This window comes from Dama dama, chromosome 20, assembly GCF_033118175.1.
Source record: "Dama dama isolate Ldn47 chromosome 20, ASM3311817v1, whole genome shotgun sequence".
Lineage (NCBI taxonomy): Eukaryota > Metazoa > Chordata > Mammalia > Artiodactyla > Cervidae > Dama > Dama dama.
In genome coordinates, this window is record NC_083700.1 from 14949283 (window position 1) to 15021371 (window position 72089).

The 72089-nt window shown below is 41.1% G+C and overlaps 2 protein-coding genes and 1 long non-coding RNA gene across 6 annotated transcripts; 1 reads left to right on the forward strand and 2 right to left on the reverse strand.

Annotated features, from left to right (window-relative positions):
• The first annotated feature begins 1383 nt into the window (after positions 1 to 1383).
• On the forward strand, positions 1384 to 31951 carry LOC133040594 (SLAM family member 5-like). Of its 4 annotated transcripts, none has more exons than XM_061120495.1 (7): positions 1384 to 1716; positions 2885 to 3010; positions 8220 to 8600; positions 26772 to 27068; positions 28652 to 28780; positions 28977 to 29062; positions 29332 to 31951. In XM_061120495.1, the coding sequence occupies exons 1-7, from the start codon at positions 1629 to 1631 to the stop codon at positions 29422 to 29424; spliced, it is 1200 nt and encodes a 399-aa protein (XP_060976478.1). In that variant the 5' UTR covers positions 1384 to 1628; the 3' UTR covers positions 29425 to 31951. The 4 variants fall into 4 exon arrangements, with proteins under 4 accessions (XP_060976478.1, XP_060976477.1, XP_060976479.1 ...); XM_061120494.1 differs by having other exon boundaries at positions 1386 to 1716; positions 8205 to 8600; XM_061120496.1 differs by lacking the exon at positions 28652 to 28780 and having other exon boundaries at positions 1387 to 1716; positions 8205 to 8600.
• LOC133040095 (U6 snRNA-associated Sm-like protein LSm3) lies at positions 21571 to 22134 on the reverse strand. Its single transcript, XM_061119841.1, has one exon. It carries the CDS (start codon positions 22100 to 22102, stop codon positions 21794 to 21796), a length of 309 nt encoding a protein of 102 aa, XP_060975824.1. The 5' UTR covers positions 22103 to 22134; the 3' UTR covers positions 21571 to 21793.
• Positions 31952 to 51408: 19457 nt separating the features above from the next.
• Positions 51409 to 53723, reverse strand: LOC133040096 (uncharacterized). The gene is made up of 2 exons (XR_009688904.1): positions 53682 to 53723; positions 51409 to 53442 (listed from the first exon to the last, which is right to left on the reverse strand). It is a non-coding gene; the product is annotated as an uncharacterized LOC133040096 (long non-coding RNA).
• Positions 53724 to 72089: the final 18366 nt, after the last annotated feature.

Genomic DNA, 72089 nt, shown 5'->3' on the forward strand with positions numbered 1-72089 from the left:
ATCTTTTATCTAAGCACCTAGCCCTTCTTACTCCTGGGGCTGAAGTTTCCTTCTACACCAGGAAGCAAACATCCTTTCTAAACTGAGGTCCTTTCTCTCTCAATTAAAACTTGAGTTTCTCAAAATCTACACTCTTCTCTCCCTCCTGGTCATGTCCGTGGCTCAGCCGATGTCAACAGTGTGTAAACACCTTGCTGCTTACTTAAAATATAACCTTGGACAAGTTATGTAATAGCTTTGGACGTTCTGGATACTCTTCTATAAGATGCATGTAATGATTAGGTAATAGGGTTGTTTTGAGGATTTAATTCAGCAAATAATTTTGATTAGCCAAAATGACACATATAAATCTTCTGGTAAAGAGTAGATATTGGATCAACACTTTGGTCACCTGATGTCAAGAGCCGACCCATTGGAAAAGACCCTGATGCTGGGAAAAACTGAGGAGAAGGGGACAACAGAGGACAAGATGGTTGGATGGCATCACAGACTCAATGGACAGGAGCTTGAGCAAACTCGGGGAGATAGTGAAGGTCAGGGAAGCCTGCCATGCTGTTGTCCATGAGGTCACAAAGAGTTGGACATGACTTAGATACTGAACAACAAGTTCCTCATGTAATACAGTCCTTAGGTGGGGTGTCCTGTCCTGTGCAATTCAAATAAGATAGACATGACCACTCATGGTGTTTTCTAGAGGTCCAGAGCCTTCCTATAATTTCTGGCATTTCCTAGGAATTTTCACTCTTATGGTCGCTTCTCTGACTGGTTTTCCAGGGCTCCCAATCTCACTCAGCTCTACACTTCTTTATTATCCTGTACCCCATATATACACATGTATATACTTAGCTGCAGCAGAGCCAAGTGTGCCTTCCTTTAATTCCCCAAATCATTACCAGTACCAAGTAGTTTCATGTAATAAACTCTTACCAAAGTTTCTGTCAGGGAATGTGTGCATGTATATGTGCTATGCCTTAGCACTGGATGGTTGGGATGCTGAAAATGAGATCAGACCTCTGGATAATTTTAAAGTCGCTGACATTTTACCAACATGGATTATCTGTTGGCTGACACTCCTCCCAATGTCCCTGGTCTCCAGTGACATTTCAGGTTTCCCCTCTCAGGGTCCTCCTTCCCACTGCCCATCACCCACATAGTTTTCATAACTAAAATGTTCCCACACTAGGTTTCTCTCATGAGAATCGTGAAGACCAGTGGAGGAGGGGATTGTGACTTGCTCTCCATTGCCCTAAAGGCAACCAGTGAATGAGCAGCCCATATTTTCAATCAATATAAAAAGTTTCTGACCACAGGATGCATGAACCACATTTTAAGCTGATTTGTCTGCTATTAGGTGGAGTAGGGGAAAAATAAAGCTAGTTTTGAATATTCTCTTGTCTGGAATACAGCACAGCCAGTTTTAGAAAGGAGCACAGACTAGACTTCAGAAGATTTGCTTAGAATGGGAAAGGGGCTGTGATTGGGGGGATGTGTCTTCAGCTTGTTGTCAAGAGTCCAGGTCTTGCCGTTTGATTAGCTCTGTGACCTTTTACAGATAATAAGATCCCTCTTGGAGGAGGGGTTTACATCCATAAAGGATTTAATATGCAGTACCTGACTACCTTAAGTGTATGGTCATAGGGCCAGTCCTGTGGACCCCACTTTGGGGCTTTCTGCCTGAGCAGCTGAGGGAGAAGCCTCAACAGGAAGAAGAAGGAGGTAAGTTAAGAGGATGGTGCTGCTCCTCCAGAACATGGCAGGTGAGAGCCTCGGATAATGTAGGGTATCCAGCATGGGGAGAAGAAGCCAGGGCCTGACCTTCAGCCAGTTGTGTGGAGGCTGACGCAGCTGAGGCTGTGGCCAGGAGGAGGGTGTAGATGTCTATCTCTTCCCCTCTGTGAGAGCAGGAACAGAGCTGGCAGAGACTAAAGGGAAATGCTTGGCTGTGGCACAATTTCATGGGGGGTCTGGCTTTGCCTTGTTTATATAGGGATCCCTGGTGACAGCTGGGAAGGCCATACAGATGCGAGCAACAGGTAAATGCCAATATTTGTGTTGGGATTTGAGAAGTTGACACTTCCCCCGAAGAACTTTGTTCCTTGCCACAGCTTCTTACATAGGAAACTGAGAGTTGAAGTTTCTTAAAAATTAGAAAGAAAATTTGACTCATTAAATGGAAAAGAGACAGAGCAGCCACCAAGCCAAGATGGGGCTTTGTTGTTGTTTAGTCTCTAAATCATCTGTAACTCTTTTGCAACCCCATGGACTGTAAACTGCCAGCCTCCTCTGTCAACGGAATTCTCCAGGCAAGAATACTAGAGTAGCCTTCCATTTGCTTCTCCAGGGGATTTTCCCAACCCAAGAATCGAACCCATATCTCCTACATCTCCTGCACTGGTAGGCAGATTCTTTACCCGTGAGCACCTGGGAAGCTCAAGATGGGGCTTAGCCTAGCCTTTTTGCAGAGCATGGCTTCTGTGCCTGACCATAGCCTGGCACTGGTGAGCTGGGCTGCCTGGGGCAGAGCCATTACCCCAGGGAATCACGGAAGAGTATGTGAGAACTCCAAGCTGGCTGTGACTTCACTGAGTGGGGTCTGTCCAACAGTATGCCAGGCACATCACAGAGTGAGATTATTTATACATTCATTTTAAAATGTCTTATTGAGTGTGTACTGTATATGCTGGGGATAAGATTAAAGGAGTTTCTCTAGACTGACAGAGCTCGGGCTTCCCAGGTGGCGCTAGTGGTAAAGAACCCGCCTGCCAATGCATGAGACAGAGACTGACAGAGAACTAATGCTGGCCAGTGGTCCACTAGAAACAAATTTGTTAGCTCCACCCTGAGGGTGGGAAGCTGGGGCCCAAGATTTTCTCTTCTCTTGCAGCTACCTTCATCAATATTTCCTCTGCAGCTGAACTGGCTGGCAGGCAACCTGCAATGAGGCACAGCTCAGAAGACCCCCACCTCTGCTGGACCTCCTGGCTCCTGGGATTCATCAGTCTCCTTCTCAGTGAGTGGCCTGAATTCCTGGGGAGGGAGGGATATCGTATAAAGCCAGCAAAGCAGGACCCTACCACTTGGAGTGCTCTCTAGGTTTTGACGTCTTTGTTGAACAAAGAGGGAAAACAACTCTAAATTTTCAAAAGCAGTGCACTTTGTTTAGAACCCCAAAGTACAAGGAAAGAATAATATGGCCTTTTTGGTTGTGGCAAGTCTGGGATCCCTGAGTTCAGATAGGCCGTCTGCATTAAGAGGACCCTTTCCAAGGAGGTGAGGTTGCTACTGCTGCAGTAACAGGGAAGCCAAGAGAGCCTGCCGAGGGTCCTGGGGAGAGGGAGGGAGACAAAGAACATGGCTCCTTAGGGCAGAGGGCAAGGGACTGAGGTTCTCCTGGTCTAGACTCAGAGGGGCCCTGGAAGCTTATACAACACATCGTGGAGGAGGAGGCCAACTAGAGCCCCAGGTCTGGGCCAGAGGAAGCAACTCTAGTCAGGCTCCTTGGGCTTCTCTACTAGAAAGGATAGTGAACATGCACTCTCCACCAGGGTTTGGGGTGCAGATCCTAGCAGATCTTCACAAAGGAAAGGGTCCTTGCAGCCTCCAGTTTATCACAAAAGAGTTTATAAATTTTGCATTCTACCTCAGTGTTAGTTTTCATTTTCAAAAGTTGAAAAATTACCTCCCAGTAAAACAAGTTCTCTGGGAGGTTGCCCTCTATAATACGAAGCACTGTTTTAGGGCAAAATCCTAGAAACAATTGATCTTTACATCAATTTGGAAATGATTGAACAAGATGGGAAGTTTCTGTACAGTGGAGTATTATGAAGCTAGGGGTAAAAAACAGTTTACCAATTGTCTGGGAGGTGTTTCTAATTTTTGATAGCATCAGATGTATGGATTTCCATCAGTAAGATGCAGAAAACTGTATATATTAAAATCTTAATCTTGTAAATAAAACAGTAATCTGTGATATTTAAAATCTATACACCCACATATTTATGAGAGTAGGAGAAAATGCAGAAGAAAATGTAATAGATGACTAACAGGGGATTAAAATGGGGGTAAAGTTTGGAGGTGGGAGAAGAAAAAGTGGAGAGAATAAGGAGTTGAGCAAAAAAGAGGAACTGAAAGAAAAAGAGGATGTCCTAAAGAAGGATGCGTACCAAGCAATTACCCTTCAATTAAAAATAAACAAATCTAGAAAATTCACAGGAATGATGTGGATACATCTATAAATTTATGAAAGATTAGACATTTGTATATATAAAAATTAAATACAAATGAATGAAGAAAAGAAGAAAATATAGTGGATTCTGAATTCTGGATAAAATTAAACAAATTAGAGAGCATTTGTAAAAATGGGCCAACATATTAATGAAGGGCATTGAAATAAGGACTATATCCCATTTAACTAGATTGCTTCTGTCTACAGTAAAATGTAGACTTTCTTCATGTTTCCAGTGTTATTTAACTGCAAAAATATGTTCAAAATTATAGTCTTATCTAAAGTCTGGGACTAGAAATTCACAAATTAAAAACAAAGAGATGGAGACAAAGTGAGATAAAGGGAGAAAAAAGAGAGAGAAATGGTTTGAATTTCTCATGTTAGAGATGAGACAATTTGCACACAGAGAAGGAAAATGACTTTCTCAAGGTCACCCAGGATCGGGGAAGGAGTGGAATTTGTTGCCCCCTTAGCCCCAGCCTCCATAGTACTGAATAAGATGGATACTTCCCAGTGGAGGTTGGGCACCCTGGGTGAACTAGAAGAGGCATCATTGGAAGGAACATTAAATTGCTCTATACATTTGGAGGGGTAGGTGGTGAGGAGTGATGCTGTGGGTTAAGTATCTTTGTCTGTATCATTCTTAACACCTTTAACCCTTTTCTGGACATGAGTTCGGAAGTAGTGGGAAAGGAAGCTTGAAGGTGAGTTCAGTTCGCACTGGAATTTCCCAGAGACACAGAAGCTACTGGTAGGTCCTGGGAAGATGCACTCACCAGAGCAATAGTCTCCTTCATGCCCTCAGAGTGTCCCTGTATCTACTAGCAGAACACAAAGAAGAAAGGGCACCTACCATCACTGACATCTAGAGAGAGTCATGGAGACAGAGGAGACAGTGCAAAGGTACAGGTGGGTTTGATTATGAGTTGAGAAAAAATGGCTATTGATTTCCTGGTGTGATGACGAAGGAAGGGTCAGAAATGTGAACAAAATTTTATGTTGATTTTTCAATTTTATATCATTTAAATAAATTTCACTCTCTTGTTTATAACCACAGCCTTTCTGGCTTAATTTTCTTCCTCAGGATTAGACCTTTTGTAGTTCACAATGCTCTTACTGTCTGCCTACTTTTTCTATGTCTTCTTTCATCTTCCTCACAGCTGGTGCTCACCGCCAGCTTCTGAGTCCATCCTCCCTGCAGCCTGAGGGCTGAGCCTCCTCTCTCCCTGGTTCCCTCATTTCCAGCAAGTGTAGGGTCTGGTAGGTCTTCTGTTTAATTCTCCACTTGCCAGACGTCCCTGCTCTGCTGTGTGTGCATGCTAAGTGGCTTCAGTCAGGTCTGACTCTTCAACTCCAAGGACTGTAGCCCACCAGGCTCCCTTGTCCATGAGATTCTCAAGGCAAGAATACTAGAGCAGGTTACCATGCCCTCCTCCAGGGAATCTTCCTGATCCAGGGACCAAAGCTGCATCTCTTATGTCTCCTGCATTGAAAGGCAGGTTCTTTATGACTAGTGCCACCTGGAAAGCTACTCCCTGCTCTGCTAAACCCCTGTAATTACTTGCTTCCCTTTTCCCAGGAGAGAAAGTTGGAGGATTAGCCTCCAGGAGCTGCTCAGATCCTGGTGATAAGACAGCAGTGCTGGGAGAGAAGCCCCTGGGAAGGACAGGGACAGGGTGGGGAGCCGATGGGAGTGCCTACAGGGGAGAAGCACTGGGCTGGGAGTGGGGAGCCCTGGTGCCAGGAGTGGCTCTGCCCTGTGTGACCCAGGACAGGTTCACCCCATAGGGTGCCTCCTCCTCTGTGACAGGAGGGGCCTGGGCAGATGCCCCCCTAAGGGCCTTCCCAGCGTCTGTCCCCAGAGAGGACTCTCCTGTGTGTACGTCAAGTCTCTGCTCTGTCTCCTCATCCCATGTATCCTAGTCCTGTGTCATGACAGGGACTGACAGCAGTGAGCCTGCTCAGGGTACCTGCAAAGAGGAGACCCCCGACCATTACTGTGGTCACTCCTCGGCCCTGCATGGAATGAGGGATGCTCTTCTTTATGCATCCCCTGGGGAATCCCGTATGGCCCTCTGTTTTCTCTGCCTCTGCTCCTGAGAGGGGCGTTTAGACCACCTCCTGAAAGACATTGTCTTTCACAGTCTATGGAAACTTTGTTTGAACACCATGCTCTGAAAGTATAGTAAAGCAGTATTAAGTCTAATGTAAGGCTCCAGTCCTGTGAGGGGAGCTGAAGGGACTGGGATGGAGGCCTGACCCCAAGGAGATGCCTAATTCATTGAACAAGTGACTAAATAAACACAAAGAAATATCTGAAACACATATATATGAATACTGGCCTGAGCCATTCTCTGCCTCTAGTGAGAGCCAGGAATGGGTATAAGTACAATAGAGAAAGGCAGCCTTGATATGAGGAGAACTTATGTAGAGAGAGAACTTTTTTCCCTGACAGGTAGAGGCAACCCAGGCGGATCATGACCCCCTGGAAAAAGCAAATTATTGTTCCCTTCAGGATAAGGCTGTTCTGCATTACTTTTCCTGGTCCTGTTCTGTCCTACCCTGTTCCTAAAAAGGGCAGACGGTATCTGGCCCCTGGGGCCCATGTCTGACGAGGGAGGGTGGGCTCAGGATGGGGTGGCCCTGAGAGGAATGTGCCCACTGGTCTCAGCTCTGCAGGAAAGTGATTGAGGAAGGCCCACTGCAACCTCTCGGGGACTGGCTAGGGAAGTGCTGACTCGGTGGCAGGGGCAGCAGAGCTCACTAAATGATCACTTGCTCGCTCTCATATTCTAGTCCCTGGCAGTTAGCCAGGGCCTTGTGACCAGTACTGGCCAGAAAGCAAGAGCCGAGAGCACGCTACTTCTGGACAGAAGTGTGATTCTCCTGTTTCCCCTCCCTGCTGTGGGGCTGGGAGCCTGTGAGGACCCTGTGGGCTCCATGGAGGTGGTGGAGCCTCCACTCCATGTGACGGGATCCCTCCCTCGCTCCCTCATGAGGACTGTGGTGGGGGATATAAACTCCTTTTGTTCTAAGATCTTGAGGTATTTTAACTGCTTCTTACACAGCACAGCCTAGCGTATCCTGACTACCACATTGCTTAGAAGCAAAAAGGAGAACAGCATTCATATTTGTATTAGGTATTTACTGTTGTGTAACCTGTCACCCCAAAAGTGAATGCCTTAAACACCATCAGGTAGAGTGTAGGTCTAGGGCCCAGGGGTAGGTCAGCTGGGTCCTCTGGCTCAGGGTCTCTCAAACTGAAATCAAGGTCTTAACTGAGGCTAGGCTAGACCCTGATGCTCCAGGTCACCTGGGAAAGGTCTGCTAGCAGGAAGCTCCTGTTGGACTGAGGGCCTCAGCTCCTCCCTGGATGTTGACCAGAGTCTCCCTCAGTTCCTTGTTACATGGGTCTCCCCAGTAGGGCAACTGACAGCATGGCAGCTGGATTCCTCAGGGCAAGCAAGGGAGAGAGTGAAAGACAGAGTGTGTGAGAGTGTAAGCAAGAGGGAAGTCACAGTCCTGTGTACTCTAAAACCACTGAGTGACATCCACCGTGTCTGCTGTGGTCCGTCCATTCCGGAGAGCAAGACACTAGGTGCAGTCCACACTCCAGGGAAAGGGGTTAAACAAATGTGCGAACACAAGGAGGCAGGGATGTAAGGAGACATTTTAGAAGCGCCTTCTACAGTTATGCACCTAATTTGTGCCTGAAAATGTGCTGGGTGCTTTTCACTTATGATGTCATTTAACTTATACTGACCTTATGAGGTCAGTAAGGAAATGTCAGGTTAGCAAATTTATGTAACCTATTCAATGTTAAACTTCATTAGAAAAAGGACTTGATCCCAAAAGTTATTTCAATTAATTGTTCTTCACTGTCTTATTAGAATGAAGGAATTATCCTGGGTGGATTTCTTTAAAAAGAGGTTTGTGCAGGTTCTTTCCTTTATTATTGATGAAAAAAATATATTTCCAGTTTCCAATCCTTTAGGCATCTGCAGCACTGGGGCTAAGAGTCCTGGTGCACGTGGTTCTGAAATTCAGGATTCTGGAGCCCATGTTCCCCTGCAGGGGATCCGAGGAGGTTCTGTGTTGTTTCATGTGATCAAGAAGCAAGAAGCTGAACCAGAGGAGGTCTCATGGGGCTTTGGCCCTAAGTCAAACTACAGAGTCCTGCTGCAAGTCCATGGTGGGGCAGATACTCCAACCTGGGTCAACCTCCAGGACAAGTACCAGCAGAGGGTCCATGTGCCCAACAGCTTGTCCCTGAAGATTGAGAACCTGACCTGTGAGGACAGTGGACAGTACCGGGCTCGAGTCAGCTTCCCTGGAGGAATCGAACTTATCCAGGTTTTCCTCCTCACGGTCTATGGTAAGTGACACCTCCTCACCCCACTCCATTGCTTCCCTCCTCCTTTTGTCCTAGGAGGGTCACATAGACCCCCACTTTGTAAGATTTTATTTAGACCCCAACCTTCAGACTCTTGTTTTCTCACCCAATAATAAGGTGTGCATGTAAGCCACAAAAGGAGAGCAGACTTGAGATTCACAAAAGGGAGAAAATCACTTTAGTATTTTGAGGGAGGAAAATAGGAATTTTAATTGTTCTTTCTAAAACTGAGTTGCTTAACTTCTCTACTTGTTTTCTATTAGTACTGTAACAAACTACCAGAAAAACTTATGGCCTTAAAACCTCTCAAATTGATTACCTTACCATTTTGTAGGTCGTAAGTCAGACTTGGGTCTCATGGGTCAAAATCAAGGTGTCAGCAGGCCTGTACTCCTACCTGGTGACTCCGGGAGAATCCATTTCTTGCCTTTCCCACCTTCAAGTGGATCCTGATTTCCTTGACTGGTGTCCCCGCTTCATTCATCTTCAAATCATCAAATTCATCTCCCATTGCATCCATCTGATCTGTTCTTCTGCCTGTCTTTTTCACTTTATTTTTGATGAGCAGTATTTAATTTTTTTTACAGTATGCCTTTTACTGTGATCTGTGACAAATAAACTAGATACATCATTGCAGTTAACAATGACACAACAACAACAACTTGATAGCAACAAGCAAATTTTTTATAAAGAAATTAAGAAATCCTTGAACATTTGCAGTTGCCAAAATACACAGATGCTAAGCAAGAGGCCACTTGAGAGAAGAAAATTAAGATACCAAATGTTTAGGCCAATAAACAATGGTAACAGGGTCAAACAATTCAAACTATGTAAAAAGTTAATATTTTTTTAAGAAAACACTTTATTGAGGTTTGATTGACATACAAAGAGCTGTGCATATTTAATGTATCCAACCTTGTAATAGGCTTTCTCAGTGAATTATTTTGCACTTGAATATCTTATAGTTGCACATGAAATAGGTATTGAGATCTATTTGGCTAGAAAAAAGAAATAGCTGAGAAAAGAAATAATAGGTGGCCTTGGGTGAATCATTTAACATCATGTAACTTGATCTAAAAAGTGACAGTAATTCTTTATTTTTCTTAAGGCATTCACTGAACCAGGCGATTGCTTAAAATTCCTTCAAGTTCTAAGAGAGATTGAATCTGTGAATTATTTTAGGGGAATGTCTCAAGAAGATATTTCCTCAAAAATTTTAAGACATTATCAGATATATCAGATGAGCTCATAAATTATAATAAAGTTTATATTAACTATATATTATTATTTTTCAAAAGAACTATAGGTAATTTTCATACATACATGTGTGTCTCTGTGTGTGTGTGTGTGTGTGTGTGTGTGTGTGTGTGGACTTCTTCAGAGGCTCAGCAGTGAAAAATCCGCCTGCAGTGCAGGATCCACAGAAGACATAGGTTGGATCCCTGGGTTATGAAGATCCCCTGGAGGAGGGCATGGTAACCCACTTCAATATTCTTACCTGGAGAATTCTATGGACAGTGGAGCCTGGCAGACTATGGTCCATAGGGTTATGAAGAGTCAGACATGACTGAAGTGACTGAGCAAGCTCATATACTAGTGAAACTGCCACCATAACTTATGCCAAAAAATCAGATTCATCCCCTCCAAAGGTTTCCTCCTGCCTTCCTCATTTGATTGTTGTTGTTGTTACTTATGTAACAGCACAAAATTTAAGTGTAGTCTACAGTGTTATTAATTATAGGCATTATAATTACTTTACAAATATCATATAGTATTGCTAACTTTAGGCACTATGCCATACAGTAGATCTCTAGGATTTATTCATCTTGTGTAACTGAACCTTTGAACCTTTTGACTAATACCTACCCATTTCACCGTCCTCCCAGATCTGTGCAAGAACCCTTCAACTCTCTGCTTCTATAAGATTGAAAATATAAGACTCATCATATAAGTGGTTTCATGTAGTATTTGTTCTTCTCTCTCTAGCTTATTTTACTTAGTGTAATGTCCTACTGTTTCATCTATGTTTGTCACAAAAGACAAAGCTTCATTCTTTAAGTTTGAATAATATTCCTCTAGATGAAAGTGAAAAAAGAGAGTGAAAAAGCTGGCTTAAAACTCAATATTCAAAAAACTAAGATCATGGCATCTGGTTCCATCACTTCATCACAAATGGACAGGGAAAAAAGTGGAAACAGTGACAGGCTTTATTTGTTTGGTTTCCAAAATCACTGCACACAGTGACTGAATGAAATTAAAAGATGCTTGCTCCTAGAAAGAGAAGCTATGACAAACCTAGACAGCATATTAAAAAGCGGAGACATCACTTTGCCAACAAACGTCCATCTAGTCAAAGCTATGGTTTTTATAATAGTCATGTACAGATGTGAGAGTAGTTGGACCATAAAGAAGGCTGAACATCGAAGAACTGATGCTTTCAAATAGTGGTGGAGAAAAGTCTTGAAAGTCTTCTGGACAGTGGGGAGATCAAACCAGTCAATCCTAAAGGAAATCAACCCTGAATAGTCATTGGAAGGACTGATGCTGAAGCTGAAGCTCCAATACTTTGGCCACCTGATACAAACAGCCAGCTGTTTGGAAATGATCCTGATGCTGGGAAAGATTGAGGGCAGGAGGAGAAGGGGGATACACAGGATGAGATTGTTGGATGGCATCACCAAGTCAATGGATGTGAGTTTGAGCAAACTCCAGAAGACAGTGAAAGACAGGGAAGCCTGGCATGCTGCAATCCCGGGGGTTGCAAAGAGTTGGACATGACTTAGTGATTGACCAACAACAATATTCCTTTGTATGTATATACCACATGTTTATCAACTCATCTGGCAATGCATATTTAGGTTGGTTCCATGTCTTGTATATTGTAAAAATTTTGCAGTGAACATGGAATTGCAGATACATTTTTGAAATCCTGATTTCTGTTCTTTTAGATACATACCCAAAGTATAAATGCTGAATCATAGAGTAGCTATAAGTCATAGACAAAGCTACGGTTTTTCCAGTAGTCATCAGGTATGGATGTGAGAGTAGGACCATAAAGATGGCTAAGCGTCGAAAAATTGATGCTTTTGAACTGTGATGTTGGAGAAGACTCTTGAGAGTCCCCTGGACTGCAAGGAGATCCAACAGTCAATCCTAAAGGAAATCAGTCCTAAATATTCATTGGAAGGACTGATGCTGAAGCTGAAACTCCAGTACTTTGGCCACCTGATGCGAAGAACTGACTCAGTGGAAAAGACCCTGATGCTGGGAAAGATTGCAGGCAGGAGGAAAAGAGGGTGACAGGATGAGACGGTTGGATGGAATCACCGACTCGATGGACGTGAGTTTGAGCAAGCTCTGGGAGTTGACGGACAGGTAAGCCTAGCGTTCTTCAATCCATGGGATCACAAAGAGTTGGACCCGACTGAGTGACTGAACTGATCTGAGGACAAGATGGTTGGATGGCATCACCAACTCAATAGGCATGAGTTTGAGCTAGCTCCGGGAGTTGGTGAAGGACAGGGGAGCCTGGCATGCTGCAGTCCATGGGGTTGCAAAGAGTTGGACACACAACTGAGCAACAGAACAACAGTGAGTAGTTACATTTTTAATTTTTGAGAAACTCTATACTATTTTCCAAAATGACTGCACCAATTTACAATCCCATCAACAGTGTATGAATATCCCTTTTTCTCCAGCCCATCAGCAACACATCTTTTTTTTCTTTTGGTAGTAGCCATTACAACTGGTATAAGAGTATACTCACTGTGGTTTTGGACTTCCCCTGTGGCTCAGCAGTAAATAATCTGCCTGAAGTGCAGGAAACACAGGAGATGCAGATTTGATCCCTGGGTCAGGAATATCCCCTAGAGGAGGAAATGACAAACTGCTCCAGTATTCTTGCACACATTGTGGTTTTGATTTTCACTTTCCTGGTGATTAATAATGTTGAGTGATTTTTCATATACCTGTTGGCCATTTTTATATCTTCCATTGACAAATGTCTATTCAGTTCATTTCCCCATTTTTAACTGGATTATTTAGGTTTTTCCTATTGAGTTGTATGGATCCCTTATAAAATTTGGATACTAACAATTTATCAGATATATAGTTTGCAGCTATTTCCTCCCATTTCTGTAGGTTTCCTTTTCACTCTGTTGATGTTTCCTGTGCTGTGCAAAAACTTTTCAGTTTTTCATAATCCCAGTTGTCTATTTTTGCTTTATTGTCTATGCTTTTTTGTTATTCAAACAATTATTGTCAAGGCCAGGGTCAGGAAGATTTTTCCTTTTGATTTCTTCTTAGAGTTTTACAGTCTCTGGTATTACTTTTAAGTTATTAATCCACTTTTAGTTTCTTTTTTATATGGTGTAAGTGTCCAATTTCATTCTTTTGCATGTGGATATCTGATTTCCCCAACACCATTTTTTGAGAAGACTTTCCTTTCCCCATTGTGTATTCCTGGTTTCCTTGTCAAAGATCAGTTGACCATATATGCATGGGCTTATTTCTGGGATTTTTATTCTATTCCATTAGTTTATATGTCTGTTTTTATGTCTGTTTTAAGTAGCATTGTAATATACTTTGAAATAAGGAAATGTGATGCCTCCAGTTTAGTACTTCTTGCTATAAGCTGCTTCTGCTCTTTGGGATCTTTTATGGTTCCATATGAATTTCAAGATTTTTTTCTCCTTTTGTAAAAACTCCCTAATTATACTTACACAGTTTCGACAGAATCTATGGATTGCCTTGGCACTGTGACCATTTCAGCAATATTAATTCCTCAAATTAATGAATGTGCAATGTCTTTCTGTATATTTGTGTGTATATATCTATCATCAATATTTATAGTTTTTGGTGCACAGATCTTTCAATCCTTAGTTAAGATTATTCCTAGATATTTTATTCATTTTGATTGTAATGTAAGTGGGATTGTTTTCTTGATTTCCTTTTCAGATAGTTCACTGTTAGTGTATAGAAGTGCAAAAGATTTTCATATGTTGATTTTGTGTCCTGAAATTTTGTTGAAATCACTAATTAGTTCTAAAAGAATTTTTCTGTGGAATCTTTAGTTTTCTCTACATACAAGATCATGTCATTTGCAATAAAAATAATTTTACTTCTTCCTTTCCAGTTTGGGTACCTTTTATTTCTTTTGCTTGCCTGATTGCTGTTGCTAGAACTTCCAGTCCCAAGCTGAATAGAAACAGCAAACAGACACAGTTGCCTTGTTCCTAATGTTAGAGGAAAAGCTTTCAATCATTCACCACTGAGTTTGATGTCAGTTGTAGGCTTTCATATATGGCCTTTATTGTGTTAAAATAGCTTCCTTCTATTCTTAATTTGAGAGTTTTAAATCATGAAAGAGTGTTGTTTTTTGTCATATGCTTTTTCCCACATCTATTGAATTATTGTGTGATTTTTATCCTTCATTGTTTTAATGTGGTATATCATATTATTGATTTGCATATTCTGAAACATCCTTGCATCTTTAGATTAAATCCCAGTTGGTCATGGTTTGATCCTTTTAATATTTTGTTGAATTCCATTTGCTAGTACTTTGGTGGAGATTTTGCATTTATGTTCAACAGGGTCATTGGCCTATAATTTTTTGTGTGGTGTGTTAGTTTGACTTAGGATATGCCAACATCTTTAAATGTGTTCCCTATACTACTACTTTTTTTGGAAGAGTTTAAGAGGGATTAGATTAATTCTTTGGTATGTGATTTGATAAAATTCACCTGTGACTCCATTCAGTCTTGGAATTTTCTTTGTTGGGAAGTTTTTAATCGCTAATTAAAACTCCTTATTTATTATTATTGATCTGTTCGAGTTGTATATTTTCTATTGATTCAAAATGTATAGGCTATATGTTTCTAAGAATTTATTCTTTTTTTTTCAGGATTTTGTAGTTTGATGGTCTATAATTGTTCATAATGGTTTCTTATGATCTCTTTATTTCTGTGCACCAGTAATGTCATTTTCTGATATTAATTGATTCTTCCTTGTTTTTTCCTTGTCTTGCTAAGTCAATTTTGCTTATCTTTCTGACACAGTCTTAGGTCCACTGAGATTTTTACTGTCTTTCTAGCCTCTATTTCATTCATTTCTGCTGTAATGCTTATGACTTCCTTGCTTCTGCCAAATTCTGGCTTAGGTTTTTCTTTGTTTTCTCAGTTCCTTGAGATGTAAACTTAAGTAGTTTGAGAACTTTATTTTTTAATGTGTTTATCACTATAACATTCTTTCTTAGTACTGCTTTTTTTATTTATTTTTAAATTGGGGGATAATTGCTTAACAATATTGTGTTGGTTTCTACCTTATAGCAAAGTGAATCAACCGTAAGTATAAACATGTTCCCTCCTTAATCCTCCCTCCCACTCTACCTAGCCCACCCCTCTAGGTCATCACAGAATACCGGGCTGAGTTTGCTGTGTTGACTTCCCACTAGCTATCTATTTCACACATAATAACGTATATATTGCAGTTACTCTCTTAATTCATCCCACCCTCCTCTTTCTCGACTGTGTCCACAAGTTTTTTCTCTACTCCCAAATCTCTATTCCTGCCCTGGAATTAGGTTCATCAGTGCCATTTTTCTAGATTCCATATATATGTGTTAATACATGATATTTGTTTTTCTCCTTCTGACTTACTTCACTCTGCATAACACGTTCTAGGTTCATCCACCTCATTACAAATGACTCAAATTTGTTCCTTTTCACAGATGAGTAATATTCCATTGTATATGTAACAATTTATCCATTCATCTGCTTATAGACATCTAGGTTGCTTCCATGTCCTGGCTATTATAAATAGTGCTGTAGTGAACACTGGGGTATGTGTCTTTTTGAACTATGGTTTTCTCCAAGTATATGCCCAGTAGTGGAATTGCTGGGTCATGTGGTAGTTTTTGAGAAAGGAGTATGACAAGGCTGCCTGCTATCACCCTGTTTGTTTAGCCTATACACTGAGTACATCATGAGAAATGCCAGGCTGGATGAGACACAACTGGAATCAAAATAAGTTGGAGAAATATTAATAACCTCAGTTATGTGGATGATACCACTCAAATGGCAGAAAGTGAAGAGTAACTAAAGAGCCTCTTGATGAGGGTGAAGGAGGAGAGTGAAAGATCCAACTTAAAACTAAACATTAAAAAATTAAGATCATGACATCTGACCCCATTACTTCGTGGCAAATAGAAAGGGACAATGTGGAAGCAGTGACAGGTTTCCTCTTCCCGGGCTCTAAAATCACTGTGGATAGTTATTGCAGCCATGAAATCAGAAGACAATTGCTTCTTGGCAGGAAAGCTAGGGGAAGGCAATGGCACCCCACTCCAGTACTCTTGCCTGGAAAATCCCAAGGATGGAGGAACCTGGTAGGCTGCAGTCCTTGGAGTCGCTAGGAGTTGGACACGACTGAGTGACTTCACTTTCACTTTTCACTTTCATGCATTAGAGAAGGAAATGGCAACCCACTCCAGTGTTCTTGCCCAGAGAATCCCAGGGATGGGGGAGCCTGGTGGGCTGCCATCTATGGGGTCCCACAGAGTCAGACACGACTGAAGTGACTTAGCAGCAGGAAAGCTATGACAAACCTGGACAGTGTGTTGAAAAGCAGAGACATTACTTTGTCAACAAAGGTCCATATAGTAAAGGCTATGGTCTTCCCAGTGGTCATGTATGGTTGTGAAAGCTGGACCATAAAGAAGGCAGAATGCAAAATAATTGGTTCCTTCAAACTGTGGTGCTGGAGAAGACTCCTGAAAGTCACTTGGACAGCAAGGAGATCAAAGCAGTCCATCCTAAAGGATATCAACCCTGAATACTCATTGGAATGACTGACGCTGAAGCTGAAGCTCCAGTATTTTGGTCATCTGATGTGAACAGCCAACTAATTGGAAAAGTCCCTGATCCTGGGAAAGATTGAGGGCAGAAGGAGAAGAGGGCATCAGAGGATGAGATGGCTGGATGGCATCACTGATACAATGGACATGAATTTGGGCAAACTTTGGGAAAAGATGAGGAACAGGGAGGACTGGCATGCTGCTGTCCATGGGGTTGCAAAGAGTTGGACATGACTGAGAGACTGAACTGAACTGAACTGATTCTGATCTGTGTGAGGTGATACTTCATTGTAGCTTTGATTTGCGTTTCTCTAATAATGAGCAATGCTGAACATCTTTTCATGTGTTTGTTGGTTTAGTACTGCTTTTGCTTCCTTCTGTAGGTTTTATGGGCTTCCCTTGTGGCTCGGCTGGTAAAAAATCCACCTGCAATGTGGGAGACCTGAGTTAGATCCCTGGGTTGGATATTTTTTTTCCTTTTCTTCTACTCAAGATATTTTCTTATTTCCCTTAAGATTTCTTCTTTGACTCAATGGTTGTTCAAAAATGTGCTGGTAATTTCCATGTGTTTGCAAATTTTCCCATTTTTCTTCATTTATTGTTTTCTAATTTCATTCCATTATGATGGAAAAGATATTTGATATAATTTCTTAAATCTTAAGTATTGTTTCATGGCCTAATATGTGATGTATCCTGGAGAAAGTACTGTGTTCACTTGAGAAGAATATGAATTCTACTGCTTTGGGTATAATATTCTGTTTGTTAGATCCATTTGGTTCTAATAATATAGTTGGTAAAGAATCGCCTGCAATGTAGGAAACCCCGGTTCAATTCCTGAGTCAGGAAGATCTGCTGGAGAAGGGATAGACTACCCACTCCAGTATTCTTGGGCTTCCCTTGTGGCTCAGCTGGTAAAGAACCTGTCTGCAATGGGGGGCACCTGGGTTCAGTCCCTGGGTTGGGAAGATCCCATGGAGAAGGGAAAGGCTACCCACTCCAGAATTCTGGCCTGGAAAATTCCATGGAGTGTATAGTCTATGGGGTCGCAAAGCATCAGATGCAACTGAGCGACTTTCATACAAAATACATACCTACATACAATATATGTTTTTTAGGTCCATTTGGTCTATGGTATTGTTCAAGTCTTCAGTTTCCTTCTTGATTTCCTGTCTGAATTTTCTATCTATTCTTGAAAGCAGGGTATTCAAGTCCACAATCATTCGATTGCTATCTATTTCTTATGTCACTGTATGCTCTATATATTATAGGTGTTCTGATGGTGGATTCATAAATATTCATCATAATTATATCTTCCTATTGAATTGGCCCTCTATCATCATGTAAGGACCTCCTTTGTCTTCATGACAGCTTTTGATTTAATGTCTATTTTGTTTGCTATCAGTGTAGCCACCCACACTCTCTTTTGGTTCCTATTTGCATGGAATATCGTTTCCCATCCCTTACATTTAGCTTATGTGTGCCCTTAAAACTAAAGTGAGTCTCTTGTAGATATCATATATTGATATTGTATATCATATATATATAAAGTTAAGTCTTGTTTTATTCATTCAGTCACTCTATATCTTTTATTGGGGAGTTTAATCTATATTTAAAGTAAATGTTAATCATAAGAATTTACAATTTAATTTTTGGCTTGGGGGGATATTTTTTTACTGGAGTATAATTGCTTTACAATATTGGGTTGGTATCTGCCATTAAAAAATGTGAATCAGCTATAAGTATACATATATTCCCTCCGTCTTGATCCTTCCTCCCACCCCACCCCCTATCCCAGTGCAGCAGGTCATCACTGACCTACAGCTGAGTTCCCTGTGTTCTACAGCTGCTTCTCACTAGCTATCTGTCTTACGCATTGCAGTGTATGTATGTCAATGCTACTCTCTCAATTCACCCTCTCCTTCACTGACTGTTTCCATAAGTTCATTCTTTACATTCTTTATCTCTATTCCCGCCCTGCAAATGAGTTAATCAGTACCATTTTTCTAGATCCCATATATATGTGTTAATATAAAATATTTGTTTTTCTCTTTCTGGCTTACTTCACTCTGTATAACAGGCTCTAGATTCATCCGCCTCACTATAACTAACTCAGGTTCATTTCCTTTTATGGCTGAGTAGTATTCTGTTGTATATATGTACCAGAGCTTCTTTATCCATTCATCTGTTAATGGACAGCTAGATTGCTTCCATGTCCTGGCTATTGTAAATAGTGCTACTATGAACATTGGGGTGCAAGTGTCTTTTTTAAAGTTTAATTATTTATTAATGTTTCAGTTCAGTTCAGTCTCTCAGTCATGTCCGACTCTTTGCAACCCAATGAATTGCAGGACGCCAGGCCTCCCTGCCCATCACCAACTCCCAGAGTTTACTCAAACTCATGCCCATCGAGTCAGTGATGCCATCCAGTCATCTCATCCTCTGTCGTCCCCTTCTCCTCCCACCCCCAATCCCTCCCAGCATCAGGGTCTTTTCCAGAAAGTCAACTCTTCGCATGAGGTGGCAAAAGTATTGGAGTTTCAGCTTCAGCCTTCAGACTGAAACATCAGTCCTTCCAATGAACACCCAGGATTGATCTCCTTTAGAATGGACTGGTTGGATCTCCTTGCAGTCCAAGGGACTCTCAAGAGTCTTCTCCAACACCATAGTTCAAAAGCATCAATTTTTCGGCCCTCAGCTTTCTTCACAGTCCAACTCTCACATTCATACATGACCACTGGAAAAACCATAGCCTTGACCAGATGGACCTTTGTTGGCAAAGTAATGTCTCTGCTTTTTAATATGCTATCTATGTTGGTCATAACTTTCCTTCCAAGGAGTAAGCGTCTTTTAATTTCATGGCTGCAGTCACCATCTGCAGTGATTTTGGATCCCAAAAAAAATAAAGTCTGACACTGTTTCTACTGTCTCCCCATCTATTTCCCATGAGGTGATGGGACCAGATGCCATGATCTTAGTTTTCTGAATGTTAAGCTTTAAGCCAACTTTTTCACTCTCCTCTTTCACTTTCATCAAGAGGCTTTTCAGTTCCTCTTCACTCTCTGACATAAGGGTGGTGTCATCTGCATATCTGAGGTTATTGACATTTCTCCCGGAAATCTTGATTCCAGCTTGTGCTTCATCCAGCCCAGCGTTTCTCCTGATGTACTCTGCATATAAGTTAAATAAGCAGGGTGACAATATACAGCCTTGACGTACTGCTTTTCCTATTTGGAACCAGTCTGTTGTTCCATGTCCAGTTCTAACTGTTGCTTCCTGACCTGCATACAGGTTTCTCAAGAGGCAAATCAGATGGTCTGGTATTCCCATCTCCTTCAGAATTTTCCACAGTTTATTGTGATCCACACAGTTGAAGGATTTGGCGTAGTCAATAAAGCAGAAATAGATGTTTTCTGGAACTCTCTTGCTTTTTCAATGATCCAGCAGATATTGGCAATTTGATCTCTGATTCCTCAGCCTTTTCTAAAACCAGCTTGAACATCTGGAAGTTCTCAGTTCACATATTGCTGAAGCTTGGCTTGGAGAATTTTGAGCATTACTTTACTAGCGTGTGAGATGAGTGCAATTGTGTGGTAGTTTGAGCATTCTTTGAGGTTGCCTTTCTTTGGGACTGGAATGAAAACTGATCTTTTCCAGTCCTGTGGCCACTGCTGAGTGTTCCAAATTTGCTGGCATATTGAGTGCAGCACTTTCACAGCATCATCTTTCAGGATTTGAAATAGCTCAACTGGAATTCCATCACATCCACTAGCTTTGTTCGTAGTGATGCTTTCTAAGGCCCAGTTGACTTCACATTCCAGGATGTCTGGCTCTATGTGAGTGCTCACACCATTGTGATTATCTGGGTTTAGGGTAGCTTTACTCATAATCACTCCAAACTAGCAACAACCAAGATGTTTTGCTAAAAGACAACTATCAAAAACAAATGAAATTTTTAAAAGCTATGTTATATCTATACAATGGAATTCTAGTTGGCAATTAAAGTAACATACTTGATGCATGCAACAGGTGGATGAATCATAAATGTGTTTTTTTTTCATAAATGTACTTTTACAAGTGAAAAAAGCCACATCCAAAAGACATGGGTCTTTCTGAATTATGGTTTTCTTGAGTGTGTGCCCAGTAGTGGAATTGCTGGGTCATATGATAGTTGTATTTATAGTTTTTAGGGAATCTCCATACTGTTCTCCATAGTGGTTGCATCAATTTACATTCCCACCAACCGTGCAAGTTCTCCACACCCTCTCCAGAATTTATTTTCTGTAGATTTTTTATGATGGTCCTTCTGACCTGTGTGAGGTGATACCTCATGACAGTTTTGAGTTGCATTTCTCTAGTAATGAGCAAAGTTCAGCATCTTTTCATGTGTTTCTTGGTCATGCATATGTCTTCTTTGCAGAAACATGTATTTAGGTCTTCTGCCGTTTTTTGATTGATTTTTTTTTCAGCTGCACGAGCTGCTTGTGTATTTTGAAGATTAGTCTTTTCTTGCTTCATTTGCAAATATTTTCTCCCATTCTGAGGGCTTTTTTCATCTTGATTATGGTTTCCTTTGCTGTGCAAAAGCTTTTAAGTTTAATTAGGTCCCATTTGTTTATTTATAATTGTCATTTTGTTTAATTGTTTTCTATTTTGTAGTTATTTTGTCCCATTCTTCCTTCCTTACTGTCTTCCCTTGCAATTTGATGATTTTTCTATATTAATGTGCTTTGATTTCTTTCTCTTATTCTTGCATGTATCTTTTTTAGGTATACTTTTTGTGGTTACCATGCAGCTTAGATAAAACATATTTATAGTAGCCTATTTTGAACAACTAATTTAATTTCAATCACATACAAAAACTCTGCACTTTTACTTCTACCCACACACAGACATATTTTATGTTATTATGTCACAATTTAAATTTTTTTATATCTTGTACTCATTAACATATGTTTCTATTATAGTTATTCTGAATACTTTTGTCTTTTTTTTTTTTTTTAAAAAACCAAAAAAGGAAACAACACATTTAATTTAAAGGCAGAAACCTAGAAATTGTCCAAAAAAGCAGTGGAGCAAATCAATTCCTGAAAAAGCTCTGTATCACGGCGATCACATTTATTGGAAGGGTTGGAGAAAAATAAAAATGCCGTTTAGCTGAAGAACTTGTGAGTTATCTACAAATCAACTTATGTCAGGAGTGGAAGAATTCTTGGTTATTTCTTAGTATCAAGATGTACATCGGTCTCTCTTTTGAATATCTTCCACATTCAAAGACGCAATCACACAGTATAGCCCATCTTCTACACAGGATAAATTCTCTGTTTCAGCCAACTCTCAGTGGCGGGGCAACTAGCACAACGCCATCTCCCCGTACAAAGAGCATCGGAATGTTCCGTTTTGTTGATTTATATATCTCTTCATATGTTTCTTCATCAATTTCTATAGTTGTCACAGTTTCTTCCACATCTCCCAATATCATATTTAAATGCTGATCATAAGCATGTAACCTGCCTCGAAGCTCTCTGTCATTTCTCATCTTCACGTAGATGCGCTCGTCCAGGCTGAGCCGGATGAGATCCAGGGGCTCTTCCACAGTGTTGGTCGTTTGTTGCTGGTCCACGTCGTCCGCCATCTTTCAAACCCTGCGCTCTTTCCCGCCTCTCGCAAGAGCACGAGAACCCCACCCCCCCCACCCCCGCCTCCGGCCTCTGGAAACGCGAGAACACAACGCCAATACTTTTGTCTTTAACTGTTATATCAAAGTTAAAAAGTGACTTGCACCATAATTACATATTATTGCAACATTGCATATTATATTTAACTATTTGTCAGTGAGACTTATACTTTTATATTATTTTATATGCTTTTAGCATTTTTTTATTTCAACATTAAGAGCTCCCTTTGGCATATAAGTGAGGTTTAATGATGAAAAACTGTCTCAATTTTTGCTTGTCTTGGAGAGTCTTTATCTCCTCTTCTTTTTTAAAGGACATTCTTACCAGGTGTAATAATCTTGGTTGCCAGTGGGGTTTTTTCAGTACTTTGAATACATCATTCCATTCTTCCTTGGTCTATAAGGTTTCTGCTGAGAAATCCAGTGATTTTTTTTTTTTTTTTTTTTTGATGAGCGAACAGTTTAGAGTGTCACTAACAGGAAACAGACAGTAGCACTATTAAAATCATAACTTGTAGCAATTTGCAATTCATTCACATTTCGCAGTAGATGCCCCCTCCTTTCAGCCTATGTTGACTATTACCAGTGAAATACACTATAGCAACCACTAATTGAGTATTCCCAGTGTGCCATGAGCTTTAAAAGCGTTCTATGACTGAACATTTAAACAGAACTTCCTATATGCCAGACACTGTTCTCAGCACTTTATATGTATTAACTTAGTCCTCACAAAAATCCCATGAGGTAAGTACTATTATTATCACATTTTTCAGATGAGAAAACTGAGATGCAGTGAGTTTAGACAATTTCTCCAGGATCATATATCTAATTAAGGGACAGGGCAAAAGTTCAAAATCCTTGCAAGTCTGTTCCACAGTTCATACTCTCAATTCTTACCTCATAATCGTATCTTCAAAATATCTCCAAGAAATATATGCTGTAATTCTCTCTTTCTATAAGTAAGGAAATTGAGGTTTAGAATACTTAAGTGATTTCTGTAATCACCCAGCCAGGAAGTGGCAGAGCCTGGACCCAGAGCACTAGCCTTTCTGATCCCCGAAGCCTAGAGGCCAGAGGTTTATGTGGTTTATTGGCTCTTAATAATCATTCTTCTTAAATGAATATTAGGTCATATATCTAAATGACTGCTGAGTTCTAGACACTGTGCAGGCAAAGACTAAATGGCCCCGCCCTTCCAAGAGCTTGCATTATAGCTACAGAAGTTCTGATGTTGAAGCTGTCATTCAGGTATATAGAGAGGCTAAACAAATGACATCTTCCCCATGCTTTTTTGTCACCTGCAAAGACTTCTGGTGGCTGGTGGCTGTAACTATGATTGTAGAAAAGAACACTGACCATATCCCTTACTCAGTCAAAAGTATCTCTCATAATAAAGGGATACTTTTGCCGACGCTAATTACCAAACTCTCCAAGCCATGTCATGTTGCTTTAAGCAATTGTCAACAAATTTTTATGGCAGTCTCACTTTCTTCTGCCCATTCTGAGTGAAAATCCTTCTGCATCTCCCCCACTCTGGCCTTAATGGTTATAGCCATTGCATTGAATTGAGTAAGGCACCACTTCTAGAGGTGACCATGCTCGAGAACTCAATAATAGTACTAAGAGACATTAACAAAGCATCTAAGGACATGAACACTGTCTTGTTGGTAACCTCAAGAATAACCTTCCTGACTCTGCTGCTATTGGCCATGGGATCTCTGTTTACTCGATTTGGGTGTGCCTAAGTGTCCTCTTTCACTAGAGTATCTTTCACTAGAGTTTTTGTAATAAGCTAATACATGTAAAGCACTTAAAACAACCCTGGAGGATTGATGACCATAGATGTTAGCTGGTGCTGCTATTTCTTCTCTTCGCCCTTCTCCCTCCTCCTCCTTCTTTTCCTCCTCTTCCTTTGATGATATTCTTATAGAGATTCCCTTGTATATGATGCTTTTCTCTTGCTATATTCAAAAGTCTGTCTTTCTCTTTGACTTTTGAATATTCAATTATTACATGTCTTGAATTACACTTCTTTGATTAAACCATCATGGAACCTTTGGGCTTCATGAATCTGAATGTACATTTACTTGCCCAAACTTAGGAATTTTTCAGCCATAATTTCTTTAAATAAGCTTTCTACTTTTTTTCTTTGTCTTCTCTTTGGAACTCCCATAATGTGTGTATTGATTTTCCTGTGGTATCCCATAAACTTTTTTCACTCTTTTTACTTTTCCTGCCCTGACCGTATAATTTCAAATGCTCTATCTTTGACTTTGCCGGTTGTTTCTTATGCTTGATCAAGTCTGCTGATGAGACCCTTTATTGAATTTTTAACACAGTCGTATCTTTAGTTCCAAAATTTCTGTTTGGTTCTTCTGAATGGTTCCCATCTCTGTGTTGGACTTCTCATTTTGGTCACAAATTATTTTCCAAATTTTACTTAGTGGTCTGTCTGTGTTATTTGGTAGCTTGCTGAGCTTATTTAACATTATTATATTGAATTCTTTGTTAGGCATTTTCTAGATCTCTATTTCTTTGAGGTTTGTTATTGGAGTTAGTTTTGCTCCTTTGGTATTGCCATGTTTCCCTGATCCTCCATTCTAGTAGCCTTGCACGGGTGTCTGTGTATTTGAATAAGCAGTCTCTTCTTCCAGTATTTTAGAGCTGGCTTTGGGGGGGGTGGGGCGGGGAGACATTCACTGTAAAGCTCAACAAAATGTGAGGCTTCAGCTGTAGAGGCATGTGGGATGTTGGCTGCAGGAGTAAGTGAGGTTCTGGGTATAGGGTTGCATTGACCACCATCTGGGGGTATATGTGAGAAATGGTTTTCAGGGCCATGTGTCCCAGCTGCTGCAATCCCCTTCCAGTTACATTTGCTTGGTAAAGAACCCACCTGCCAATGCCGGAGACATAAGAGATGTGGGTTCGATCCCTGGATTGGGAAGATCCCCTGGAGAAGGGCATGGCAGTCCAGTCCAGTATTCTTTCCTGGAGAATCCCATGGACAGAGGAGCCTGGTGGGCTACAGTCCATAGGTTTGCAAAGAGTCGGACACAACTGAAGTGACTTAGCACACATGCATGCACCTTTGAATAATGTTCTCACTGTTCTGGGTGCAGTGAGACAGAAGCCAGCTTCCCAGGCATTGTCTCACAAATTATGGGGAAGCTAGACTGTCGCTTCATTCCCTCTTTCTCCTGTGGGAAAAGTCACAGTCTAGAGGCATCTCTCTCAGCACTGAGTCATGCTGGCATGGGATCAAGGTGATGAGGTAAAGTGAAACTGTTCTTCTTACACTTGCCCTGTGGCTGAACTAGGATTTTTGGTTCATCAAAGTGCTGGAATCCCCCAACTGAACTCTGAAGATCTCATAGAGGTATTTCTGACCATGGATAGCTATTAAATCATATGCCTTGGCATCTTGCTGGCATCCGTGCCTTCTTTCTCTTTCAAGGAAACTTATGGTTGCATTTTGCCCATCCAGATATTTCAGAATAATCTCACTATTTTAAGGTCAGCTGATTAGCATCCTTAATTCTATCTGCTACCTTAATTCCCCTTTTTCATGTAATGTAACATAGCCACAGGTTCCAGGGATTAAGACACAGACATCTTTGAGGGGCTATTATTCTATCATGATTTGGAAATCCAAGTGTAGTTATTATCCCCTGTACACTGTCTTCTTGCTCAGAGCCAATCCATTAATGGCCTCACTCAGAAAATACACCACACTTTAGCTCCTAAATGCTACATAAAGCATAGAGAAAGTTTACACTGCAATGCTTCTTAAGGAACCCATTTAGTGAACACTGTCTTTTTCTAAAGATCCTCCCTGCATAGGGAAATATCCTTCTATGGAGAAGACAACTCATAAGTCCCTGTGGGATTTCTAAGGCAGCTTGTAAATCTATCACTTTTCTTCCTGTCTGTACCACAAGTTCAGTGGCATGTTCTAACCACATATGGAATTGTCAGTCCTAGTTGCTACCACTGCATCTCCCACAAATGTCTCTCTACTTTTGGAAGCCTAGTGCTTTTCTCTGGCCTTCTAGAACTAACGAGATGTCCTTCCCCATAAGAGCTGTGCTGCCCCATGCTTCATCTCAGCTGGAGACACAGGTCATGAACCAGAACAAGCCCTTCTGTCCCAAGCTCACAAGCTTCTTTCTCTTCTGGGAAAAATCCAATTTTTAAAAAATCATAGGCCCTAAGAAAATGGAATCCAAATTTTATTTTCTTGTGGATGATTCTTAAGTCTTGTGAAATCTAGTGAAATTACATAGGGCCTAACCCAATGGCCCCATTCCAAGCTCTTGGTGAATATTTAGCTTTAGGAAAATTATGTTTTAAGTATAAAATGCACCTACTTTCTTTATAGGAGAAGGAAATGGCAGCCCATTCCATTGTTCTTGCCTGGAAAATTCCATGGACAGAGGTGACTGGCAGGCTACAGTCCATGGGAACGCAGAGAGTCAGACATGACTGAGCGACTATCACTTGCTCACTCACTTTCTTTATAAGGCTTCCTTATACGCTTTGGCTACAATGAGGTAATAGATATTAAACTGTGGCATGTAATGTTTTCCACATCTGTGAAGTTTTATTCTTTTGTTGCCTCCTACCACAGAGCCTGTGCCCTTTCCCCAGATTCTGATGGGGTCAGCATCCATCACACCAGACCGGTGCAACGTCACCCTGGAGTGCAGAGTCTCTGGGGCCACAGAAGACCTGAATGTGACCTGGGAGAACAAGGGCCTCCCCGAAGAATGGGAGCAGAGAAGGACATTAGAACCAGCCTCCAACTCATGCACCCTGGCTGTGAGCTTGCCTAAAGACCAGTCCAATATCAGCCTTGTCTGTGTGGTCAGCAACCCAGTGGGAAATAAAACTGCCTCCTTCGACCTTGGGAGAGTCTGCGTCCATGGTGAGTGCAATCTGCCAGAGGGGAGGAGCGCTTTCAGAATCAGATAGCACTGAGGTCTGGGGGTTCAGAGCTTTTCTTCCCACCATTTTGTTAGCACTGCTTTCTATCTGGCCACTTCATACAGGAGTCTAGGAAAAACAGCCAGCTTAGTTTTGCTTTTCAGCGTGTCTCACACCCATGACCTACTCTAAGCTGCTTGTCCCTGCTAGTCCAGGTAGTAGTTTTGAGTACCTCTCTCCACCACTATCCAACATTCACTGTGCATTCAGCATGGTCTTTAGGAAAGTAATCACACTGGGTCATTTGTGGCTTTTCTTCAAGTCTGACTCCCATGACTTCCTGTGGAATGTCCTAGAGGGGCTCAAAGGCTCCTCTGTCCACATTTCTGATCTTATTTATACACTTACCACTGAATTTGTTTGTCGTTCCAGAATGTGCCTTGCTTTTGCAAGTTTTTGCACCTCTGGACATGTTGTTTCCTTGACCATCAGCCCTTCTTCACCCTGTGTCCTTGACCTCCTGTCTTATTCTTCATGGAGGATTCTCCTCAGCCACTGCAGATATGTGGGCATGTGAAAATGCATTCACACCCTACAATAGGCCCCAAGATTGGTCTAAAAATCTGCTAATTTGTCTAAAAACCTACTGATGTCTTGAAATTTTAATAATTTTTTAACAAGGAGTCTGCCTTTTCATTTTGCACAGAGCCCCGCAATAATGTAGCCATCCTGCCTTCAGGCATCGACTGCCTCAGGGTGTCTGTGGCCACCCCCATACTGAGTGGTGATTATCTGTTTTGGATTTGTCTCCTCCGTGGTCAGGAACACTATAAAGGCAGGAGCCACGTTTTGTTCTCCTTTGAATCCCTGTGCAAGCACAAACTTCTGGCCAAAGTTTATGTAATCAAAGTTGCATTGAATGAATGAATAACCTTATCCTGTGTGCGGTCTCACTGTCTGTAAACCATCCTTCATGATCTGGTGCAGGGGTCTGAAATTTCAGGATCACTTAAAACATCTGTTAATTGGACCTCTCTACCACAAGGCTAGAGTGTCAGGTAATTTTCAATACTCAACATTACCCACAAACCCTCACTAATCCCCCTCACCAACATCTTATTCCCTGCCCAGTCCTGCCTGCTGCAATAAGGTGCTGGCAACTCCCAGGGGCTGCCATTTCCCAAATGTGGTATCCTTCCTTCCTGGAATACTGTGCCCACCTTGAATATCTGGGAAACTGCTACTCATCACTCAAGGTCAGTTTATGCATCAGCTCCTCTGGGAGGCCTTCCCTGAGGACCTCTGTGCAATGGGTAAAGCTCTGTTCTACTGCAATCCCTCTGTCTAGCAGACTGATATTTTCTCAGTCCTCTCCACTCCATCTTACTCATCTCAGTGCCCCTGTCACCAAGCAGGAGCTTAGGACCTGGTTGAAGGAATGAAACTGCTATACTCCTCCCTCTTCAGCTTCTAAACCAGGACTCTTTAGACTTCTCCACCTGTTGTCTATCTTCCTTTGGCAGTGAATATCTCAAGTTCTCTCTTGACTTTAATTTATTTGCCCTCTGTGTTTGAGGAAAACAGATTCAGCCAAACAGGTCAATGCTGACCTCCTGCCAGGCATCCTTCGGGCAGTCGCAGCTGTGTTATTGATCCTCGGAGGCGGACTGTACCTTTGGAAGACACGTAGGAAGAAGATGGAGACTGGAAGAGGCAGGTTTCCCTTCTTCCATGCCCACATACCTCTCTTTCTCACTGCATTCTTGATATCGTTTCTCCTACAGTTTGTTGCCTGGGAATGTCCCTGCAGAGGGCTTAGTAGGTCTGGCCATGGTCTGTGTCCATAAAAGTGAGTGAGGGTACAAATTTCCAAGGCTCAGATTCAAGCTCCACTCTACCTGTCTCTCAGGTGCAAGATCACAAGATGATGATGATGATGATAGCATCCAGTATGCAGAGCTGAGCCAGCAGGAATCTCAACAGAGCTCGAACAAGGTGAGAGCTGGGCACTGTGCTCTCCCAGGTCTCTCACTGCCTAGCCTGGGTTTGTCAAATCTTGTCACTGATGTTTCTGTTCCTACTGCCTCTTTAACACTTTCCAATCAACAGTGTTAACTAAGAAAATTTGCACTTGGGATCAATATAATGCTGGGCACTTAGGGGAATTCATAAGCATTGCATGTCATCCACTGGTTCTATTCTGGTCCTTCTAGGGCTCCTCTATCCCTCAGCTATTTTAGGAACCCTTTGTCTTGCATTTCCAGGTTATCAGAGAACAGCATCTGAAAGAACGGATACCTCTCACTACTATCTACAGTGAGGTCTGTAAGCCAGGTCATGCTGTGAAGATAATTTAATTGGAGGAAACAGAAGAACTGACATTCCTAGGACACCTCCACCAGGAGCTTGACCCCTGCAGACACCTGCCTCTTCCACCTCTCTGGTCCAGTTCCAGCTGCCTTTGGTTTGCTGTACTCTGATCCTCCTGGCCACCGTTACCTGGACATATGTGGTCCTACCACTTCCTCTGATGCCCCTCCATGCTGCCTCCCACTCAGGATCCTCACAGCTGCAGAACAAGCACTCCTCTGCCATTGACTCAACTTCTGACCCCTCTCTTCCTGAAGTTTCCCAAAGAGGACCTTCCTGACTGTGTTAATCCCCACAGCCTCTGATGTGTGGTTGGTGTGTATCTTTCTGAGAACATGATTCCAGGCATGGGGTCTGTGTGGAGATGGTTCACACCACAGAGGAAGGAATTAGGACCTTGGTGTTGGATGCTGAGTTGGGGGTCCATGGAAGCAGCACATATAGGTGGGAGCCCACAGAGGACTGGCCTGAGGCTTTCTCTGTGCCTCACACGGGGCGAAGTCTGTGTGTCCCACAGTACACTTGTATGGGGAAGAGTGTGTAGTGTACATTATATACCTTATTCTTGGCTACTTGTGTTCACCTGGACTTTGGCCTCAACTCAGCCCAAGGGCCCCAAACCCACCTTCCTTTAAAGTTGAAAGAGGAATCTGTACCACTTCACCCCCTTCCAAGACTTATGTTTCTCAGAAAAGAATCCTAGAACCTCAAAGTCAGGAGTTGCATTCTTAGAAAAATAGCTCCAGCCTGTCCCTTTCTGGGATAGGAGTACTTGGTCATGAAGATGGATGTCAGTATCCTCTGACCATCCTTGATAAGGCCTCCAGGGGATAGGAAGAGTGAATTTGGTGGGAAGATCTGAACCAGACCTCTCCAGTTGCTTCTATTGAAGAGACTGCTGGCTTCAGTCTCTAGGTCAGCCTCTTTTTTACTCACTCACATCCCTCTGTCAGGAATGATGGTTCTCTTTCCCTGCTCCTTGCTCCCACCCCTGACTACTGGAACCCTACCATCCTGCCCAAAGCCCTCTTCCTAACCACATGTTCCGTGATGCCTGTCTGGTACACAGAGGTTTCGACATGGTCTCTCCCATACTGACCTTTTCAAACACATAACTGAGGCCCTGCCACAGTCGGCCGTGAGATTGGTCATGAGTCTTCCCTGCTAGACTCACCTAGGGCTTCCTCAGGAGGGTGTTGGGGCCACAGGAAACCAGTGCCAAGGAGACAAGGACACACCCCTCTGCCTGTGAAAGGTCTGAGCAACACTTCTTCCCAACTCCCAGGGGACACAGCAGACTGAGCCCCAAAGAAGATTGCTGAAGATTTTTCTGGTAGTGAATCTACAGGGAATCAAAGATGGACATGATGACCTCCAGCAACCCCACCTGTCCCAGACGTTGGAGGCAGGGACATCCCCACTCCACCAACAGCCTCACACTGCCCAAAGACCTGTTTCAGCTGCACTTTGGTGTGGGGGAGCTTCTACTTTCTCTGGAGGTCCTCAATTCTTAGAAGCCCCTGCTTCCTGCCTTGGGCCCCAGCTCTTGGGTCAGAAGTGGGCTCAATCTAGTACTGTGAGCTGCTGTGGCTTCTCATCTGGCCCAGATTCCTGGGTCACTTGGTTCTCCTCCTTGCTCAGTTCAGTTCAGCTGCCTCATATCTGCCTTCAGACTGTCTAAACGTGGTCCCTGCTGAGGGCTTGAGCATTGTGAGCAATACTAAGAGCCTGCTGGATGGTGAACAGGTGAGGGAGGAGGCGGGGGATCTGTAATAGGACACCATTTCTGATCTCCTGTCCCTCAGGTGGAGCAGAAAACTGAGGGAGAGATAGGCTCCATCTCCTCATGGACTTCTCAGGTAACTGATCATGGCTGGGCATCAGTGCCCATAAGCCCAAGAGTCATTCCCACCCCACCAAAATTAGAGAAAAATAAAATGAAGGGACCTGGTTTTTTTCTGAACCTGTAATGAACCAGGGTTTGTTCCATGCATTTTAGAAATATTATTCTTCTAATTCTTACAATGACACTCTAAGTTTGGTATTATTATTCCTATTGTGCAGGACAGAAAATCAATATCTCAAACTAGTTGGTGGTACAGCAAAACCTTAATCTAACAAAGTTCACAGCTTACCGCTTCAACATTAGTCACTGAAGACTTTGGAATTCTCGAGTATTCAGGTGGGAATATCCTTCAATTTTTTTCTCTCCGAAGGACCCCAGACTCTGACTGAGGTGCCTTAGTATCCTCATTGATATGGAGCAGCTGGTAGTTAAAAAGGAATTACTCCTCAAGTGGATAATGTGGCCTTGGTGGGTGGGAAACATAGAATGAGAGACCTTGACTTCTGATGCAGATGAGACATTTTAAGAGAAGACGTTTCTGCCCCTTGGGTCTTGGTCTTTCCTTGTAAGGTATGTATGGGTGTCATCACCTCATCTTCAGACCAGCTTCCCTTTTGCAATGTTATTCATAAAATCATTCAACATTCAATAAAGTTTCCATAAGTCTCTCGTTTATGCCTTTAAAAATTCTGTGAGCCATATATTTTTGGATAGCAGCCAACAATATTGTAAAGTAATTAGCCTCCAACTAATAAAAATAAATGAAAAAAAAATAAAGTGTGAAAAAAAGTTATGTGAGCAAAGATCTCTATCATACAGATGAAGACATATAATCCACAGATATTAAGTACTTCCACAAAGTCTCCTGAGTGTAAATGGTTTGTGTCACAGGGAATCATAATTTCATTCATTTTGACTCCTTTCCCTCATCCCAGACACCCAACCAATCACCATGTGCCTTTGAGATAATCCTCATTAAGTTTCTCGTATTCCATTCCCTTATTCTTTTAACCACATTGTCTACCTAAAATATCTGTTACTTACATGACATCTTCATTTGGATGTCTAGAATGTTTAAATTTGAACTCGCTAAACATACTTTCCATATACATCCAGTCAGTAAATATTACCTCTCTCCTTCCTTTTGTTCTGGCTACCAAACCTTGGTGTCACCCTTGACTTCATTCTTTTTTTATACCCCAAACTCTCTCAGCAAATACTGATTATCTTTTCATTGTATATATAAACACATACACATAATATAACTACCTGTCACTACCCACTTGATCCAATATGACAATCATCTCTCGTCTGCACTACTGCAATAGTCTCACAGTCTCTCTGTTTCTGTTCTTGGTCCCTTAAAGACTATTCACAAAATACCATCAAGAGTGATCCCTTCAAACATGTTTCGTTTCATTACTCCTTAGCTGAGTATTCTTCTTTCACTCCCACTTTTCCTGCAAGGCCCTACACCACTGACCCCATCTCCCACACTCCCCTCTTTCCTTAATCCACTCTAGGACAATTGGGCTTTTTTCTATACCTTTAATACAACAGTCATGCTCCTGCCTCAGAGTCTTTGTTTCTGCCTAGAATTCTCTTATTCCAGCATCTATATGCCTCATCCCCGTACCTTCTTCAGGTCTTTTCACAAATTTTGTCTCCCTATCCCCCCTATTTAATACAGCGCCCTTCTTCTGGCACCTCCTCACTCCTTCTCGATCTGTTTTACCTATAGCACTCATCATAAGATTGAGGCGAGATGTACCTAATCTAGGCTGTCCTCTAAAACAAGTATGCAAGTCAAGTCTCAAAAAGTAACCTGCAAATGCTAGTATACAAATATCATTATTATTCCCAGGAAACTGCAACACTGATAAGTTAATAAACTTGCCCCAGGTCACATAGCTATTAGGTGGGCAGAGCTATGATTCAAATGTTGGAGTCAGATTCTAAGGTCCCTGATCTTGACCACTATATTATATTGACTAAATAAATTATAGTCTATCTACATGAAGGGATACTATTTGGGAATAAAAATAGTAAAGTACATCTTTATATATTTAAACTGAACAGGGTCTATGAACATTAAATGTTCTAACCTATTGTTGATTCCTTATAGTATAATTTTTAGTCCAGAAGAAAAAAATGCATGAACACAGTGAGATATTGAACAAATAATTTTTTTAAAAAAGAACCAAACAGAACTGAAAACCATAATAACTGAACTAAAAATTACACTATAAGGAGTCAATAATAGATTAGATGTTACAAAAAACTTAGCAAACAGGGAAAGAGAAAAGTAGAAATCACTCAAGCTTAATAGACAAAAGAAAAATATTTAAATTAAGACCATTTAAGAGACTTCTGAGACAACATCAAGCATACTAGCATTCACATTACAGGGGGTCCCAAAAGAATAAAAGAAAGAGAAAGGGTTGTAGAATATACTTGAAGACATAATACCTGAAAAGTTCCCTAATCTGAAAAATATCACACGCATCCAGTTCCAGAAAGAACAGAGTACCAAGGTTGATAACCCAAAGAAAATTACACCAAGACATACAGTAATTAAAACAGAAAAAATTAAAGATAAAAAGAGACTATTAAAAGCAACAAGGAAAAGGCAACAAGTTATGTGCAGAGGAAATCACGTAAGACTATCAGTTGATTTTTCAGCAGAAATTGTTGGTCAGAGGGTGTGGCATGACAAAGTGAAGAAAGGGGAAATCCTACAACCAAGAACATGTTACCTGGTAAGGCTCTCACTCAGATTTGATGGAGAAATCAAAAGTTTTGTAGGCAAGCAAGTTCTAAAAGAGTTCAGCACCAACAAACCAGCTTTACAACAAATGTTAAAGGAACTTCTCTAAGCAAAATAAGAAAAGACCACAACTAGAAATATAAAAACTACAAAAGGAAAAATCTAATCAGCAAAGGCAGATATATAGAAAAGATAGGAAATCATCCATACAGAAAACCAGGAAGAAAGGTAAAAGATAAACGTAGTAAAAAAAAAAATTATCTATATTCACAGTTAGTAGTTAGTTCAGTTCAGTTCAGTTGCTCAGTCATGTCCGACTCTCTGCAGCACTCCAGGCCTCCCTGTCCATCACCAACTCCCGGAGTTTTCTCAAACTCAAGTCCATTGAGTCGGTGATGCCATCCAAACATCTCTTCCTCTGTTGTCCCCTTCTCTCACCTTCAATCTTTCCCAGCATCAGGGTCTTTTCAATGAGTCAGCTCTTCGCATCAGGTGGCCAAAGTATTGAAGTTTCAGCTTGAACATCAGTCCTTTCAATGAACATTCAGGACTGATTTCCTTTAAGATGGACTGGTTGGATCTCACTGCAGTCCAAGAGACTCTCAAGAGTCTTCTCCAACACCACAGTTCAAAAGCATCAATTCTTCAGCACTCAGCTTTCTTTAGAGTCCAACTCTCACATCCATACAAGACCACTGGAAAAACTGTAGCTTTGACGAGATGAACCTCTGTTGGCAAGGTAATGTCTCTGCCTTTTAATATGCTTTCTAGGTTGGTCATAACTTTCCTTCCAAGGAGTAAGAGTCTTTTAATTTCATGGCTGCAGTCACCATCTGCATTGATTTTGGAGCCCCCCAAAATAAGGTCAGCCACTGTTTCCACTGTTTCCCCATCTATTTGCCATGAAGTGATGGGACCAGATGCCATGATCTTAGTTTTCTGAATGTTGAGCTTTAAGCCAACTTTTTCACTCTCCTCTTTCACTTTCATCAAGAGGCTCTTTAGTTCTTCCTCACTTTCTGCCAAAAAGGTGGTGTCATCTGCATATCTGAGGTTATTGATACTTCTCCCAGCCATCTTGATTCCAGCTTGCGCTTCTTCCAGCCCAGCGTTTCTCATGATGTACTCTGCATAGAAGTTAAATAAGCAGGATGACAATATACAGCCTTGACATACTCCTTTTCCCATTTGGAACCAGTCTGTTGTCCCATGTCCAGTTCTAACTGTTGCTTCCTGACCTGCATACAGGTTTCTCAAGAGGCAGGTCAGGTGGTCTGGTATTCCCATCTCTTTCAGAATTTTCCACAGTTTATCGTGATCCACACAATCAAAGGAGTTGCGAGCGGCCGAGAGGAGATACCCCAGGTCCAAGCGCAAAGGAGAAGCCCCAGCAAGACAGTAGGAGGGGCGAATTCGCATTTAGAATCAAACCCCATTCCCACCAGAGATGCTCAGAGGGCTTAAACAAACCTCGTGTGCACCAGGACCCAGGGACCCCACAGAGACTGAAACAGGGCTGTGTTTGAGTGTCTCCTGTGGAGGTACGTGTCGGCAGTGATCTGCCACAGGGACAGGAGCTCTGGGTGTTCATATGGCATAAGTCTTCTTGGAGGCGGTCGCCAGTAACTCCACCATAGAGCTGCCAGAATTTACATAGGACTGGGAAATAGACTCTTTGAGGGCACAACAGAACTTTGTGCACCAGGACCCAGAAGAAAGGAACAGTGACCCTACAGGAGACTTGCCTGTGAGTGCCCAGGAGTCTCCAGCAAAGACGTGGGTTGGTGGTGGCTTGCTGCAGGATTGGGAGTATGGACTGTAAGAGTACATGCATGGGATATTTTGAGGGAAGTCACCATTATCTTCATTACCTCCACCATAATCTTCATTACCTCCACCATAATTTGGCCCCAGGTAAATAACAGGGAGGGAACACAGCTCCACCCATCAACAGAAAATTGGATTAAAGATTTACTGGGCATGGCTCCGCCCATCAGAAGAAGACCCAGTATCACCCTCAGTCAGTCTATCCCATCAGGAAGCTTTCATAAGCCTCTTATCCTTCCCCATCAGAGGGCAGAGGGACTGAAAATCACAATCACAGAAAACTAACTAATCTGATCACATGGACCACAGCCTTCTCTAACTCAAGGAAATTATGAGCCTTGTCATGTAGGGCCATCCAAGATGGACGGGTCATCGTGGAGAGTTCTGACAAAGTGTGGTCCACTGGAGAAGGGAATGGAAAACCACTTCAGTATTCCTGCCTTGAGAACCCCATGAACAGTATGAAAAGGCAAAAAGATAGGACACTGAAGGATGAACTCCCCAAGTCGGTAGGTGCCCAGTATGCTACTGGAGATCAGTGGAGAATTAACTCGAGAAAGAATGAAGAGACAGAGCCAAAGCAAAAACAACACCCAGTCGTGGATGTGTCTGGTGATGGAAGTAAAGTCCAGTGCTGTAAATAACAATATTGCATAGGAACCTGGAATGTTAGGTCCATGAGTCAAGGCAAAGTGGAAGTGGTCAAACAGGAGATGGCAAGAGTGAACATCGACATTTTAGGAATCAGCGAACTAAGATGAACTGGAATGGTTGAATCTCAGATGATCATTATATCCACTACTGTGGGCAAGAATCCCTTAGAAGAAATGGAGTAGCCATCATAGTCAACAAAAGAGTCCGAAATGCAGTACTTGGATGCAATCTCAAAAACGACAGAATGATCTCTGTTCATTTCCAAGGCAAACCATTCAATATCATAGTAATCTGAGTTTATGCCCCAAACAGTAATGCTGAAGAAGCTGAAGTTGAATGGTTCTATGAAGACCTACAAGGCCTTCTAGAATTAACACCCCAAAAAGATGTCCTTTTCATTATGGGAGACTGGAATGCAAAAGTAGGAAGTCAAGAAACACCTGGAGTAACAGGCAAATTTGGCCTTGGAGTGCAGAATGAAGTAGGGCAAAGACTTATAGTGTTTCAAACCCCTTATGATTATACTATTGAAGTGAGAAATAGATTTAAGGGACTAGATCTGATAGACAGAGTGCCTGATAAACTATGGATGGAGGTTCGTAACATTGTACAGGAGACAGGGATCAAGACCATCCCCAAGAAAAATAAATGCAAAACAGCAAAATGACTGTCTGAGGAGGACTTACAAATAGCTGTGAAAAGAAGAGAAGCCAAAAGCAAAGGAGAAAAGGAAATATATACTCATTTGAATGCAGAGTTTCAAAGAATAGCAAGGAGAGATAAGAAAGTCTTCTTCCGTGATCAGTGCAAAGAAATAGAGGAAAACAATAGAATGGGAAAGACTAGAGATCTCTTCAAGAAAATTAGAGATACCAAGGGAACATTTTATGCAAAGATGGGCTCAATAAAGCACAGAAATGGTATGGACCTAACAGAAGCAGAAGATATTAAGAAGAGGTGGCAATAATACACAGAAGAACTGTACAAAAAAGATTTTCATGACCCAGATAATCACAATGGTGTGTTCACTCACCTAGAGCCAGACATCCTGAAGCGTGAAGTCAAGTGGGCCTTAGGAAGCATCACTATGAACAAAGCTAGTGAAGGTATACACAAATCAGATGTAAAATATTATATCAAAAACAGTAATAATGAGGGGCTGCTGCTGCTGCTGCTAAGTCACTTCAGTCGTGTCCGACTCTGTGCGACCCCATAGACGGCAGCCCACCAGGTTCCCCCGTCCCTGGGATTCTCCAGGCAAGAACATTGGAGTGGGTTGCCATTTCCTTCTCCAAATAATGAGGAGAGGAGAATACAAATGCAGGATTGCTAAAATGCATTTGAACCTAGAGATAAGCAACTTAAAATTATATATACATATATATATATATATATATACACACATACACAAATGCCAAAATATATGTCTCATACACATATAAGCCTCATGGTAATCACATGACAAAAATCTATAATAGATTTACACACAGAAAAAGAAAAGAATCCAATCATAACACTAAAGATAATCATCAAATAAGACAAGAGAGCTAAAAAGCAAAAATTAAATTAAAAAGAACTACAAAAACAACCAACAAAACAACAACATGGCAATAAGTATATAACTATAAATAATTATTGTAACAATAAATGCACTAAAAGCTCCAATCAAAAGACATAGATTGACTGTATGGATATCCCCAAAAGAAGGATCCATATAAATGATGTCTGCAAGAGGCTCACTTAGGCTTTAAATACACACAGAATCAAAATGAGGAGAAGGAAAAAACATATTCCATGCAAATGAAAACAAAAAGAAGCTAGGGTAGCAATACTTGCATACAACAAAATATACTTTAAAATGAAGACTGTAACAAGAGACAAAGAAGGACATTATATAACAATAAAAATATCAATTTTAGGAAGGGATATAACAACTGTATTAGTAAATGCATTTGTCCCAAAAGAGGAGAACCTAAAGCAAGTATTAACGCACATGAAAGGAGAGACTGATAGTAACACAGTAATAGTAGGGGACTCTAACACCACACTTACATCAATGAAAAAATCATCCAGATAGAAAATCAATAAGGATACTCTGACCTTAAATAACACATTAGATCAGATGGATGTATAGATCTAGAGAGAACATTCCATCCCAAAGTAGCAGAATACACATTTTTTTCAACTGTGCATGAAGCATTCTCCAGGACAGATAATATTCTAGCCACAAAACTAGCCTCAGTAAATTTAAGGAAACTGAAATCATATCAAGCATCTTTTTCTGTCCACAATGCTATGAGACTAGAAATCAACTACAAGAAAAAAACTACAAAAAAAAAAATAATAACACACAAATATGTGGAGACTAAACAACATGCTACTAATCAACAAGAGTCACTGAAGAAATTTAAAAAGAAATCAAAAACTACTTGGAGACAAGTGAAAATACAATGATTCATAATTTATGGGATGCAGCAAAACCAGTTCTAAGAAGGAAGTTTAGAGCACTACAAGCCTACTACAGGAAACAAGGAAAAGTTCAAATAAACAACCTAACTTTATACCTGAAGAAACTAAAAAAATGTACATACAAAACCCAAAGTTAGAATGAAAGAATAATAAAGAGCAGAGCAGAAAATAGAGACTAAAAAGACAATATAAAAGGTCAATGAAATAACAGCTTGGTCTTTAAAAAGAAACCAAATGGGTAAACTTTTAGCCAGACTCATCAAGAAAAGAATGTAGGCATAAATGAGAAATAAGAAATGAAAAAGAAATTACAACACCACAGAAATTTCAAGGATTAGAAGAACATAATGCAAACAACTTTATACTAATAGAATGGACAGTCTAGAAGAAATGAACAAATTCCTACAAATGTGCAATATCCAAAGACTGTATCAGGAAGAAATATAAAGTATGAACAGAACAATTACCAGTAATAAAATTGTATCAGTAATGAAACAAAACCCCAAAAAGCAAACGTCCAAGACCAAAATACTTCACAAGTGACTTCTACCAAGCATTTAAAGACGAGTTAACAACTATCCTTCTCAAACTATTCCAAAAAATCAAAGTGGGAGAAAAGCTTCTGAACTCATTCTGCAGGGTAAGCAGCACCCTGACACCAAAATCAGACAAAGATATTACAGAAAAAGAAAGTTGTGAGTCAATATCACTGATGAACATAGATGCAAAAGTCCTCAACAAAATATTAGCAAACTGAATTCAGCAATACATTAAAAGTAGAATTTATCAAGTAGGATTTATCCCAAGATTTCAAGGATGGTTCAATATCCACAAATCAATCAATGTGATATACCACTTCACCAAATTGAAGAATAATGTTTATAGGATCATCTCAGTAGATACATAAGAGGCTTTTGATAAAAGTTAATATTCATTTATGACTTTTAAAACTCTCAGCAAATTAAATGTAGATGGAATGTACCTCAACATAATAAAGGCCATATATATATGACAAGCACACAGCTGACATTATACTTAACAGTGAAAAGCTGAAAGTTTTCAGTCTAAAGTCAAGAAAAAAACAAGGATGCCCACTGTCATCACTTTTATTCAATATAGTATTGGAGGTTCTGGCTAGAGCAGTTAGGAAATAAAAAGAAGTAAAAGTCATCAAAACTAGAAAAGAAGAAGTAAAAATATCACTATTTGCAGATGACAAAATATTATATATAGAAAACTCTAATGACTCCATCAAGAAACTGTTAGAAATGATAAACAAATTCAGTAAAGTTGCAGAATTAAAAATCAGTACACAAAAATGTTGTGTTTGTATACATAAATAACACTTATCAAAAAGAGAAATTAAGTAAACAATCCCTCATATAACTGCACCTGGAGAAGGAAGTGGCAACCTACTTCAGTATTCTTGCCTGGAGAATCCCTTGGACAGAGGAGCCTGATGAGCTACAGTCCATGGGGTCACAAAAAGTTGGACACGACTGAGCGACTAACACACACACACATAACTGCATCAAAAAGAATAAAACACCTAGGAATAAATTTAACCAAAGAGATGAAAGACCTGTATATTGCAAACTATAATATATTAATGAAAGACATTGAAGAAGACACAAATAAATGAAAAAAATTACATCACTCATATAGTGGATGAATCAATATTGCTAAATTGTCTACACTACCCAAAGCGATCTACAGATTCAATGTAATCTCTACCAAAATTCCTGTGATTTTTTTCAAAGAAATAGAACAGATAATACTGAAATTTATGGAAACACACACCCAAAGAGCAAAAGCAGTATTGAGAAAGAAGGACAAGCCAGGAGACACCACACTGCCTGATTTCATAATATATTACAAAGCTATAGGAACTAAAACAGTATGGTGTTAACATGAAGAAAGGCACAGATCAATAATCAGAACTGAGAGCCAAAAAATAAATGCATGCATATACAGTTAATTAATTATTAACAAGGGACCCAAGAATATACAGTAGGGAAAGGACAATCTCTTCAATAAATGGTGTTGGGAAAACTGCACAGCCACATGTGAAATGACCATTATTTCATATCATACACAAAAATTAACTCAAAATGGGTTAAAGACTTAAATATAAGGCCTGAAACCATAAAATTTCTAGAAGAGAACATAAGCAGTAATCCCATTGACATAAGTCTAGGTGATGATTTCTTTAATCTGATGCTAAAGGCAAAAGCAATAAAAGAAAAAATAAATAAGTGGGACCACATAATACCTAAAAGCTTGTGCACAGCGAAGGAGATCACCAGCAAGATGAAAACCTAACCTACTGAATGGTATTGTTTTTTAAAAAAATTCAAAACATATCTGATAGAGGGTTAATATACAACCTTTATAAATAACTCATACAATTCAATGGCAAAAAACTAACAATATAATTAAAAATAATTGAATATCTGAATAAGCATTTTTACAAAGAAGACATACATATGACCCTCACACCTGTTAGAATGGCTATTATCAAAAAGACAAGAGACAACAACTATTGATGAGTTTATAGCTATAGAAAAAAAGGAACCATTATGTAGAGTTGATAAAAAGTAAATTGGTACAGCCACCACAAAAAACTATGAATGCTCTTCAAAAAAAATAAACAAAAAGCCAGCTTTTAGTTTTGTTGGTTTTTGCTATGGTCTCTTTTGTTTCTTTTGTGTTTATTTCTGCCCTAATTTTTAAAATTTCTTTCCTTCTACTAACCTGGGGTTCTTCATTTCTTCCTTCTCTAGGTGCTTTAGATGTATAGTTAGGTTATTTATTTGACTTTTTTCTTGTTTCTTGAGGTAAGCCTGTAATGCTATGAACCTTCCCCTTAGCACTGCTTTTACAGTGTCCCACAGGTTTTGGGTTGTTGTGTTTTCATTTTCATTCATTTCTATGCATATAAATATACTAGCAACTCCTGAAGCTCAATTCCAGAAAAATAAATGACCCAATCAAAAAATGGGCCAAAGAACTAAACAGACATTTCTCCAAAGAAGAAATACAGATGGCTAAAAAACACATGAAAAGATGCTCAACATCACTCATTATTAGAGAAATGCAAATCAAAACCACAGTGAGGTACCACTACATGACAGTCAGAATGGTTTCTATCCAAAAGTCTACAAGCAATAAATGCTGGAGAGGGTGTGGAGAAAAGGGAACCCTCTTACACTGTTGGTGGGAATGCAAACTAGTACAGCTGCTATGGAGAACAGTGTGGAGATTCCTTAAAAAACTGGAAATAGAACTGCCATATGACCCAGCAATCCCACTCCTGGGCATACACATCGAGGAAACCAGATCTGAAAGAGACACATGCACCCCAATGTTCATCGCAGCACTGTTTATCATAGCTGGGACACGGAAGCAACCTAGATGCCCATCAGCAGACGAATGGATAAGGAAGCTGTGGTACATATACACAATGGAATATTACTCAGCCATTAAAAAGAATACATTTGAATCAGTTCTAATGAGATGGATGAAACTAGAGCCCATTGTTCAGAGTGAAGTAAGCCAGAAAGAAAAACACCAGTACCATATACTAACGCATATATATGGAATTTAGAAAGATGGTAACGATAACCCTATATGCAAGACAGAAAAAGAGACACAGATGTATAGAACAGAAGGCAAGGGTGGGATGATCTGAGAGAATAGCATTGAAACATGTATATTATCAAGTGTAAAACAGATCGCCAGCCCAGGTTGGATGCATGAGACAAGTGCTCAGGGCTGGTGCACTGGGATGACCCAGAGGGATGGGATGGGGAGGGACGTGGGAGGGGGGATCAGGATGGGGAACACATGTAAATCCATGGCTGATTCATGTCAATGTATGGCAAAAACCACTACAATATTGTAAAGTAATTAGCCTCCAACTAATAAAAATAAATGAAAAAATAAAATTTTTAAAAAAAAAGACCCTGAAAGCTGTGCAGCCAAAAAAAATATTTTAATGAATAAAATTGTAAATTAACAAAAGAAAAAATAATAATAAACAAATAAATAAAACTACCATGTGCTAAGCTACTTTGGTTGTGTCTGACTCTTTGCAACACTATGGACTGTAGACCTTCAGGTCCCTCTGTCCATGGGATTCTCCAGACAAGCACACTGGAGTGGGATGCCATGCTCTTCTCCAGGGGTTCTTCCCGACCCAGGGATCGAATCTGGGTCTCATGTCTCCTGTACTGGCAAGGGGGTTCTTTACCACTAGCGCCACCTGGGAAGCCCTAAAACTATCACATGATCTATCAAACGTATTTCTGGGTGTATAGCCAAAGGAAATGATATCACTACCTGGAGGAGATATCCACCTCCCATGTTCATTGCAGCCTTATTTGCAGAAACCACAAGAAGGAAACCTAAATGTCCACCAACAGAACAATGGATGAAGAAAAATGTAGTATACATAAGGAAAAGTTGTTCAGCCATAAATAAGAAGAAAATCCTGCTATTTGTAACAAGATAGATGGACCTTGAAGGCATTATACTAGTAAGTCAGGCAGAGAAAAACAGATGCTATATGTTCTTGCTTATATGTGAAATTTTAAAAAGCCAAACTCATAGAAACATGGTAGAATGATGCTTACCAGGAGTCAGGATGGAGGAGATTGGGAGATGTTGGTCAAAATGTACAAATTTCCACTTACAAAATGAATAAGTCCTTTGGATCTAATGTACAGCATGGTGACAATAATTAACAATTATATATGGGCCTCCCTGGTAGCAAAGCTGGTAAAGAAACTTCCCATAGTGTGGGAAGATCTATGTTCAATCCCTGGGTTGGGAAGATCCCCTGGAGAAGGGAATGGTTATGCTTCCCAGTATTCTTGGGACTTCCCTGATGGCTCAGACAGTAAAGAACCTGGAGAAGGAACGATCCCCCCTCCCATGTTCTTTACTGTCTGAGAAGGAAAGGCTTCATATATACTTGCAAGCTGTTAAAAGGATACCTTTTAATTCTTATTTCCAAGAAAAAAAAAGAGTAATTATGTGGGGATGGTAAGTTTGACTAACCTCATTGTACTAATTATTTCACAATATTATATGTTTCATAATCACATTAAACACTAGCTTACATGTCCTATAAATCAATAATATCTCAATAGGACTGGAAAAAATAGAATATTTTGATAGCTATCTTTGTGATGTGTGATAACAAGTGATTTTTATTCGTCTATATAATTTTTCAATGTTTTTCAAATTTTATATAATCAAACTGGATTATTGATTACCATGGATTATTCTTATCAGGAAAAAGTTCACTTTTAAAGATTTGCTTTTGTGCATATTTTGATTTCTTTTTTTATTTCTTCTGTGATTTGTTGGTTATTCAGAAGCGTGTTGTTCAGCCTCCATATGTTGGAATTTTTAATAGTTTTTTTCCTATAATTGACTTCTAATTTTACTGTGTTGTGGTCAGAAAAGATGCTTGGAATGATTTCACTTTTTTTAAATTTACCAAGGCTAGATTTATGGCCCAGGATGTGATCTATCCTGGAGAAGGTTCCGTGTGCACTTGAAAAAAAGGTGAAATTCATTGTTTTGAGGTGAAATGTCCTATAGATATCAATTAGGTGTAACTGGTCCATTGTATCATTTAAAGTTTGTGTTTCCTTGTTAATTTTCTGTTTAGTTGATCTATCCATAGGTGTGAGTGGGGTAGTAAAGTCTGCCACTATTACTGTGTTATTGTTAATTTCCCCTTTCATGCTTGTTAGCATTTGCCTTACATATTGTGGTGCTCCTATGTTAGGTGCATATATATTTATAATTGTTATATCTTCTTGGATTGATCCTTAAGTCATTAAGTAGTGTCCTTCTTTGTATCTTTTCACAGCCTTTATTTTAAAGTCTATTTTATCTGATATGAGTATTGCTACTCCTGCTTTCTTTTGGTCTCCATTTGAGAGAAATATTTTTCCCAGTCCTTCACTTTCAGTCTGTATGTGTCCGTTGTTTTGAGGTGGGTCTCTTGTAGACAGCATATATAGGGATCTTGTTTTTGTATCCATTCATCCAGGATTTGTCTTTTGGTTGGAGCATTCAACCCATTTACATTTAAGGTAATTATTGATAAGTATGATTCCATTGCCATTTACTTTGTTGTTTGGGGTTCGAGTTTATACACCCTTTCTGTGTTTCCTGTCTAGAGAAGATCGTTTAGCATTTGTTGAAGAGCTGGTTTGGTGGTGCTGAATTCTCTCAGCTTTTGCTTGTCTGTAAAGCTTTTGAATTCTCCTTCATATTTGAATGAGATCCTTGCTTGGTACAAGTAATCTGGGTTTTAGGTTTTTCTCTTTCATCACTTTAAGTATGTCCTGCTATTCCCTTCTGGCCTGAAGAGTTTCTATTGAAAAATCAGCTGTTACCCTTATGGGAATCCCCTTGAGTTTTATTTGTTGTTTTTCCCTTGCTGTTTTTAATATTTGTTCTTTGTGTTTGATCTTTGTTAATTTGATTAATAAGTGTCTTGGGGTGTTTCACCTTGGGTTTATCCTGTTTGGGACTCTCTGGGTTTCTTGGACTTGGGTGACTATTTCCTTCCCCATTTTAGGGAAGTTTTCAACTATTATCTCCTCAAGTATTTTCTCATGGCCTTTCTTTTTGTCTTCTTCTTCTGGGACTCCTATGATTTGAATATTGGGGCATTTAACATTGTCCCAAAGATCCCTGAGGTTGTGCTCATTTCTTTTAATTCTTTTTTCTTTTTTCCTCTCTGCTTCATTTATTTCTACAATTCTATCTTCCACCTCAGTTATCCTATCTTCTGCCTCCGTTATTCTATGTTGGCTCCCTCCAGAGTGTTTTTTTATCTCATTTATTGCATTATTCATTATATAGTGACTCTTTTTATTTCTTCTAAGTCCTTATTAAACATTTCTTGTATCTTCTTAATCCTTGTCTCCAGGCTATTTATCTATAACTCCATTTTGTTTTCAAGATTTTGGATCATTTTTACTATCATTATTTTGGTTTGTTTGTTTGTTTTTCTGTTTTTTCAGGTAGACTCCCTATCTCCTCCTCTTTTCTTTGGTTTGGTGGGCATTTATCATGTTCCTTTACCTGCTGGGTATTTCTCTGCCTTTTCATCTTGTTTATAGTGCTGTGTTTGGGGTGACCTTTCTGTATTCTGGCAGTTGGTGGTTCCTCTTTATTGTGGGGGTTCTTCCCTGTGGGTGGGGTTGGACGAGTGGCTTGTCAAGGTTTCCTGATTAGGGAAGCTTCTGTCGGTGTTCTGGTGGGTGGAACCGGGTTTCTTCTCTCTGGAGTGCAATGAAGTGTCCAGTAGTGAGTTTTGAGATGTCTATGGGTTTGGTGTGACTTTGGGCAGCCTGTATATTAAAGCTCAGGGCTATGTTCCTGCATTGCTGGAGAATTTGCATGGTATGTCTTGCTCTGAAACTTGTTGGCTCTTGGGTGGTGCTTGGTTTCAGTGTAGGTGTGGAGACTTTTGGATGAGCTCTTATTGATTAATGTTCCCTGGTGTCAGGAGTTCTCCGGTGTTCTCGGGTTTTGGACTTAAGCCTCCTGCCTCTGGTTTTCAGTCTTATTCTTACAGTAGCCTCAAGACTTCCCCATCTATACAGCACCAATGACAAAACATCTAGGTTAATGGTGAAAAGATTCTCCACAGTGAGGGACACCTGGAGAGGTTCACAGAGTTACATGGAGAAGAGAAGAGAGACGAAGAAGATAGAGGTGACTAGGAGGAGAAGAGGGGGGATCAAAAGAGGAGAGAGCAATCTAGCCAGTAATCAACTCCTTATGTGCTCTCCACAGTGTGGATCCCTCAGAAAGGTTCACGGAGTTCCAGAGAGAAGAGAAGAGGGAGGAAGGAGACAGAAGTGAGCAGGAGGAGAAAAGGGGGAATCAAAAGAAGAGAGACAGATCTAGGCAGTAATCAGTTCCCTAAGTGTTCTCCACAGCCCGGAACACACAAAGAGATTCACAGAGTTGGGTAGAGAATAGAAGGGGGAGGGAGGAGATAGAGGTGACCTGGGGGAGAAAAAGGAGAGTCAAAAGGGGGAGAGAGTAATCAAGCCAGTAATCACACTCCTAAGTAAAAATGAGCACTGAAGATTCAGTTCTTAAAGGTACAAAATTGATAACAAATACCAAAAAGCAAAGATTAAAAATCTAGAGTAGAGGTTAGATTCTCAAAAATACAATATTAAAAAAACAAAACAAAATGACAAAAATTATAAAAAATATATATGAAGTTTGCTTTAAAAATAAGGGCCTTTTTTTGCGAGGTCATAGTAAGTTATAAAAATGAAAATTAAAGGAGTGATAGAGGACTTAAATTTTTTTTAAGTTTTAAAACTTTAAAAAATGATAATAGTAAAAATATATCTAGGAATTTCTCTAGAGCTGTTGTGGGCAATGTGGGATTAGTTCAGTTTCAGACAGTTCTTTGTTCCAGCTTATACTTCTCAAGATCTATAGGCCCCTTCCAGTGTAGTCGGTGCGAACTACAGGGTTTTAATCTGTTGCCCCTGTCACTTCCAAAGCGGTTCCCTCTGTTTATTTTAGATTCTTCTGTTTGCAGGTCTCTTCAGTGTCTAATTTCTGCCCTGACACAAGGGGGGGAAGGTGGTCACTTATCTAGGCTCACTTGTTCAGTCGTGCTGCGGGGAGGGAGAAACACTGCAAACAAATATCACTGGTGTGTGTGGCGTGCTCGCAGTGTTTCAGTCTCACTGGGTTTGCCCCCCGCTCAGGGCGTGTGTGCTTTCCCAGTCTACACTGCTCAGGCTCTAGGTTGTTCTGCAGGGGAACTGTCTAAAGCAGGCCCTGGGTTGCATGCACTTCTCGGGTCTAAGCCACTCAGGTTCAGGTTCTCGGGTACTCCACAAAGGAACAAAAATGGTTGGGCCTGCATTTTGTGCCCTTCCCAGGTCCGAGCAGCTCAGGCGACCAGGTGCTTGGCTAGTGCACTCTCCCCAAGTCGGGGAGTGGGGGTGTCTTTTTGCCTCCCCCGTCCCAGCTGCTTGGTTTCCTGGGTGCGCAGTGGGTACGCTGTCTCAGGTGTCCTGCATCTCTCTTCTGGGGAGCTGATCTCTGGCTGTGACCCTCCCGGCGGATGTCATCCGTCCAGAATCCCAGGAAGTCTTGGTTAGCAACTGGGAGCCTGCTCGCAGTTTGGTAGAGGATGCCGTCTCTGGGGACGAGATTGCCCCTTTCCGGCTCTGTCTGCCACCCGCCTGCCTCCCCGCCTCCCTGCCTCCAGCGAGGGATGGGCCATTCCGCTGCCAGCTAGCTCTCCTCTGGTGTTGGCTCAGTCCTTTGTTCTGTGAGTGACCCAGCAGTCCCTTAGGTTAGGGCTTTTTGCGGGATAGTTCTCTCTCTCTCTCTCTCTTTTTTCTCTCTCTCTGGCTATCCCACAGTTTGGGTTGCCATCTCATGTTAGCTCCCTCAGATTGCCCTCAGGGCATTCAAGCTGGGTCCTTACCCTAAGCAATGCAGCCTGCACCCCCCTGTTCAGCCCCCGCTTGCTGGTGGCGGATGCAAGCGTCTGGGTTACTTTTCTGCTGGGAGTTGCCATTAGGCATGTAACCTGTGGGTTTTATTTATTTATATAATTATTTTTCCTCCCAGTTATGTTGCCCGCTGAGATTCCAGAACTCCCCACAGACCCGCCAGTGAGAGGGTTTGCTGGTGTTTGGAAACTTCTCCTCTTTTAAGACTCCCTTTCTGGGACAGGTCTCCATCCCTAACTCTTTTGTCTCTGTTTTTATCTTTTATATTTTGTTCTGACTCCTTTTGAGGACAATGGGCTGCCTTTCTGGGTGCCTGATGTCCTCTGCCAGCATTCAGAAGTTGTTTTGTGGAATTTGCTCAGCGTTCAATGTTCTTTCAATGAATTTGTAGGGAAGAGATTGGTCTCCCCATCCTATCCCTCTGCCATCTTAGGACCGCTCCCCTGTCCTGGCACTATTTGTGAAGACCATCATTGCTCTACTGTGCTACCTTTGCTGCTTTCTCAAAGATAAGCTGACTATTTCTGGGCTCTCTAGTCTATTTTCATTGATCCATTTGTGTATTGTTTTGCCATTGCTGTGCTGTCTAGATTACTATAGCTTTGTTTAAGTCACGAAGTTGAGTAGTGTTAGTCCTTCAACTTTGTTCACTTTCAATATTGTGTTGGTTATTCTGGGTTTTTATTTTTCCAAATAAACTTTAGAATTTGTTTATCGATATTCACAAGGTATTTTTCTGGGGTTTTAATTGGAATTGCAATGAATCTATAGATCAAGATGTGAAGAACTGACATCCTGGGGTGTTGAATCCTATCCATGAATATGGAATATCTCTCTATTTAGTTCTTCTTTAACTTATAAAATTTCTATAATTTTCCTCATATAGATCTGGTACCTACTTTGTTAGATTTATACCTAAATTTTTTATCTTTTAAGGGTACTAAGGTAAATTAGATGAAAATGAGGCCTTAAAGCTTGTGCTAATCCAATATGACTGTGTACTTAAAAGAAGAGGAAATTTGGATACTCAAAGAGACATATATGCCCAAAAGACCATATGAGAAATTAGCAAGAAGTTGGCCATCTGCAAACCAAGAGGAGAGTTCTCAGAAGAAACCAAACCTGCCAACATCATGCTCTTGAACTTCTAACCCACAGAACTATGAAAAATAGTGTCACAGGGCTCCTCCTTGAAAGTAAAAATCACTCAGTCATGTCCAACTCTTCATGACCCCATGGACTGTAGCCTGCCAGGCTCCTCTGTCCATGAAAACTAAATCTCTGTCAAATCATCAAAAATGTGTATATATATATATATATATTTGTCCTTTAGCCCGTCAAGCAAGGAGAGACTTTTCATAGCTCTTTCTGCAGTGGCTGATTCTCCACCTAGACCCTCATGTTCCAAATCAGCCTCGTTTTTGGTAACAGGTCAGGCCATTCCAGCCCTCAGAATAGGAAAATCACTATTAAACTTCAAAAGGCAAATACTTGTCCTGCTCTGCTCAGCTACTGCAGCTGCCATCTTAAGTTCTTGCTATTTTTCAGTCTTAAGAGTGGTGTCTTATCTTCCAGTTTCCTGTTTCTTGGGAGTACAGTATCCACAACCTGAGGCCCTTCTCTCCACCCAGTATTTACCCCTCAACATCCTTCCTTCTTCTACTCCCAGGCTGAGAACATGCGGGGTGAGTATGAGGCCAGGACAGCCCTCCATTGCCCCATCATTCAGGGACAGCTGACTTATAGCGCCATCTGCAGACACAGGAGAGAAGGCTCACTGGGATCCCTGTGGCCTGTGGCTGGTGACCTCTGTGGTTTCAAGCTGTTTACACACTCTCTATGGAGGGAGGCTGGTATACTGCAGATGCTGCCTCATGTGAAACAGGTTTCAACATGGTGACCCTGCCCTGCCCTTGTCCCCAGAATTTACTTATGGTGGAAAGAAGGACTGAACTCTGCAGTCAGACAGTGGGTCTCAATTTCTGGTTCTCCCATTATTGGCTAGAAAATCCTGGGCAACTCGTATATACGCTAAACAAGTGGCTTTGCCTCTCTGAGCTTCAGATTCCTCTCCTGATAAATGTTACTGATTTGTGAGGAAGAACTGACTCTTTTAGAAGTTCCCACAATGTTCACTATTGTAGAGGAGGTGGAAGGGGTTAGGGAACATAGTAAAGTGTGTAATCTGTGAGTTACTGATATCCATTCTATTCCCAGAGGAAAGTCTTTTCTGTTTTTAAACTGTGAATCATGATAAAAGTATCAGTTATGAAACAAGAAAACACCATTTTTCATCTTTTACTTGCAAATTTTTTATCAAAACAAAAAAGTATAATGCATACATAAGTAATCTGTGTCCCTATATCAGACATCAGAATGTGCATTGTTTTATTTAGTTCCTCTCACAAATTCTGGCCTTCCCTTTCCATCCCATTATATTTTTTTTTTCTACAAAAATTATCTCAATAGGGAAACAGCTGCTCCCTGAGTGTTTTTCCTACCTGTATTCCTGTTCCTTTTTCTGCTCAACAAATACTATCATTTTCCGGTCAGTGTCATGGAGTTCAAAGGATCAGTGAGTAGTTCCAGGAAACCTGCATGAATTTGTTTGGTTTTCTTCTTGAGTTGTTGTTTACATTTAAGCTGGCTCTCCTCTGTGCTACCAGAGCGCTTCCACAGTACTGCTATTATATCATTTGTCGTCATTCTCTGAGAGCTGTGTAGGTGGCAGGGCAAAGGTTGCCCAGGAAACCATCTCTGATTTCAGCAGCTCTCTGTGTGCTATTGGTGACCCAAGAACCAGTGATATCCAGAAGTCCTTCAGAGAAGGAGATGCAACTGTCTTTTATAAAAGAACAAGTTTGAAAACATTAAAGCATACTGCATTAAATCATTATATTTACTCTTAGTTCCTTAAAAGTTTACAAGGAAAAAATGTTATGGACACATATTTGCATGTGTCTTCAAGGCAGGGTACACAGGATGTGTTGGTATACATGAGAGATGGAAATGACCTTACCTATTACCCAGACTTTCAGTCATTCTGAGATTTGGCCCTCTTCCTGTTATCTTTTGTGGGTTCCAGAAGTGCAGTGAGAAAAAAAATTGGAAACAACCTGGATCTTATACAGATTCCAGCATCAAATGTTTTCTCATTTTGGCTATAAATTAGAACTCCATCTCCCTGTCATGGTAAAGAATTGTTTCTGTAGCTTATGAGAAATAGTTTAATAAGTTTCTTTATATGAGAGAGAGAGGAAGAGCAGGCTTCAAGAAGCTCACAGACCACACAGACATACAGATGTAGGTTCCCTGTTCAAAAAACCACACATTGCTTTGGGGTAAATAAAAGGTCTTCTCTGAAATATCCTATCTGAAAAAGATCAAGCCCCTGAATCGTTGCCACTGACAAGTATGACTTAATGTCTCCAATCTTTCAAAAACTTTCATTTTAAAGCCTAAATAACCAAAGAAAGAAATAAAAAATCAGAAAATAATCACATACAAAGGAAGTTAAACAAAATATTTTGCCTAATATCATACAAATTTATTGAAAATCTAGATAAAAAGAATAATTTTCTGGGGAAAAATAATTTGCCAATAGTAACTCCACAAGAGGGCTTCCCTGATACTCAGCAGTAAAGAACCCAGCTGCCAATGCAGGAGATGCAGGTTCAACCCCTGCATTAGAAAGATCCCCTGGAGAAGGAAATGGCAACCCAATCCAGTATTCTTGCCTGGGAAAGCCCATGGGCAGAGGAGCCAAGTGGGCCACAGCCCATTGTGTTGCAAGGAGTTGGACACAACTTAGTGACTAAACAACAAACTCCAAAATAGAAAGAAAACATAGACAGATAAATCACCTTACTTTTAAAATTTTTACCATCAAATAGTACTCCTAAGAAAGTAGCTGACCTAGGCAATTTCAAAGGTTAATTATAACCAAAGTTTAGAGAACAGATAATTCTACCATTCTATCACTATAATTTTACAGTGTTAGACATACTAGTTAACATAGTTAACACAATTAGGCCAGGAAAAGAAATGAAGTATAAAATTTTTAAAGATGGAGTTTATATTAGTTATAGATTCTTAACTTTTTTACTTGAAAACTCCAAAAGAACCCACATGAAAATTATTGCATGTGATATGAATAACTCAGGAAAAGAGTTGGATGCAAAATTAATGTAGCAAAATAAATAGACTTGTTATTAATGTTGTTATTGTTCAGTTGCTAGGTCATGTTCAATTCTTTGAGATCCCACGGACTGCAACATACCAAGCTTCCCTGTCCTTCACTATCTCCCAGAGTTCATTCAAATTCATGTCCATTGAGTCAGTGATGCTATCTAACCATCTCATCCTCCACTGCCCTCCCCCATGATACTAATAAACAGAATGGGATGCTTAGGCACCACATAAATAAACTGCCTGTGTAAAAATATAACAGAAAATGTGGAAAAGATTTATGACAAAAAATATAAAATTCAAATGATGTTGTTGTTCAGCCACTCACTATTGGCTGACTTTGTAACCCCATGGACTGCAGCATGCCAGACTTCCCTCTCCTTCATTATCTCCCAGAGTTTGCTCACGTTCATGTCCACTGAGTTAGTGATACTATCTAACCATCTCATTCCCTGCCGCTCCTTTCTCCTTTTGCCTTCAGTCTTTCCCAGCATCAGCCTTTTCCACTGAGTCAGCTCTTCACATTAGATGGCCAAAGTATCATTATCAGTATCAACTTCAGTATCAGTCCTTCCAATGAAAAGTCAAGGTTGATTTCCTTTTGGATTGATTGGTTTGATCTCCTTGCAGTCCAAAGGACTTTCAAGAGTCTTCTCCACAATTCAAAAGCATCAGATTTTTGGCCCTCAGCCTTCTTTATGTTCCAATGAAGATTACAAAATAATTCCTGAACAAAGGAAAAACAAAGCATGCTCTTCAACAGGAAAATTAAAATATAAATAATCAGTTCTCTTGAATTAATCTATAAATTTAATATGATCTTAATTTTAAAAAACACCAACAGGATTTTTGTTTAAATCCAGACAATCAGGGTTTTTTATATGAAAACATAAGAAGCAATTACATTCAAAGACATTCTAAAAAATAAGGACAAAAAAGAAATTACCCAAAGAAATTAAAACATACCTTGGAACTATCATTATTAAAGCAGCATGGTGTCAGCACCTAAATAGGCATAAAAAATTCAGGATAAGACACAAAAATATTCTGAGACAATTGGCTAGCCATTAGGAAAATATACTGAAGTCACACAACATGCTTCAGACAAAAATAAATTTCACAAAGACTTGAATGTGTCTGGAAATGGATAGTGCTAATGACTGCACAACATTATGAGTGTACTTAATGACACTGAACTTTATACCTAAATTGATTAAGATGATAAATTTTATGTTACATTTATTTTTCCACAATAAAAAATACACCACACAAAAAAAAATTTAATGTAAAAAAAGAAAAGATATTGGAATGATTTTTTTTAATATCCAAGAGTACGAAAAACTTAAGTATGACAAAAACACAAATAATCAAAAACCTCTGAAGCCAGAAAAGGTTGATATAGTCAACAACATAAAAATAAAAATTTTTTTTCATAGTAAAACTAGCTACAAGTTTTAAAATATCAGAAATTAGGACAGACATTGAAACTCATATAAAAATATAAAAAAAATATGAAAAATACTTAAATGTTCATTATTTGGAGACAAAGGAAGATCAATATGTTATTGATATATAGTAGAATTCTATGTAACCATACAAAATAGTAAGGCAGTTCTTTATGTGATGTTATGAAATAACTGAAATCTTGAAAGCAGCAAGAACTGACTTGTCACATACATATACAAGGCTGCTCAATAAGATGAACAGCTTATTTGTCATAAAAAACCATGTAGGCCAAAAGATAGTGGGATCATATAGTTAAAGTTCTGAAAGTAAAAAAATAGTCAAATAAGAATTCTGTTATTTATAAAACTACCCAAAAATGAAGCAGAAATTAAGAAATCCCAGAAAAACAAAAGCTTAGAGAATTCAACGCTAATAAATCTGCCTTCAGATAGTCCTTCAGGCTGAAACAAAAGGGCGCTAGAATCAGGCTGAAGCAATAGGACACTAGAAGCCATAGGAGGAAATAAAAGTCACCAGTAAAAGTAGCATTATTAAATATAGAAGATAGATGTATTGTATTTTTGATATGTAGCTCCTCTTTTTGCTTCCTATGCAATATAAAAGAAAAATGCTTAAACAATAACTATACCTATGTTAATGAGTACACAGTGTATAAAGCTGTAATTCATGACAGTAACAAAATTAAGCAGCTGATGGAACCGGACAGGAGCAGAATTAAAGCAGGCTATTGAAGCTAAAATGGTATCAATCTAGCAAGCTGTATTTTTATAAATTAAGGATGTTAATATTTAAAATGTTCACTTTTTCCCTATAGCAAGCACTTGGAGAATAACTGAAACTGTACAAAAAAGGCAGTTAAATGAAATCAAAGTGGAACACTAGAGAAAAATTAGCCAAACATGAAAGAAACCTATATTGAAGGAACTGACAGAGGGGGAAAAAGATATAAGACTTAGAAAACAAATAAGACAAAGGTACAAGACTCCTACATTTTATTGGCCTGTAGTCACTATTGCCAGTGCTGCAATCGTTTTGCTGACATTTTTCTAGTATACATATTTTTTTAAGTTGAATCATCAACACTTGTTGATGCAAATACAGATGCCAGGCTCAAGCAAAAACAGTGTTATCTTTCTATTACAGACATAGATGCTCCAAACTACTGGCATAAATTCAATTGTTCTACATACCTGAAAGTTGAATCTGAAGAGAAATTGGAACATTACCTCTAAAACAAAATTTAAACCTATGATTTTTATGAGCCCACCGTTGAGAGTTTTATATCAAGACAGTAAAGGGAAAAAATGTACTTTACTTTTGATATGGTGAAATGTATTACACTGTGAAGGTGATTTAATTATTTTAGACAACATGTATCATTCCTACACTTTCTCGTTTATAAACAAAATGTCATGTAAGACCAGGTTCATTCACTGCACTCATTAAGGTCTATTGACTGTTGGTTTTTATATTTATCCAATAGCTTTAGCTTCAAGGGTTTTATGTTCATTTCAAAAATTTAGCGGAAACTCTGCTTTCAGTACTGTTGCAAATGACTTGTGCAGAGTCTCTGTTACAAGTGACTGGGGCTTTTAACTAAAGCTTGCCCTTCAAGTGAGTGAGAACTCAAGGTGCAAAAACCTCTCTCAAAAAACAGTTCAAAGTCCACCTCAAGGCCCTAAACCTAACCCCTCCCCAATATGAATTAGTAAAATAAGTGTTACATTGCCTCTTTTTGTCACATGTACCTGTGTGTAGAGAAATGACCTTAGAACCCTCCAGAGGCAGAAAAGGTCTTTATTTAGCTGTTCATCCAAATTTTAATTTTGCCAATCACTAAGAGGCTAACTTCAGCTCAGTTCAGTCACTCAATTGTGTCCGACTCTTTGCAACCCCATGGACTGCAGCACACCACTCTTCCCTGTCCATCACCAACTCCCAGAGCTTACTCAAACTCATGGCCATCAAGTCGGTGATGCCATCCAACTATCTCATCCTCTGTCATCCCCTTCTCCTCCTGCCTTCAATCTTTCCCAGCATCAGGGTCTTTAACAATGAGTCAGTTCTTTGCATCAGGTGGCCAATGTATTGGAGATTCAGCTTTCAGCATCAGTCCTTCCAAAGAATATTCAGGACTGATTTACTTTAGGATTGACTGATTGGATCTGCTTGCAGTCCAAGAGACTCTCAAGAGCCTTCTCCAGCACCGCAGTTCAAAAGCACCAATTCTTCGGAGCTCAGCAATTTTTATAGTCCGACTCTCACATCCATTCATAACTACTGGGAAAATCATAGCTTTGACTAGACGGACCTTAGCTGGCAAAGTAATGTCTCTGCTTTTTCATATGCTCTCTAGGTTAGTCATAGCTTTTCTTCCAAGGAGCAAGCGTCTTTTAATTTCATGGCTGCAGTCACCATCTGCAGTGATTTTGGAGCCCCCAAAATCACTCTTTCCATTGTTTCCCCATCTACTTGCCATGAAGTGATGGGACCAGATGCCATGATCTTAGCTTTCTGAATGTTGAGTTTTAAGCCAACTTTTTCACTCTCCTCTTTCACTTTCATCAAGGGGCTCTTTAGTTCTTCTTTACTTTCTGCCATAAGGGTGGTGTCATCTGCATATCTGAGGTTGTTAATATTTCTCCCAGCAGTCTTGAGTCCAGGGTGATTCCAGCTCAGCATTACACATAATGTACTCTGCATATAAGTTTAAAAAGCAGGGTGACAATACACAGCCTTGACTTACTCCTTTCCTGATTTGGAACAGTCTGTTGTCCCTTGTCCAGTTCTAACTGTTGCTTCTTGACCTGCATACAGATTTCTCAGAAGGCAGGTCAGGTGGTCTGGTATTCCCATCTCTTTCAGAATTTTCCACAGTTTGTGACTATGATCCACATAGTCAAAGGCTTTGGTCTAGTCAATAAAGCAGAAATAGATGTTTTTCTGAAACTCTCCTGTTTTTTTCAATGATCCAACAGATATTGGCAATTTGATCTCTGGTTCCTCTGCCTTTTCTAAAACCAGCTTGAACATCTGGAAGTTCACAGTTCACATACTGTTGAAGCCTGGCTTGGAGGATTTTGAGCTTTACTTTGCTAGCATGTGAGATGAATGCAATTGTGCGGAAGTTTGAGCATTCTTTGGGATTGCCTTTCTTTGGGGGTGGACTGAAAACTGAACTTTTCCAGTCCTATGGCCACTGCCGAGTTTTCCAAATCTGCTGGCATTTGAGTGCAGCACTTTCACAGCATCATCTTTTAGGATTTGAAATAGCTCAACTGAAATTCCATCACCTCCACTAGCTTTGTTCATAGTGATGCTTCCTAAGGCCCACTTGACTTCACATTTCAGGATGTCTGGTTCTAGATGAATGATCACACCATCATGGTTATCTGGGTCATGAAGATCTTTTTTGTATAGTTCTTCTGTGTATTCTTGCAACCTCTTCCTAATATCTTCTGCTTCTGTTAGGTCCATACCATTTCTGTCCTTTATTGTGCCCATCTTTGTATGAAATGTTCCCTTGGTATCTCTAATTTTCTTGAAGAGATCTCTAGTCTTTTCCATTCTGTTATTTTCCTCTATTTCTTTGCACTGATCACTGAAGAAGGCTTTCTTGTCTCTCCTTGCTATTCTTCAGAACTGTGCGTTCAAATGGGTATATCTTTTCCAATATGCTACGGGAGAACAGTGTAGAAATAACTCCAGAATAAATGAAGAGACAAATCCAAAGCAAAAACAACACCCAGTTGTGGATGTGACTGCTGATGGAAGTAAAGTCTGATGCTGTGAATAACAATATTGCATAGGAACCTGAAATGTTAGGTCCATGAATCAAGGCAAATTGGAAGTGGTCAAACAGGAGATGGCAAGAGTGAATATCGACATTTTAGGAATCAGTGAACTAAAATGGACTGGAATGGGTGAATTTAACTCAGATGACCATTATATCTACTACTGTGGGCAAGAATTCCTTAGAAGAAATGGAGTAGCCATCATAGTCAACAAAAGAGTCCATAATGCAGTACTTTGATGCAATCTCAAAAATGGCAGAATGATCTCTGTTTGTTTCCAAGGCAAACCATTCAATATCACAGTAATCTGAGTCTATGCCCCAACCAGTAATGCTGAAGAAGCTGACGTTGAACGGTTCTATGAAGACCTACAAGACCTTCTAGAATTAACACCCAAAAAAGATGTCATTTTCTTTAAGGGGACTGGAATGCAAAAGTAAGAAGTCAAGAAACACCTGGAGTAACAGGCAAATTTGGCCTTGGAGTACAAAATGAAGCAGGTCAAAGGCTAACAGAGTTCTGCCAAGAGAACACACTGGTCATAGCAAACACCCTCTTCCAACAACACAAGAGAAGACTCTACACATGGACATCACCAGATGGTCAACACCAAAATCAGATTGATTATATTCTTTGCAGCCAAAGATGGAGAAGCTCTACACAGTCAACAAACCAGGAGCTAACTGTGGCTCAGATCATGAACTCCTTATTGCCAAATTCAAACTTAAATTGAAGAAAGTAGGTGAAGCCACTAGGTCATTCAGGTAAGACCTAAATCAAATCCCTTATGATTATACAGTGGAAGTGGCAAATAGATATAAGGGATTATATCTGATAGAGTGCCTAAAGAACTATGGATGGAGTTCATGACATTGTACAGGAGGCAGTGATCTAGACCATCCCCAAGAAAAAGAAATGCAAAAAAGCAAAATGGTTGTCTGAGGAGGCCTCACAAAATCTGAGAAAGAGGAGAAGCTAAAGGCAAAGGAGAAAAAGAAGCTAACTAGGAGAATTGTATTTTTCTGAGATGGGTATCCAAATCAAGGACAAGGGGTATAACAGATAATTTTCCAGTCTATCTCTTCCCCTCTCTCTTTCTTTTTACCTTTCTGTGTCATTAGATCATGTAAATAGCATAGAGCTGACTTTACCTAATCTAGAATCTTGTCCTTTTAATAAGGGGATGCAATCCATTCAAATGTATTCCTTTTTCTACATGCAGGTACCTACTAGAGGAATCACAAGCTGAAATTAAGATTGCCAGGAGAAATATCAACAACCTCAGGTAAGCAGATTGTACCTCTCTAGTGGCAGAAAGTGAAAAGGAATTAAAGAGTCTATTGATGAGAGTGAAAGAGGAAATGAAAAACTGGATTGAAATTCAACATTCAAAAACTAACATCATGGCATTCAGTTCTACCACTTCACAGCAAATAGAAGGAGGAAAATTGGAAACAGTGACAGATTTTATTATCTTGGGCTCCAAAATCACAGTGGATGGTGACTGCAGTCATGACATTAAAAGATACTTGCTCCTTGGAGGGAAAGCTATGACAAACCTAGACAACATATTAAAAAGGAGAGACATCACTTTGCCAACAATAGTCCATAGAGTCAAAGCTATGATTTTTCCAGGAGTCAGGTAGAGATGTGAGTTGAACCATAAAGAAGGCTGAGTGATGAAGACTTGGTGCTTCCAAATTGTGGTGCCAGAGAAGACTCTTGAGAGTCCCTTGGGCTGCAAGGAGATCAAACCAGTCAATCCTAAAAGAAATCAACCCTGAATATTCATTGGAAGGACTGATGCTGAATCTGAAGCTCCAAGGCCACCTGCTGCAAAGAGCTGACTCGTTGGAAAAGACCCTGATGCTGGGAAAGATTGAAGTCAAAAGGAGAAGGGGGTGGCAGAGAATGAGATGGCTGGATAGCATCACCAACTCAATGTACATGAATTTGGGCAAACTTCAGGAGATACGGAAGGACAGGGAAGCCTGGTTTACTGCGGTTCACGGGGTCGCAAAAAGTCAGACAAAATTGAGTGACTGAACGGAACGGAACTGATTCTGACCAGCATGAGATGATACCTCATTGTGGTTTTGTTTTGCATTTCTCTAATAATGAGTGATTGAGCATCTTTTCATGTGTTTATTAGCTATCTGTATGTCTTCTTTGGAGAAATGTCTGTTTAGTTCTTTGGCCCAGTTTTTGATGGGATTGTTCATTTTTCTCGTATTGAGCTGCATGAGCTGCTTATATATTTTGAAGATTAATCTCTTGTCAGTTGTTTCATTTGCTATTATTTTCTCCCATTCTGAAGGCTGCCTCTTCACCTCACTTATAGTTTCCTTCGTTGTGCAAAAGATGTTAAGCTTAATTAGGTCCCAATTGTTTATTTTTGTTTTTATTTCCTTTACTCTGGGAAGTGGGTCATAGAGGATCTTACTGTGATTTATGTCAGCTAGTGTGCTGCCTATGTTTTTCTTTAAGAGTTTTATAATTTCTGGTCTTACATTTAGATCTTTAATCTATTTGAGTTTACTTTGTGTATGGTGTTAGAAAGTGTTCTAGTTTCATTCTTTTACATGTGGTTGACCCATTTTCCCAGCACCACTTGTTAAAAAGATTGTCTTTTCTCCATTGTATATTTTTGTCACTTTTGCCAAAGATAAAGTGTCCATAGGTGCATGGATTTATCTCTGGGTTTTCTATTTTGTTCCATTGATCTATATTGCTGTCCTTGTGCCAGTACCATAATGTCTTGATGACTGCAGCTTTGTAGTATAGCCTGAAGTCAGGCAGGTTGACTCCTCCAGTTCCATTCTTCTTTCTCAAGATTGCTTTGGCTCTTCAAGTTTATGTGTTTCCACACAAATTGTGAAATGATTTGTTCTAGTTCTGTGAAAAATACCTTTGGTAGCTTGATAAGGATTGCATTGAATCTATCTTTGACACAGAATTCTTTAGTAGTTTATAAATTATACCACCTTGTATTTTTATCCTACTGGTTACTAAAGTTCAATTTTTACTTCAACATTTAAAGATAATCAGTATTATGCCTTCCCTTTCTACAAAACAAGAACTTAGACATATTTTTCCACTATATTCTCAACCCATCCCATGTCTTGGTTATTATATACATTATGTAATTGTCATATATAATTTTCATGTATATGTAAAATTATAAAATGTTATATAAATCATGATTATTTAATTATCTAGGCTTCACTAAGCACAGAAAGAAGTCAGCCATTTACCCCAGGGCTGGGAGTCAGAACCCATCAGGCCAGGGGGAGTAGATTTCTTCCCCAGGTCTGTAGTTAGAAAACTCCCATAGCTGCATCACATGGGTGAAAGTGGCAGTATGTAACTTAATACTTGGATGTGCCTCCAACCCTGAAACCTAGTTTCTCTTTTGTCACCTCTCACCCAAGAGCCCATCCCCAGATCCAGATTCATTCATCTACTAACACAGTAGGCTGGTGCAATGTCAGTCTAGGGTGTGAGACCCCAGGAAACACAAGAAGCCTGACAGTGACCTGGCTGAGCCAGGGTCTCCCCAGGGAGCTGGAGCAGAGAACACTGGGGCCAGCCCCCAGCTCCAAGAATCTAAGCCTGAGGGACAGCCTCCTCACCTGTGTGGACAGTATAACCCTGCAGATGAGAAGAAAGCAACCTTATACCTGGAGGTCATCTGTCCATGGAGGCGTGAGTGTGATCTGCTAGAAAGGTGATGAAAATGAGTCAGCAAAGACCAGGGGAGGTCAAGGCTGGGAAGTCTCAGGGAAAATAGGAGAACTGAGAAATATTTTTAAATAGTTTCTGTGATGTAACCAAAAGGTCACCACCTCAGTGAATGTGAACAGCCTCATTATAGACTATAGTCTTCAAACCTGCAAGTCCAGAAATTGGAGCAATATATGGAGGTTAATGCATCACCCAGGATATCAATGTAAGACTGGCAGGCAGACACCCATTTCCCAACATCACTGAGCCTAGTAGGCTGAATTAGACAACAGATCCAAGCAGGAGAGGAGAAGGATCTGAGGAATAAGGACTAAGGAACTCAGGGTACCCTGCCCCCAGTCCTGGAAAGCTCGTGCCCTCCAGACTCTGGCCCTCACCCTGGATGGGTGGGACTTAATCACTTGTTCAGGCTGATAGATGCCCTTTTTTTGCTGCATTCCAGACTTGCCCTTTCAAATGCTGGTTACCACCTCTGAGTACATAAACAGTTCAACCCTCCTCTGAGCAGTGTGAGAACCTGCGGTCAGCACAACCCATTACCACCCTTCCCCCATCAGCTTAGAGAATCACCTTGATTACACAGAGGAAGTAAACAGGGTAGGTCAGGGGATGGCCCTACCATCCCCTACAGGAGCTTTAAGCCATGGCATCATAAAATACCAAGTCCCCTACTTTCCTAAGGGCTACAGACTAGAAACAACTAATGTTAAAAAGGAGGGGCAGTCAGACAGAGAAAGACATATGATAGTGCTTATATGTGGAATCTAAAAGCATGGTACAAATGAACTTATTTTCAAAACAGAAATAGAGATACAGAGGCAGAAGACAAACTGATGCTTACCAGTTGAGGAGGAGAGCAGGTGGGATTAGTCGGGAGATCAGGATTAACATATGTGCACTACTATACTTAAAATTGTTGTTGTTTAGTCACTAAGTCATATCCGACTCTTTTAGTGACCCCGTGGACTGTAACTTACCAGGCTCCTCTGTCCATGGGATTTTCCAGGCAAGAATACTGGAGTGGGTTGCCATTTCCTTTTCAAGGGGATCTTCCCAACCCAGGGATTGAACCCACATCTCCTGCATTGGCAGGTGGATTCTTTACCACTGAGCTGCCTGGGAAGCTCCATGATATATAAAACACATAACTAATAAGGACCTATTGTGTCGCACAGAGAGCTCTATTCAACACTCTGTAATGGCCTATATGGGAAATAATCTAAAAAAGAGTGGATATATGTATATGTATAACTAATCCACTTTGCTATACACCTGAAACTAATAAACACTGTAAACCAAATATATTCCAATAAAAATTTAAAATAAAAAAGGAGATGTAATATCAATTCAGCTGCCCCATTCCACCAATGCCCTCTTGACCTCTGCTTGCATACATGGGGCTCTCTTCTGAACAGTCTCTTCCTTTTCATTTCCTCACTCACTCCTCACGTTCAGGCAGAGTGCCCACTAGGTGCTGGTAAGGGGAAAGTTCAATGAAAACTAAGGTAAACCCCTGTCCTCAAGGAACTTACAGTGCAGTGGGGGCTTCACCACACACTGGTTGTGTGACCCTGGACAGGTTATGTAATTTTTGTAGCCTTTCTATAGTATGGATAAGGATTGTATCTACTTCATAGGGCATCAACATGCTCTGAAGTCTGGTGATCCCAGAGTCTTCTGTACCTTCTCTGTCTTGGAATTTATTTCTCTTAAGGGAGCCTGAGGGAGAAAAGACAAGCACAACTTTAGTGTAATGAGATGGGTGGTGAAAGTAAATCATTCATGCTAGGATCAGGAGGAAAAAACTGTTGCTTCACATCAGGTTATATGTTTAATTTACTTTTTAACTTTAACACAAAGAATGCCACTTCACGTGCATTTGTTGTACAACATTTGGTTAAAGTTTTTCTTCACTAATTCAAGATAGACAACTTCATCTTAACCAAAATTCAACTAGGTAGCAATTGATATACCTGTAAATTGTTTTATTGGCCTGAAAAAAATAGCAATGCACCATTATTAAAATCTCTATTGAATAAATATTGACCTACTTATTACTGGAATTATAGAACAAGAAAGTTGTTCGTTGGGTATTTGCACCCATAGTGGATATTTACTACATTATTACTAATGAACTTTTATAAGTTGCTGCCAGAAAGATAGAATACCATACTTCTTCATACAAGTCAGACATGTCCCTGACAACTCCAGAGCAGGAATTTTTGAACATAATGTGCCTATTGGAGAGGTGCTCAGGGGCTGAAGAAGGCCAGTTTGCCAGATGCCAATTTGGTGAATGATTCATAAAGTCATCGGAATTATCAAGGTATCCATTTATAAGAAACTTTTTTATTTTTAAGCTATCTGTTAAACTTAAAGCAATTCATATTGGATGAAATGGTTAACAGCCTTCAAAGATTTCTGCTATTTGAGCTGGCAGGTTTCATTATTTCTTCCTAAGGGTACCTAAAGCAATGTTTCATGTCTCTATACCCAGCTCCCTGCAGGAGACAGAAAGAGAAGTCAGTTCACAAGACAGCCTGAGAGGGAAGACTGCAGCGCAGAGAGACGAGGAGACTGACAGGCAGAGAGACTGGGAGTCTGAGGCCAGGGAGGCAAGCTGAAGCCAGATCCCTGGAGTCTTTGCTCCCCAAAGTTCTCATGGGCTCTGGTAATCCATCTGATTCAAATCATTGTAAATGTATCAATAATTGATAGAAATAAATATTTTACAAATTTGTCAAATTCATCAAACTGCTCATCCTGTGATTTACCCATTTAGAAAATGGATTTTTCTATAAACTGTTTTTCAGCAAACTGGTTGTTGCTGAATTTAACCCTTGAGCAAATGTACTTGAGTCTTACAGCATAATGGGTAAGAAGTTAGGCTTTGGGGCCCAGCTGCCTGGGCCACACCCTCACAACACTTACTGGCTGCACACTCTTGAGCAGGGCCTTGACCTCTCAGTGCCTCCATCCCCTCAGCTGTGAGAGGAGAGTCATCAGGCCTTCCCTCATAGAGCTGTTGGCAGGGTCACTGAGTCAACACACTCACAGCAGAAAGAGCGGCGCTGGCATCAAAACCACAGGTTATTACTGTCACTGCCCTGCCCCACCTCAGGCCCGGTCCTCCCACCTGTCTCCTCCATGTGAACCACGCATCAGGTGGTCCCCATCAGGGCGATGCTCTGTGCCATTATCTGATCCCCCCATGAAGGTGCCTTAACACAAAAGCAGATGCAGCCCTGAAAATGCCTTTGTTATAAGGTGGGCACCTGCAGGACCCAAATATACACACACTAATCACCAGATTATTATTGAAATGAAAGCATAAAATATAAACACTCTAATATAGCTCTTGCAGGATCCCAAGACTATAAAACACACCAGTTTGAGAAACACCATTCCAGGAGCAAGAGACCCAGATGGGAAAGGCAGCAGACACAGGGGCAGAGGGGTGAGGAGACAGAAAGCCCGTGAACCACAAGGATGCCACATCACCCAGCCGGCCCAGTCTGATGGGGAGGAGGGGAAAGGGAACAGAATCACACAGGCACTCCTCATGAAACGAAGACCCCACCCAGAGGAGACTGTTTCTCTGTGGTTTTCATAGAACTGGAGCAAGTGGAGCAGGCAGGGTTCTCCACCTCCCATGGCCCAGAGCCCGTGCTCTCCTCCCACCTTCACCAGGAAGCTGTAGACCAAACAAAGAATACCAGCCCTCACATACAGATCTCTAACTCATGTGCTCAGACTTCAGGGTCCTGACAGAAGGCAAAATCAAAAGGAATCCAAATACACAGGTTTGCCAAGGCAAACAGCAGAACAAACAGAAAGTCTCCAATCAAAGATGAAAATGCAGGGGGTGAAAAAAAAAAAAAAAGCTAGCAGAGACCTACACAAATATTTGATCCTACAAAGTAGAAGAAAGAAACAAGAGTTTGCAAAAGACTGATGAAACAAGAGATGAAAGATGAACTAAAATATCAAAATATGAAGAGGGATGGAGGATCTAGCAGGTCAGAAAATAATTGAGGAGAGAATTAATTCTTTTGTAGAATCTAAAAATACAAACACAACAGAAAACTCTATCAGTGATGTGAAAAACAGGATGAGAAAATAACATGGAAAATAAGAGGGAAACAATTAAGCAAAATGGACTGACAATGGGAATCAAACATGTAGATAACTAGTTCCCTAAGGAAGACACAGAAGGAATAGAGAAATAAAATACTGTGATCAACACCATCTTCTTACTAACAGAGCCCTGACTGGTCCTACTGCCAAGGTGAGATACCTGGTATCTGGGATACAGGTGGGGTATTCACCTGATTTTGTGAGTGATGAGCAGGTGACCCTGTTCTGGTCAATGATAGGTAAGAAAAGTTTTCTGGGAGCTTCTGCAAATGACTTTCATTCTGACAAGAGGAAGGAGGGACAGGAAAAACTCCTGCCCCAAGTTGCTAACTGACTTTTGCCTCTGACTGTGGCTGTGTGAGAGTGAGGAGCTTGAATCTGTTGGAGCCGTTTCAGAGCAGAAGGAAGGTCAGGAGATGCAGAGGCTGAGCCATAGCTCTTCTCTGGGCTTAGAAGTTACCAAGGAAGCAGCAAGAGTGATGCCACAGATGTGGGGAAAGAGCTGTGTGAAGATGGGTGAAAGCAAACAGTTTTGGAGTTTATACTTGCTAAATTACAGAGCATAAAGGAGTGGTTGGAGATGGTGTTGGACCTGTAGACTGAAATTAGGTTTTGGACTTCTTGTTCAAGATATTCATGAACCAAGTAAATGTATGTGTGTTCTCTCCTTTCCTGGAACTGTAAAACTATAGTAAATGTATTTTAGGAGTATCAGTCACACAGAGAGAGACAGGGAAGCAACTACTCAGCAGACCAGAGATGCCTGGAATCTGAGAGATGAGGAAAATTGTTGCCTAGTAAGGAAGAGCCAGACCCAGGACATCAGATTCTCCGGGATCGTGCCCAGGGCTTTGTTAATGACTCAGATGAGCCCAGTGTGCAGCCATGTTTGAGAACCACTAACCTAGAACACACATGTATGGACACAGCAGAGGATGGAGCCATCTGCCCAGAGGAACCACAATGACTCCAAGCTCAGAGGGCCAGGTAGGAAGGAGGGTGGGGTGAGAATGAGGCTGAAACAGGGGACCAACCTACTGGGTGGTCTGGGAATGAAATAGTCACCCGGCAACCACCCCCCCCAACCCAGGCATGACTATCCAGGACCCAGGCATTACCTTCTCATGAAACAGCAACAACAAAAAGACTCTTCTAAAACAAAATAAAACCCAAAAACCCGGAATGCATGGCATGGAGAGAACTGTGGGTACTGGATCTCAGGAAAGCCTCCTCATTCTATCATTTATGGGTTCCCCAGCATAAAAGCCAGTCCCTGTCCCTACCCTAAGGTGGAGTCTGACTGCCCACAGAGCTGCCTGGTTCCTTTTCAAACTTAAGAGGAAAACAAAGGATCCCCCAGACACGTGACAAAAGCTGGCAGCACGAAGATCAATTCCAACCACTGACAGGCAGAACAGGAGGCAGGCTGGAGAGGAGGGGCAGTCAGTGAATACATCTCCCATAGATTAACAAGAAGTCATTGGGCAATACTTCAGTTTAAAAATTCCAGAAATACCCTTAGAAGTATTACCTAGAGACACAGAGGTAATCAGAGAAAAACTAAAACCAGAAATAATAGAATTGGTTGCCTCTGGGGAGAGGAATTGGGGCCAGCATGGTGCTGAGACTTTTCAGTATGCTTTTTTAAAATCATATGCATGAGTAACTTGATCACAAATATATGTATGCTATGTGTGTGTGTGTATATATATATATATATATATATATATATACACACACATTATATATATATTATATCTGATTATATGTACTAGGTTGGCCAAAAAGTAAGATGGCATGGAAAAACCCAAATGAACATTGTAATAACCCAGTATTAAAAAGAAAATAATCAAACTATAAAGCAGCACTGTCCAACTTGAGCATGCACACAATTCACCTGGCAATCTTGTTAAAGAGCAGATTCTGACTTAGTAACTCTAGGGGGCCTGAGACCCTGCATTTCTTATAAGATCCTGGGTGATGCTAAAGCTGCAGGTCTGAGAACCACAGGCAGTAGCGCTGCAGATGATGAAAGCCAGGCTGAGGCATCTGAAATAAATTCTGTGGATAAGTGGAAATCAGCGAAGATCTTTGAACAGAGGTGAGATAAGGTCAGAGGATGCTTTATGAGGACTGATCAGGGCAGCATCACCTATTGGGAGACACTGGGAGCACAGGACCAGACATTGTAAAATTCAGGCAAGAGAAGGGGGCTAGGGCAGGGCAGTGATAGAGGGCAGAGATGACAGGATAGAGAGACACAGCTGCAGTAGAATCGCTCAGCAAAGGACTGGGGGTGAGGGGTTAAGGCAAGAAGGTACCCAGGTCCAAGGAGAGTGTTCTGGGCCTCAGAGACTCTGGGCAGGAAGGGGAGTGCAGTCTGGGGACCTGAGCATAAGGGACCTACAGGACCACCAGGGGTTGGTAGTGCAGACCAGGAGGTCGGGAGAGGTGGAAATCAGTGAGGAAGTGACCCCACAGTAGGAATACTCATCACTCACAAACACTAAGGATTGTCCTATGTCAAGAGCACAGCCACAGCTGCACGTGACATAGGTTCTGGTGTTGGGGTCACACTCAGGCCATTCAGGGAGCCTCTTTCCTGCACCCTCTCCACTCTCCAGCTCCATCTCTGATGCTAAGAGCATCAGGTCCTAGGCTCAAAGCTGACCTGAAGACTCAGGACAACTCTGGCTTTTCCAAAGAAAGACCCCAGGACAAAGCTCACTCTCAAGGAAACATGATCTCTCTCTGTGGCCTGGGCTCAGAGCTTCCCTTCACAGGCCCCCAAAAGGGCCAGGGTGACCCAGAGCAGCTGGGAAGATGGGGACACTCCTTCCAGTGACTTCTGTCTCTTCACCTCCACACACACTTATGGAGTGGAGATAAAACGCTGAATATAAGCATGGTCTCAGGATAGTCACTGAAGAACCCGCTATATATGGTACTTTAGTTTAACTTTTTACATGTCTTGCTCATAAGGTACTTTTTAAAGTAAATCTGGAATATGGTTTACTGTGCTACCAAACAAAGTGAAACAGTTGCTTGGCTCTGTATGAGACAATTAAGGAGTATCTCTCTTCTGGGTGAAGAAAGTCAGACAGAAAAGGAGAAATATTGTAGGAGATTCCTTATATGTGGATTCTTAAAAATAAAATGACACAGATGAACTTACAAAATGGAAAGAGACTCACAGAGAACAAACTTATGACTGCCAATGGGAGGGATAGCAGGAAGGAATAGTTAGGGAGTTTGAGATGGAATTATACACTCTGCTATGTTTAAAATGGATAACCAACAAGGACCTGCTGTAGAACATGGGGAACTCTGCTCACTGTTATGTGGCAGCCTGGATGGGAGGGGAGTTTGTGGGAGAATGGATCCATGTGTATGTATGACTGAGTCCCTTTGCTATTCACCTGAAACTATCACAACATTATTAAAAGGTTATACCCAAGTACAAAATTAAAAGATTTTATTGTAAAGTAATTAGCCTCCAACTAACAAAAATAAATTAAAAAAATAAATTAAAAATAAAATAAGTTAGTTCCAGTCAAAAAAAAAAAAATCTCTCTTTGAAAGGCTGAGCACCTTACCAGAAGCCATTCTATGCATGAAAGGTCCGTGTGCCCATGGCAATGACATTGGACCCCCGGCCTGCGTTAATTTTAAAGAATTAAGGAAAGGAGAAGTGTGACCCTTGATAAATGGGGCACGGCTTCACCAGTTCTTGCTGAATCTACAGGACAGACATTTCCCCTGGTGTCCAGTCCATCAGGGGCACCCAGACAGCTAAAGCATCATCAACGCCCCCACTTGTCTAGTAGTTTCCAGTGCGAAAGCACTTTGACCTGCGAGAGGCCAGTATGTACCATGATTACCTTCCCATTAAACAGACGAGGAAACTAAGGATGCATATAGCTTATTTGTTAACCCAAGGTGTAGAAAGTCAGCATGTGTCAAAACCAGGCCTCAGACCAGATCCCCGTCCTTTCAGACCAACAGCCTTTTCAGATTCAGGTTCCTCTCGGCGCAGTGAAGCTCCCACACAAGAGGGTTTCAGACCTTGAGAAGCCACACGAGGGGGAGGAAGGCCAGGCCGGTCCCAGGCAGCCTCTCACCTCCCTCACACCACCACAAGCGGAAATGCTAAGGCCTGTGGCTGCATGTCAGCATTCTCTGGGTCCCCAGCGCAGCCCTCGTCCAACCACAGTTAAACCCCCTGTGCACTCCGTGGGTCACAAACAGGCCAGCACCTCCAGCTACAGCCCAGACCTGCAAAGCCTGCTGGCCTGAGAAGCCTCAGCTGGCTGGTCTCCCAGCAGGGCCTGGAGATTCCCACTGTCTGTGAGCAGCAAGCTGGTGGGCCTGCCCTACACCCTGGGGCAGTGAACTGTCCTCCTAGAGCGTCTCATGGTCCAGCTTTCACAGGGCCTTTTCATCTTAGTCTTAGCATCCATCCCATCAGTCACACTAAGTACTTTACCTTCTAAGCCTGGAGAAGGCCCCCCACCCCCATGGAGAAACTGCACTCACCCCATGCTTGCGTCCAGCTCCCATGCACCACTCTCATCTAACCTCATCCCAACCACAAACTTGGGCCCCTTCTTCTGGGCTTCCTTTATCACAAGATTTTCCTCCTGATTCTCGGCGAGACATGTTCTCAGCATCTCTCTTCCATCCAGCGAGGAGAGGACAGACCACGACAGCCAGCACAATCTTCCTCCCACCCCAGGGGCTCACGTAACACCGAACAACCCACAGGGAGGCAGGTGGGCCCTGCGGATCCCTGAAACTGTGCCCTCAGACCTTTGAGACCCCCCCATTGGGGGCAGAGAGAGGAGAGAAAGCCCCAGCATGAGCTGATAATGGGAAAACCTCCGCATTTTCGAGGTCACACCACATTTCTTATGGCCCTAAGAAAGAACCCCCATCATCAGCCTCCAGCCTGTAGACCGGCTCGCCCTCCCTGGAGTAAGATCCTTCCCTCCCACCCCTGCCAAACTCCCACCAACCCTTCCAGATGCAGCTCAGATGGCCCCCCGGAACCCTGCCCCACCCTACCCCAGATGAACTAGGTGCCCTCTGCGCTGGGGTCCCACAGCACTTGGGCAAGCTATTGGTCATTTGTGATATAACCAAGCATCAGTGGATCTTGTCCACCCACCCTCTTCTTACACCCGGGCCTGTGAACAGGAGGGGCAAACAGGCCCCACTCTCAGTATAATCATTTTCTAGGGCTGCCCTAACAAAGTACTCAGGCTGGGAGGCTTCCTTAGCAGCAGATATCTTCTCACACAGTTCTGGATTCTGGGAGTCTGAGATGAGGTGTCAGCAAGATTCATGTCTTCTGAGGACTCTTTCCTTGTCTGGTTGATAGGCTTCTTCTCCATGTGTCTTTCCATAGTCTTCCCATTGTAAATGTCTGTGTCCAATGTCTTTTCCCCGTAAGGACCTCAGTTATATTGTATTAGGGCCCATTCTTATGACCTCAGTTCAGTTCAGTTCAGTTCAGGCACTCAGTCATGCCCAACTCTTTGCAACCCCATGGACTACAGCACGCCAGGCTTCCCTATCCATCACCAACTTCTGGGTTTTAATCAAACTCATCTCCATTGAGTCGGTGATGCCATCCAACCATCTTATCCTCTGTTGTCCCCTTCTTCCACCTTCAATCTTCCCCATCATCAGGGTCTTTTCCAATAAGTCCGTTCTTCACATCAGGTGGCCAAAGTATTGGAGTTTCAGCTTCAGCATCAGTCCTTTCAATGAACACCCAGGACTGATTTCCTTTAGGATGGACTGGCTGGATCTCCTCAAAGTGCAAGGGACTCTCAAGAGTCTTTTCCAACACCACAGTTCAAAAGCATCAATTCTTCGGCACTCAGCTTTCTTTATAGTCCAACTCTCACATCCATACCTCATTTTATCTTAATTGCTCTGCTGAAGGCCCTGTCTCCAAATGCAGTCACATTCTGAGGAACTGGGGCTGGGGGTGGGGGAAGGAGTTCATGTGAACTACAGGAGCGAAGAAGTCAGCCAACTCTCAGGCTGGTGTGAGTCAAAGCTAGCACTGAGAGCAGGTGCCCTGTTGACTCACCCTTGTCCCATCCCTCCTGTGAAGATGCTGGGGTGTCACACATGCTCTTAAATAAGACAAGCAGCTTTCAGCTAAGCAGCACATGACAGCCGTGATCGCTTTCCACTCAGCAAATGTTTACAGTCTGTGTCC

What these genes read in the sequence shown, in the direction of transcription:
- LOC133040594 (XM_061120494.1), top strand. Translation starts at nt 1,629, where the DNA reads ATGGTCATAGGGCCAGTCCTGTGGACCCCACTTTGGGGCTTTCTGCCT. An exon ending in TTTCCTCCTCACGGTCTATG is followed by an intron (nt 8,601 to 26,771) that starts GTAAGTGACACC and finishes CTCCTACCACAG; the next exon opens with AGCCTGTGCCCTTTCCCCAG. An exon ending in TGGGAGAGTCTGCGTCCATG is followed by an intron (nt 27,069 to 28,651) that starts GTGAGTGCAATC and finishes TGAGGAAAACAG; the next exon opens with ATTCAGCCAAACAGGTCAAT.
- LOC133040095 (XM_061119841.1), bottom strand. Translation starts at nt 22,102, where the DNA reads ATGGCGGACGACGTGGACCAGCAACAAACGACCAACACTGTGGAAGAG.